The following is a 71,765-nucleotide window of genomic DNA, read 5'->3' as shown; positions in this document are numbered from 1 at the left end:
CACTTCGAATAAGGTTACCTAGGGCCTTATGTCATCCAAAGTTTACACTGAGCCAGTAATATTTTCCTCCTTCTAAACCTAGCCAACATATATTTTAGGAAGTGTGTGTAGATCATAGATGTTCACTATTCTGTCCAGTATTGCAGCACACCTGGAGGCCTGTGTTCACTTTGGAACCGAGCCATTTAATAAACCACAGTGTATCCAATGGATAGCAACCAGAAAAGCATGGTAAAAGATCATACAGTGTTAGGAACAGCAGACAAGGATCCATGAACTTAGTTTAGGAAGATTAATCAAAGAGTATATTTGATAATAGGCTCTAATATTAAAAGAGACTTAAAAGACATATAAAAGGTTTTTAATGAGCCAAACCAAACAATATTGTCTAGAGATGCACATTTGGATAATTAAGCTGTTAAAATACAAGGAGGTGACTACTATAACATCAGGATAGTGGATACTTTGGGAGACATGGGAGGGTTACTATTGGGATGAGGCACAAAAGAGAAGCTCCTGGGGTCTCGGCAATGCTCTGTTTCTTGACCTGGGTGTTAGTTACAAGAATATCCACCTTAACTGATGAAGTTTTTACCTTTTTTCTGTATCCATGTTTTATTTTATAATTTTTTTTTAATGAAGTCATGTTGAATTGACTTATGCTGTGTTCTTTCCAGAAAAAAGAAAATGAGCCAGTGCCTGGATGTTACAAAGAGGCATCTTTGAGGTCAACATAAGAGGTAAGTAAGAGCATTGATTAAAAGAAAGAGGCTGCTTCGTGTGCAGCTGACTTCCCTATTACTGAAGTTACGAAGATGGAAGTTTGTGACTATTCTGTGGAAGGATCTCTTACGTAGGCAGAAGACTGGATACATGGTTCCTGAGGCCCATTCCAACTCGAAAATTCTATGGCCTTTTAATTTTCAACATTATCCCAACCTCAACTGGCCAAAATAGCTGAGTGCACTTTGCAATCAAGGCATTTTGTTAGCTCAAGTCCTCTCTTGTCTCAGGTTCATCAGTTCAATATGTACATTGTGTTTCTGGGTATTTTTGTATACGTAACATGCTTGTACATTTTAAAACTTAGGCAAAAGAAGATCTTTAATTATTTCAGTTTAGTTCTACCATCATGGTAAAATCACCAGTGTGGAAAAAAAAAGGGAATAAGGGGTAAATAGAATAATAATGATTTCTGGGTAAGTGAATGTAGTTTTTAATTCTCAGAATTAAATATGAACCAAGCACAGTTCCAAATGCTTTCACAAGTATTAACCCTCACAACCTCTCCTTAAGGAAGGAAGTGTTATCTTCACTTAACTTACTTCTAACCTGGCACACAAACAGGGCAAATAATCAGCCAAGGATACATTGCTTCCAAGTAGTGAAGCTGGGATTTGATCCCGAGCACTCTGAGTCCAGAATCTGTTCACTTAAGTGCTATGGTTAACTTAGCTGACATCCTATTACTGGACTCAGTAATTAAATAAAATGTGATTAAAACCGGACACATTAATTAAATAAAATTTCTGTTTTGTGTTAAGAAAAACTACATCTCTATCTCACACTACTTGGTAAAAACAGTTTCTTCTTCATGATTATGACATTAAATGTTGTAACTAAAATACTTCTAACAATGATATACTGTAAGTAATTTATCTTTACCCTATTTTACTCTAACTGCAACAAATAAGGTTATTACTCCTTTGCCCCAAAGACACTATAAATGTAGCAAATAAGGTTATTATTTCCTGGCTCCAATAATGTAAGTACCCTGGGTCTGAAGTTCATGGTCAGAAATAATATGCATATAAAATTTATAAACTACTTCAGTCATTCAACATTCCATCTATTTAGGGATATGACAAAGCATTCAGAAATAGTGAGACTGACATAATCTTAACCCTTATCTGTACTCTTTTAGAGTGGAAATGAGGTAATAGTTTTACCTGTAGAGTTCCAAAGCAACCAGAGGATCCACTCATGCAATTGGCAAATTCCCTGGGGGAAAACAACTCACTGACTGTTTAATGAACTGCTTTTTGTATGAATCACCTGCCTTGCCAATTTTGCTGACTGGCCAGGTGAGTAGGAACTAACAGATTGTTAGTATATGTATGTGGTGACCAAATGGTTCTAGAATTAGTTCAATTTTTGACTCTGCAACAATTCAATAAGTCTATTTAGATAGTGTAATAGCAGTCATGAAAGATATTCAAAGAAACATGGCCTCTGTACATGTACATAAAGGTTAATAATAAGAAATATTATTTTTTTCCTGGCACAAAAAAACACATGCACAAAAATGGGCAGTGCAGTAGGGAACATCAAAATTGATACAGGAAAACAGTGAATGCAATGTTGAAGAGAAAAAAAACATGAGGAGAGTAGGTTGGTGGTGATAGAGATTATGATTATGATTATGATTATGATTATTAATGGTTGGAGGCAGACATTTGGAAGTGATTCTAGAAAATGATTCTACTACCCAATGGTGGAGCTTATCCAAAGAAAATATGTCATTTAACTTTTTACCTCAAGCTTAATTCCTTTGATAAGGGAAAGATTTGTCATGATCAAGCGATGCTTATGTCATAGTTTCAAGGAGGAATAAGCCCTCAAAACATAACCCACTCAAAATTACTTAATTAACTTTGTGGATTTATCATGTAATCAAAATACATAGAACCAGGGGGCCATAGGACATTAAGGCTTTTCAATGATTTACAATTCAGTGTAATTGGGTTTAACATGTTATTTTCAGAACCACTCTGGATATGATTAAATACGAAGAGACTTTGGGCACTGAACACAGGGGAAATGTTAAAAGAGATGTTCCAAGTGGGAGAAAGCATGTAAGTAAGTTTTAGATACCCTGACAGACTCCAGAGATTTTTAGTTCTACCTAAGGATGATGATATTTTTTGTCACCATGGTGTTGTCTGCTAGCCTTTCATAAAGAGAAATGGAAACAAGCAATGGAAGTTCTGAAACAGACTTCATTCTTCTGGGGTTTTCTGACAGGCCTCAATTAGAACGCATCATCTCTGTGCTTGTCTTCATCTTCTATACTGCCACTCTGGTAGGAAACACAACCATCATTCTTGTATCTTACCTAGATACCCAGCTCCATACACCCATGTATTTCTTCTTATCCAATTTGTCTTTTCTGGACATCTGTTATACAACTAGCATTATCCCCCAAATGCTGGTCAATCTATGGGGTCCAAAAAAGTCTATTACATACGGAGGATGTGTGCTCCAATTCTTCTTTGCCCTGGACTTGGGAACTACAGAATGTCTTCTCTTGGCTGTGATGGCCTATGACCGCTATGCTGCTGTCTGTCAACCTCTTCACTACACAGTAGTAATGCACCCTCAGCTTTGCCAGAAGATGGTGCTGACTGCCTGGTCAAGTGGTTTAGGCAGTACATTAATTCTTTGCTCCCTGACTTTGAAGTTGCCAAGATGTGGGCACCGGAAGGTGGATAATTTTTTCTGTGAGATGCCAGCATTGATCAAGATGGCTTGTGTCTATTCAAAAGTAATTGAGATTCTTGTCTTTGCTCTTGGAGTGGTATTTCTTCTAGTACCTCTATCACTAATTCTCATCTCATATGGAGTTATCACTCATGCTGTCGTGAGGATCAAGTCAGCAGCAAGGTGGCATAAGGTCCTCAACACATGTGGTTCGCACCTCACAGTGGTAACTCTGTTTTATGGAACAATCATTTATATGTACATGAAGCCACAGAATCACACATCCCAAGATGAAGGGAAGTTCCTTACTCTCTTTTACACAATCGTCACACCCAGCCTTAACCCTCTGATCTACACTTTGAGAAACAAAGATGTCAAGAGTGCAGTAAAGAGAATATTCTGGGTAGAAAAATGGTCAGCAACGTCATGAGTTAGGTGGAAAAAATCAGAGGGCAGAGGGCTAAAAAATAATATTGACCTTTTCCAACAGATGATGAATCAACTCATTTATTCAAAGAACGTTTCTTGGGTGCTTACTACATACCAAGAATTGTACTAGGCACTGACTTTGTAAGTAAGTAGGAAGTAGAGAGAAATGATAAGGAGATTGATAAACAAGAGATACAGATACAAAAATAAAATGCAATCCACGTGCTAAAAAAGTCTCAAGACTAATCAGGGACTGCAGATAAATAAATATATAATTATGAAATGTGGTAAGTACAATAATAGAGATATGTACAAAGCATTAAGGAAAGATTTCACACAGGCATTTATTCTAATCTAGGATTATGCTGGACTCTGGATTTTTTCTTCCCAGACTTACAACATTTATGAGAAACAACACTCCCTTTCATTCACCTGATAGTACCAGAGGAGCCTTTGTGGTGGAGACTAACTTCCTACCAATACTCATTCCACCTTCTGCCTCAAGTTCTAACTGGGCATAGGACCACCATGCTGCAAATCACATTTCCTAGCCTGGCCTCCACAACACAATGCCAGGGAAATAATGTGTGCAACTTCTGGGTCATCTTCTCAAACATGAAGCCACTTGTTCTGACCTCCCTCTCTCCCTCCCCTTCCTTTTGGCTGGAATGTGAATATGGAGGGCTATGTTTTGTCAGAGCTATACATGAATAGCTCTGACAAAAACTCTAAGAGCGAAGGGAACAGTAAAATGGAAACAGAATCACCCTACAAGCAAAGCAATGCCTCCAGACCATTACAGGAGGAAAAAAATCTTCTGTATTATTTCATATTAATCAAGCCTCTATATTTTTGGGTCTCTGTGTCATAGTACTTAGCTTTTATCCTTACGTGGTCTGATAAGGAGTTTGGGCTTTTTCCTGTAGGGTATTGTGTTACCTGGACCAGCAGCATCAGTATCACCTGGCAACTTATTAGAAATGCAAATTCAGACCTACTGAATCAACAATCTGAGGATGGACCCAGAAATCTGTTTTTTAACAAGCACTAGAGGTGATCAGGCTAAAGTTTGAGAACCACTGTTATAGAGAATAGAGAGACATTGAGTGTTTCTAAACAGAAAATTAACTGGTTTTATAGATTTTAATTAATTTCCTTCCTGATAGATATGTAAAAGAAAGTTGATATGGACATCTCAAAGCTTTTAGATAAGTAATTTCCAAATGCCCCAAATGTCAGACTCCAGATTAGGTCCAGTCCATGAGAGACCTTTTTTCCCTCCAATGTGGAGAAACAAGAAAAACAAGTTTCACCTGAGATAAAGTGAAGTCACTATAAAAGGTTATTTTTTATTTAATATTATCTTCTTGCACTTTGGTTTTATAAATTTCTTTCTGCTATTGAGTTATGGTGGTGCTAGATGGTAATTTTTTGGAAAGGGGTTTGATTCCTTTTTGGTTTTATTCCTTTTTAAATGTTTTTATAATAAGTTTTTATTCCTTTTTGCAGGTAACTTTAATATTGTCAATTGTGTAATCCTTGGTAAAAAGAATCTGAGAGAGGATGATCATATCAAAAGATAGGGAAAGCATAAAGACAATATCAATTTTATCGTATTGTAAGGATTGTGGAAGAAAGACAAAAGTATAGAATGGTGAAATTGCAGCCAGTGGAAATGAGTATCAACTTTTCTTTCTGAGAAGTGCTGATCCTAAATCCTGACAGACACTTGATTTATCATGTGAATACCTTTTACTCAATCTTCTACACTCACTGAAATCTTACCTCATCTGAAAAGTCCTTACAAATCTCATCAATCCATCCTTTGAATTCCCTCCACAATCTGACCATATCCCTATTACGGCATTATCTCATTTTATTTATTTATTTCTATGCATGTTTGAGGAGAAGGCATTGGTGAGCTGTTCAACAACATAGAACCTCTTATTTATAAGTGATTTTGCTGTGTCTAAATTGGTTTCTGACATGAATTATATATTCAATAAATGTACAATGATTAAATAAATGAATAGTTTTTAAATAAGTCTATGTGAAATGTTTTTAATTCTGTAGAATATGGCAAGTGTTCATTCGGTAATGAATACTGGAACAACATCTTCAGGCTTTTGTTAGCATTTAAGACAAATGAAACACATGTGACTTAAGAGAAAGGAAGGATAGTATACTTTTTCTTTCACATGCATAATATTATAGAATCTTCACAGCATCCCTTGGAGTACATATACATACATACATATAAGTATGTATTTGGAAACTATAAAAACAGAAAGAATAAAATTACAAGTTGCTCGTTATCTCATAACCCATAAACAATGACTGCTAACTTTTTAATTAATTTCCTTTTAATTTATTCCCATCCATATTAAAGTTTGGTTCATGTTAAGGACCCTGCTTTATTTCTACCAATGTATGCATTCACACCAGATATATCTCCCCTAAGGGAGCAAAAATTGACTCTTGGAGAGAGGCAAAAATCTTAGATAGCACAGTGATTGGTGGCCTTCCAAAGAGCCAGTGGACATAAACAGGTATAAGATATAACTGTGGTATTAAAATTTCATTAGGAGGGAGATGGTGATAATTAAAAAATATATATTGGGAAAAGAATATCTTAGTGTTATAGCATGTGCTTTTCCCTATTTGAAAAGATGACTAAAACAAAGATTCTCCTGGGCCAAAATGATAGACAATAGTATACATACCCATGCTCTAGTACCTGAGAGAGGCATTAAACGTCTTCTAGGTTAGTGACTGAAACGTGGATTCAATGATTGCCTCGGTTAATCAGGTTAAAATCCTGGAAATTCCCTGGCATACTATAAAAAATTTTTTAACACAATGTATTATCAGGAATTTGAGGAATCTGACATCCTATTTATTCCTGGTTGTATTAGCTATCTGCTGCTACATAAACATTTTTTAAAAGCAACAAACAAGACTTCTAGAAAGGATAAATATAGGTTGAAAATCTCTTATCCACAATTCTGAATCTAAAAAGCTTGGGAAATTAAAAATTTTCATAACGCATTTGGCAGCGCTACCTGACCTAGACCGATGTGAGGTTGTTTCTGGGCTTTACCTTCAGTTCTATTGAACAAAAGTAGATCTGTGTTAAAAGAAAAACATTCCTTTGTAAGTGAGAACAGTATTAGCTATTTGTCATTTGTCAGAAACAGCAAATACTTCTTAAAGAGGACACTCATTATTATCACTAATTTATAAAACCATAGATTTTCTTTGGAGTTGAGGATATAAGAGAAATTAGAATGTTTCTATTTTAGGATATAATAGTAGCATCAGAGGAAATACTGTCAAAGAATAACTTAACTTTAACCTATTTTTATCGAAGATTTTTAAATTTTTTTTTTGAGTTCACAGTGGTTTATAACATTGTGTAAATTTCAGGTATACATTATCATATTTCAGTTTCTGTAAAGACTGCATCTTGGTCACCCCAAACAGTCTAGTTTCCATCCGTTATCATTCATAGATGTGTCCCTTTACCCCTTTCACCCTCCCCCAACTCCCTTACCCTCTGGTAACTACTAATCTGTTCTCCTTATCTATGTGTTTGCTTGTTTATCTTCCACATGTGAGTGAAATCATACAGTGTCTGTCTTTCTCTGTCTGGCTTATTTCATTAACATCATACCCTCAAGGTCCATCCATGTTGTTACAAATGGGACAATTTTGTCTTTTTTTATGGCTGAGCAGTATTCCATTGTATAAATATACCACATTTCTTTATCCATTCATTAGCTGATGAGCACCTGGATTGCTTCTATGTCTTAGCTATTGTGAATAGTGCTGCAATGAACATAGGGGTGCATAAATTTCTTTGAATTGTTTATTTCAAGTTCTTTGGATAAATACCCAGTAGTGGGATAGCTGGATTGCATGATGTTCCGATTTTAGTTTTTTGAGAAATCTCCATACTGTTTTCCATAGTGGTTGAATCAGTTTGCATTCCCACCAGCAGTGTATGAGGGTTCCCTTTTCTCCACAACCTCTCCAACATTTGTTATTTTTTGTCTTGGTAATTATAGCCATTCTGACAGGTGTAAGGTGATATCTCATTGTAGTTTTGATTTGCATTTCCCTAATAATTAGTGATGTTGAACATTTTTTCATGTGCTTGTTGGATATCTGTATATCTTCTTTAGAAAAATGTCTGTTCATATCCTCTGCCCATTTTATTATTGGGTTGTTTGTTTTTTTGTTGTTGAGTTGTATGAGGTCATTATATATTTTAGACATTAACCCCTTGTCAGATATACGGTTTGCAAATATTTTCTCCCAGTTGGTGGGTTTTCTTTTTGTTTTGTTCATGGTTTCCTTTGCCTTCCAGAAGGTTTTAGCCTGAGGTAGTCCCATTTGTTTATTTTTTTCTTTTTGTCTCCCTTGCCTGAATAGGCATGGTATTTGAAAAGATACAGCTAAGACTGATGTCAAAAAGTGTGCTGTCTATATTTTCTTCCAGGAGTTTTGTGGTTTCAGGTCTTACATTCATGTCTTTAATCCATTTTGAATTAATTTTTGTGTACGGTGTAAGATAATTGTCTACTTTCATTCCTTTGCATATGGCTGTCCAGTTTTCCCAAAACCATTTGTTGAAGAGTCTTTCCTCTCCATTGTACGTTCTTGGCTCTTTTGTAGAAAATTAGCTGTCCATAAATGTATGGTTTTATTTCTGGGATTTCAATTCTGTTCCATTGATTTCTGTGTCGGGTTTTGTGCCATTACCATGCTGTTTTGATTACTACAGTTTTGTAGTATATTTTGAAGTCAGGGATTGTGATGCCCCCAGCTTTGTTCTATTTCTCAAGATTGCTTTGGTTATTTGGGGTCTTTTGTTGTTCCATATAAATTTTAGGATTCTCTGTTCTATTCTGTGGAGAATGTCATTGGGATTCTGACTGGGATTGCATTGAATCTGTAGATTGCTATAGGTAATATGGGCATTTTAACTATATTTATTCTTCCAATCCATGAGCATGGAATATCTTTCCATTTCCTTGTCTTCTTCGATTTCTTTCAATAATCTCTTATAGTCTTCAGTGTATAGGTCTTTCACCTCTCTGGTTAATTTATTCTTAGTATTTTATTCTTTTTGTTGTTATTGTAAATGGGATTGTATTCTTGACTTCTTTGCTAGCTCATTATTAGCATATAGAAATGCAACTGAGTTTTGTACATTGATTGTGTAGCCTACAACTTTGCTGTAGTTGTTAATTATTTCTAATATTTTTCTGGTGGATCCTTTAAGGTTTGTATATATAGAATCATGTCGTTCACAAACAGCAAGAATTCTCTTCTTCCTTTCCAATTTAGATACCTTTTATTTCTTTTTCTCACCTAATTGCTCTGGCCAAAATCTCCAGTACTATATTGAATAGGAGTAGCAAGATCTTGTTCCTGTTCGCAAAGGGACGGCTTTCAGTTTTTCACCATTAAGAATGATGTTGGCTGTGAGTTTGTCATATATGGCCTTTATTATATTGAGGTACTTTCCTTCTATACCCATTTTACTGAGAGTTTTTATCATAAATGGGTGTTGGATCTTGTCAAATGCTTTCTCTGCATCTATTGAGGTGATCATGTGATTTGTATTCCTCATTTTGTTCATGTGGTCTATCACGTTGATTGGTTTGCAAGTGTTGAACCATCCCTGCCTCCCTGGAATAAATCCCATGATTGTATTCAATTTTCTAACATTTTGTGGAGAATTTTTGCATCTATGTTCATCAGCAATCTTGGCCTGTAACTGTCCTTTTTTGTGTTGTTCTTCTCTGGTTTTGGCATCAGGGTAATTTTGGCCTCATAAAATGAGTTATGAAGAATCTCTTCCTCTTAATTTTTTGGAAGAGTTTGAGAAGGATAGGTATTAAATATTTGAATCTTTGGTAGAATTCACCAGAGAAGCCATCTGGTCCTGGACTTTTGGTTTTTGAGAGGTTTTTGATTGCTCTTTCAATCTCTTTACTTGTGATTGGTCTATTCAGATTCTCTATTTCTTCTTGACTCAGTTTTGGGAGGTTGTATCTTTCTAAGAATTTATTTCTTCTAGGTTATTCAATTTGTTGTTGTATAGGTTTTCATCCTATTCTTCTATAATCCTTCGTATTTTTGTGGTATACATTGTAATTTCTCCTCTTTCATTCCTGATTTTACTTATTTTAGACTTCTCTCTTTTTTTCTTAGTGAGTCTAGCTAAGGGATTGTCAATTTTGTTTATCTTCTCAAAAAACCAGCTCTTAGTTTCACTGATCTTTTCTATTACTTTTCTTAGTTTCTATTTCATTTATTTTTGCTCTCATTTTTATTATTTCCTTCCTTCTACTGACTTTGGGCTTTGTTTGTTCTTTTTCTAGATCTTTTAGGTATAGTGTAAGCTCATTTAATTGACATTTTTCTTGTTTTTTGAGGGAGGCCTGTATTGCCCTAAATTTCCCTCTTAATACTGCTTTTACTGCATCCCATAGGTTTTGGTATGTTGTATTTTCATTTTCCTTTGTCTCCAGGTACTTTTTATTTCTCTTTTGATTTCTTCAATGATCCAATGGTTGTTCAGAGGCATATTGTTTAGTCTCCACATATTTGTGACTTTCCCAGCTTTCTCCTTGTAGTTGATTTCTAGATTCATAACACTGTGGTCAGAAAAGATGATTGATATGATTTCAACCTTCTTAAATTTATTGAGGTGTGCCTTGTTTCCAACATATGATTTATCTTTGAGAATGTTCCATGTGCACTTGAGAAGAATGTGTATTCTGCTACTTTGGAATAGAATGCTCTCCATATATCTATTAAGTCCATCTGGTCTAGTGTTTCATTTAAGGACACTGTTTCCTTGTTCACTTTCTATCTGGATGATAAGCGGGGTGTTGAGGTCCCCTATTATTATTGTGTTGCTGTCAATTTCTCCCTTTAGGTCTGTTAATAGTTCCTTTATATAATTTTGTGTTCCTATGTTAGGTGCATATACATTAATAACTGTTATGTCTTCTTGGTAGAATGTCCCTTTTATCATTATCTAATGTCCATCTTTGTCTCTTGTTTTTGTCTTTGTTTTTTTTTTTTGTCTTGAAGTCTGTTTTGTCTGATATAAGTATGGCAACACCTGCTTTCTTTTACTTGCCATTTGCTTGGAGTATCATTTTCCATCCCTTCACTCTGAGCCTATGTTTGTCTTTAGAGCTGAGATGTGTTTCCTGGAGGCAGCACATTGTTGGATCTTGATTTTTAATCCATCCAGCCACTCTGTGTCTTCTGATTGGTGAATTCAATCCATTTACATTTAGAGTTATTATTAATATATAAGGGCTTAATGCTGCCATTTTATCTTTTGTTTTCTGGTTGTTCTATATTTCCATTCTTTCTTTTTTCCTTCTTTTTCTGTCTGCCATTTCAGTTTGGTGGTTTCTGTGATGATTTTCTCAGTTTTCTCTTTATTATTTGTGACTCTACTCTGATTTTTCATTTTATGGTTACTGTGAGGTTTGTACAAAAGATCTCAAAGATGAGATAGTCCTTTTTCTGCTGACAGCATCTTATCCCCATTAGCTTATGCAGGTTCTGTCTTTTTCCTCTTCCCCTTTTATGTTTTCATTGTCACAGATTATTCTTTCTTGTGTTATAAGTTTGTGACAAAATTGAAACGTTAATAGTTATTTTTGATGCTTTTTTCTTTAGGCTTTATGTTGTAATTAACTTTTACTAACCTATTCTGATATAAAGTTGCAATTATCTGATTCTGACTGTCTACTTATCACTTTGCTCAAAGTCTGTAAACCTTTACCTTTTTGTTTCAGATAGGACGGCTCCTTTCAACATTTCTTGTAAGGCAGGTCTAGTGGCAATGAACTCCCTCAGCTTTTGTTTGTTAGGGAAAGCTTTTATTTCCCCTTCGTATCTGGAAGATACCTTTGCTAGATAGATTATTCTTGGCTGATAGTTTTTATCTTTCAATATTTTAGATATATCATTCCACTCTCTCCTAGCCTTAGAGTTGCTGCTGAGAAATTCACTGAAAGCCTAACAGGGGGGTCCTTCGTAAGTTATTTTCTTCTCTCTGCTGCCCTTAAAATTCTTTCTCTGTCATTGACTTTTGACAGTTTTAATATATGCCTTAGAGAAGGTCTTTTTTGCCTTGAGATAATTAGCATTTCTATTGGTTTTCATGTACTTGTATAGCCAGTTCCTTACCCAGGTTTTGGAAGTTCTCAGCTATTACTTCTTTGAATAAGTTCTCTGCTGCTTTCTCCCTTTCTTCTCCTTCTAGGATACTTATTATCCTTATGTTCCTTTTCCTAATTGAGTTAGATATTTCTTGTAGAATTTCTTCATTTTTTTAAATCTCAGTTCTCTCTCCTCTTCTGCCTGAATCATTTCTATATTTCTATCTTTGAGCTCACTAATTCTCTCTTCTATATGGTCTGCTCTATTTTTAATACTTTCTACTTTATTCTTAATCTCATTAACTGTGTTCTTCATCTCCAGAATTTTTATTAGTTTTTTTTTTTTTTTTTTACAGTTTCAATCTGTTTGGTGAAGTACTCCTTCTGTTCATTAATTTTTTTCCTGAGCTCATGGAACTGTCTTTCTGAGTTTTCTTGTAACTCATTGAGTTTCTTCATGACAACTATCTTGGATTCTCTGTCAGTTAGATTGTAATCTTCTGTGACTTGAAGTTTGGTCTCTGGAGAGTTGTCATTTTCTTCCTGTTCTGCCATGTTATTGCAGTTTTTCATCACACTTGATGAATTGATCCTCTGCCTTTGTGGTAGTAACCAACTTTCTTATTTCCATAAGGCTTTGGTTACTTGGTTCTGAGCTGCTTCTGGTTGTATTTGAGAGCCTGCACTTTCCACCCTCCACTGCCTCTGTTAGAGGCATCATCAGTGCCCTTCTTGTGCTGCTTGTGCCTCTGATGTTGCTGGTACCTTGCTGCTTATAATGTCGTTGCAGTCCCAGGTGTTACCACCTGGGTCACCAGGCTGCAAGCACTTCTGCTGCTTCTGGGGTTGCATGGGCCTGGTGTTCCTGCCCTGGCTTTCTGCAGGCTCTCCATGGGTTCAGATTCTGCTGCCCCATGCACCACCTGCACTGCTCTCCCACGTTGTCTGGGGGTGTTGGCTGCACCACTGCCAGGGGCACTGGGTTCATGAGTGTCACTGTGGCTGCTGGGGACCTGGGGACCTGGAGACTCATATGCAGGCCCTGCTGCTGGTAGAGCTACTGTCAGGGGTGCCACCACTGGGGGCTGGGTCACTAGTTCTCCTGTGGTTCCTGAAGCTTCAGGTCACAATTTCCACCTGCCACCACTGGGGGAGGGGTCTTTGGGCTAAGCAAGGAGTGATTGTTTTTGCTGCTTGTTCATGCAGCCTCTGGTCACTGGCATGAACCAATGTGTTTTAAAAACTCAGGTCAGGGAGTCCCACCCCAGCCAAGAATATCTCCACTCTGTACTCTTCCCACTGTTGGGCCAGGTCCCTGCTTGGGGAGGGAGAGAAGGCTGGGTCACCAGCTCCACTCTGTGTCCTGAATCCTCAGAGCATGTGCATGACCTGTCACTGCTCTTTGTGAGGGGCAGGGGCCAAGCCACGAGCATCTTGTCTGCCCCTGCATTCTCTATTCACAGACACACCCGCTGGTGTGAAGGTCTGTGTTTTGGATTGCTACTGCCAGGGGTGGGGGGACTGTTCCATTGCCTCCCAGGCCTCCAGTCCACCCACCTTCAGATGTATAGATACATGGATCTCTTAGGCTTTCTGTTGTGCTGTACAGGGAGTCCTTTGTTGGTCAATGGATGTCTGGTTGGTTGTCACTTAGAAGGGCAAGACAAAGGCAATAACTCACTCCACCATGATGCTGACATCACTCTTAACTAAGATTTTAAGTGCACATTTACAGTGGCTGCATGAAAACAATGGTCACATTTTACATTCTTGTGAGTCACCTGAAATATCCAAAGATAAGTTTCCATCCTTGCTATCATTGTATCTTGCTGGCAAGCAATGTTCCACGAACTCCAAGTACAAATATGGCCCATTGTTTTTCTTTATTCTCTTCATTTTCCAATTTATTCATCAGTCCCCAAGTACAGTATTAAAAAAAAGTCCAGCGTCTCCATTTTGGGCCCCCCTTCTTCCTGAATGATCTCCAAATTTCAAATTCCAAAAGTAAGTTCATATCAGTTTGCACACCCAACAAGGAAAGGACTCATATCTAAGTCCTCTACTGCCATTTCTGCTTAGTGCTACAAAGTATAGCTATTGAAAAACGGTCTTTCACAGTATAAGCATGAAATGGTCAGTCAATAAGCACTGACCATCCATATTGTAATGAGAACTAAGTATTCCAGATTTCTGAACAGGCCACAGTGGTCCTTTTAAGTAGGTAGACTTCCCTCCTCACATTTTCAGGACAATTACATACCAGTAAGCCCTGCGTTTAGTCTCTCTGAGTGGCAGTTATTCGTTTTCACGACTTCTAGTCTGAAAAGCACCTATCTCCATCAGAGAATCTGCAGCACAATAACTGGCTGAATTTGCTTGGGCATGAGGGTGTTGAGGCCCTAATCATTGTTCCCACTTCTTTCTTGGGGATTCCACCTCTGTAGTGTTGGACAGCTTTCCTTCATCAATCAATCCTCCAATGCCCCCCCCCCCAAAAAAACTGTAATTAATTAGACTCCTTCCCCGGAAGATGGTATTCTCCATCCACACTCTCTCAATGTCCCCCAAAGAACCAAGACTCGAGGGCTACTGCCTTCAAGGGCTTTAGAGTTTGTTTTCCTGCTGAACAGCTACCAAAATAACTTTCCAGTACCTCTCTCTGGGACAGTGGGGAGGGGAAAGAGGGATGAGGGGGACCCAAGGTTAATCTCCCAAAGGGCACCCCACTAACCATAAATTGTGAATAAGCCATTGAGCAATGAATTAGGGATGGGCAACCTGAGAAACCACATATAGTTTGCATTTCCCTGTGACACTGACAATCCCAGGCAGGAAACCAAGTTTTAGCCCCATGGGTCCTATATGCTGCCACTGCCCTCTCAGAATACCCTGGAATTTTTCCTTTTCTAGTGTCTCTGGCCTTATAATCACCTAGAGGTGCCTGTTATGATGAGAGTGCAACCCTGAATATGGTTGTGACCTACTCTAGGACAACACCAACCCTTCCCCATACTCCCAGAACTGCTTGCAGAAAAGCCTGACTGGATTCAGCAGAGGGGAAAGAAGAAGCATGCTGTCCACGGGCAGGAGGCTACTGGAAACTGCTGAAGGGCTCTGATAGAGCAAGACCAGGATGACCCAGCAGAACTTTTCTGGATTCTGAAAAGAACCCAGTCCTTTTGCCCTCCAGAGCTCTCTGAGCTCCTGGAAGGACAGAAGCAGAGCCCATTTTGGGACATAAGGAATTAGTGAGTCTGACCCAGAGAAGGTCTTGATACACAAAATTGTTCCCTGAGGGAACAGAGCCTTTCCGACTGCACTCTGGTGCCGGAGGAGGTGCTGCCTGGTGTCAGAGACCGAAGTATGACAAAACTGTAGGCTCCCTTGAGCCGCACTGGTATTGGGAAAGTGTAAGACAAAGTGGAGAAGGGACTGCAGGAAAAAGGGAACGTAAGGGAGAAAGAATCCCATCTACATTAACCCAAAAGTGTTACCACCTAGGCATGGGTTAGCTTTGGATATTAATGACTCAGGTCTGTGGCTGGGAAACTACACAGGAAGCTTTTTAGAGAAATCTCTAAAGTAATAATAAAGGGATCTGATCACTAATTATTAAGGAAATGCAAATCAAAACTACAATGAGATATCACCTTACACCTGTCAGAATGGCTATAATTACCAAGACAAAAAATAACAAATGTTGGAGAGGATGTGGAGAAAAGGGAACCCTCATACACTGCTGGTGGTGGGAATGCAAACTGGTTCAACCACTATGGAAAACAGCATGGAGATTTCTCAAAAAAATTAAAAGAAATATCTTATGATCCAGCTATCCTACTACTGGGTATTTATCCAAAGAACTTGAAATCAACAATTCAAAGAGACTTATGCACCCCTATGCTCATTGCAGCACTATTCACAATAGCCAAGATGTGGAAGCAACCCAAGAGCTCATCAACTGATGCATAGATAAAGAAATGTGGTATATTTATACAATGGAATACTGCTCAGCCATAAAAAAAGACAAAATCATCCCATCTGCAACAACATGGATGGATCTTGAGGGTATGATGCTAAGCAAAATAAACCAGACAGAGAAAGACAAACACTGCATGATTTCACTCATATGTGGAAGATAAATAAGCACATGGATAAAGAGAATAGATTAGTAGTTACCAGAGGGGAAGTGGGTGGGGAGGTGAAAAGGGTAAAGGGGCACATATATATGGTGATGGATAAAAATTAGACTATTGGTGGTGAGCATGATGCAGTCTATACAGAAACTGATAAATAATAATATACACCTGACATTACACAATGTTATAAACGATTATGACCTCAATAAAATAATTGGAAAAAAAACAAAAATAAAAAATGGATCTGAGAAACAGCATTAGCATCTGTCATGTCAGTAAAACATAAATTTTAGTATTATTTGGTTCATCAAAAGATTTTTCTGTCTACTTCCTGCTTATAGGATGGGTTTATGAGAATTTGGATAGTGGAATAAAAAATACTGTATTGAATGGGAACAGGTGTTAAATGCTAACCATTCTTTGTGGGACCTTCAAAATTGTAATTATGCAAAAGTCCTATTTGCAATCAGTTGCATTACATCCTCCTGAGATATACTGTCCTGATTCTGGCCCTCAACCAGATTTGTCCAGAGATTAATAAAGTGTATATGATCTTTCTACCCTTCCAATTTTTGTTTAATAGGCATAGGAAAATCAGTGAGATGAGGAAATGACTAATAGAAGTAATCTTGTGGCATGAGAACATATGTTTAAAAATCCTCACCCAGGGCCAACCCAGTGGTGCAGCAGTTAAATCCACACATTCCACTTCAGCGACCCAGGGTTCACCAGTTCGGATCCCAGGTGCAGACCTACACACTGCTTACCAAGCCATGCTGTGGCAGGGGTCCCACATATAAAGTAGAAGAAGATGGGCAGGGATGTTAGCTCAGGGCCAGTCTTCCTCAGCAAAAGAGGAGGATTGGTGGAAGATGTTAGCTCAGGGCTAATCTTCCTCAAAAAAAAAAAAATCCTCACCCATGGGCTATAAGGGAGAGGGTAACATTCAACCTCCTCTGCCCACACCAGGCATGCCTCAGCCTAATCCTTCCTTAGCTCTTCTTCCAGCATACAGAAATTGCCATTCTGGTTCATCAATTTCTAGGACATCAACAGGTCTTGATTACTGGTGGAAAGCGTAACCATGCTTCAAAATGCACAAACCAGGGGCTGCCCTGCGGCCAAGTGGTTAAGTTCATGTGCTCCACTTTGGCGGCCTATGGTTTCGCCAGTTCGGATCCTGGGTGTGGACATGGCACCACTCATCAGGCCACACTGAGGCGGCATCCCACATAGCACAACCAGAGGGACTCACAAGTACAATATACAACTATGTACTGAGGGGCTTTGGGGAGAAGAATTTAAAAAAAAAAAGATTCGCAACAGTTGTTAGCTCAAGTGCCAATCTTTAAAAAAATTTAAAAAGCACAAACCAATCTTCCATGCTTTGTCTTGCTTTTCCTCTCCACCAGGCCCATGGGAAGTGAGACAGCTAAGCTTAGGTCTTCTCTATAGACCCAGTCATCTTGTTTCCCTCCATTTCTCAACTTATTTTCTCCATACAGCCAGCCAGGGAGTGACATGAGTTGAGATTTAGGAGAAAGTTAAAGACACCACTTAAGACTAAATCCAGGCTACATTCTCTTAGATTTGAACCTCTGCATGAGAGTTTTTTGAATAGGTGAGCACTTATTAAGCTCTTTATAAATTGAAAGTTCCATTTAGCTTAACAGAGATTTTAAATCATAGGGTCAGAATCAGATGACCTAGGCTCAAATCCTACCACTTGCTAGCTGTGTGACCTTATCTGTGTCTCATATTCCTCATCTCTAAAGTAGAAATAGTAATCTCTAACTCATAAATTTGCTGCAAGGATGTGGTACAACAGGTCTTAGGATAAATTCTACAATAACACATAGTATGAACTAAGGAACAAGATTTATTGGAGAAACTTAGAAACCAAGAGTCAATCACAAGAAGCATAGTCCTGAATACTCTCATAATCCCATGGAGGGATGACCCTGGCCCAAGCTGTTTGACATGCAGATAGTCAGTGCTTTAGTCCTGAACCAATTACTCTACCTTCTCAAAGGATAAACTTGAATGCCACTTCTTAGAGAGATGACAAGACTACTTGATTGCCAGGCAACCTCAGTTTAGATGTAAACTTATTATAAGAGCTGCCTGAAGAAGGCCACTACCTGGCACCTAAGGACCATGGATACTGTGGAAAGATGTGGCTGCTCCTGTTAGAAAATATAAGGTACTGGCCCTATGGTAAGCTGAGTTTAGGTGCAATTCCTCCTTCCAGGAGGAGAGGGAAACCCCAGTTCCAGCTTTCTTACTTCCTGGACAACTGCAGTGAGAACCCAGGATCACTTTTGAATAGTTCTTCACATTGCCCCACAGAAGATTACGCAAAGTTTTGCACATTGTGTTTAGTATAGTATCTAATTAAAGTGCTCAATAAATATTAACTATTATAGTTAGTCCTATTTGGCTATTGTTCCTTTATATAACTTTCATAAGAATCTCACAAGGGGAGAAGCGGCTGACAGAGATGGATTTAGCCTTTTCTGAATCCTTTAGCAAAAAAAAAAATTCTAAAGCAACTCAGACCTCACCCTCAACTCTTAAAATGTGACTGATAATCACATCGATAGCTGTCTGAGTCTCCAACTTTATAACTCATCTGTATCTTTGTTTCCAAAGAGCTTTCTAACTGGTCTACAACTCCAAATTCTCTCCCATCCAGTTCAAATTTCAGTCACCAGTGTTTTCCTCCTGAGATACATTATCATATAATTAGTTTTGATAATTACTATAATTTCAAAGCTGTCAAGAAATAGGCTGGTCACTTCTATGTGATGTAGAACAGGGTATGACCAATGAGTCTCATGATCATGTGTCCTTTGTAACATGTCCTTCACAGTAAAATGAGCCCCATGATTTGAGATGTCAGTATACCAGACACTGAAAGTCCTTGAGTGGTGGTGTTAGCTGAGGCACTAGAGACAGGGAAACACACATATGTATAAAGGTATATGTATATGTATAGCTAGAATACATATAAAATCCTGTAAGGATGAGTCTCTGACCACTCCAAGGCAGAATGTGTCCAATGTGATCAACCTGCCATCAAATAGCTGGTTAATCTTTTCAAAAGATCATACCATGTCAAGGGCTCAGTGTCAGTGATAACTCTCCTGTCTGAGAAAATTAAAAGTATCCCACACCCTAGCGTTTAAAAGAAAGGACACATAGAAATAAAATATATATACAATGTGGGGTATATATTAGCGTCCTGGGGCTATTGTAGAAAGGTACAACAAACTAGGTGGCTTAAAAACAGAAATTTATTGTCTCATAGTTCTGCAGACTAGAGATCAAAGTGTCAGCAAGTGGGTTCCTTCTGAGTGCCGTGAGGAATAATCTGATCCATGCCTCTCCCTTAGCTTCTTTTAGTTTGCTGGCAATCTTTGAAAACTTGGTTCATAGAAGTATCATCTGATCTTTTCTTCACGTTCACTTGATGTTCTCCCTGTGTGTGTTCAAATTTCCCCTTTTTTTAAGAACACCAGTAATATTGGATTAAGGGCGCACACTACTGACTTTATATTAACTAATTACATCTACAATGAGCCTATTTTAAATAAGGTCATATTCTGAGCTACTGGGGGTTAGAATTTCAATATATGAATTTTGGGGAGACACAATTCAATATTTGATGCAGACAATAATAAATATATAATAAAATGTTATATATATTATGTTATATATATAATATATAATATATTACATAAATATATATAATAATATAGTATATATAATAATATAAGAATAATATTATATAATAATTATATATAATTACATAACTATGTATTATATAAATAATAATATAGTATATATATAAAATGTATATATAAAATATATATATAAAATGTTATATATATAAATATATAATAAAATGTTATAAATATTAAGAAAGATAATATAATTTTGCACCCAACATAAGAGCACCTAAATATATAAATCAAATATTAGCAGACCTGAAGGGATAATAGACAGCAATACAATAATATTGAGGGACTTCAGTACTCCATTTTCAACAACGGATAGATCATCTAAACAGAAAATCAATAAGAAAACATTGGACTTAGACTACATGTTAAACAAGATGAACTTAACAGACACTTACAGAACATTTCATCCAAAAGCAGCAGAGTACACATTCTTCTCAAGCATACATGGAACATTCTCCAGGAAAGATCACAAGCTATGCCACAAAACAAATCTTAATAAATTTAAGAAGATTGAAATCACATCAAGCATCTTTTCTGACCACAATGGTGTGAAACTAGAAATCAATTACAAGAAGAAAACTGGAAAATTCACAGATATGTGTAAATTAAATGGCATGTCACTAAACAACCAATGCGCAAAAGAAGAAATCAAAAGAGAAATCAAAAACTATCTTGAGGGCTGGCCCAATGGTGTAATGGTTGAGTTCACGTGCTCCGCTTTAGTGGCCTGGGGTTTGCAGGTTCAGATCCTGGGTGCAGACTTAGCACTGCTCATCAAGCCACACTGTGGTGGCATCCTACATAAAATAGAGAAAGCCTGGCACAGATGTTAGCTCAGGGGCAATCTTCCACACAAAAAAAAATTATCTTGAGACAGATGAAAATGGAAATACAACATATCAAAACCTATAGGATGCAGCAAAAGCAGTTCTAAGAGGAAAGTTCATGGCAATAAATGCCTACATCCATAAAAAAGGAAGATCTACATAAACAATCTAACTTTACACCTCAAGGAACTAGAAAAAGAAAAACAAACTAAGCCCAAAGTTTGTAGAAGGAATAAAATAACAAAGATAAGAGAGGACATAAATGAAATAGAGACTAAAAGGACAATAGAAAATATCAATGAAACTAAGAGCTGGTTTTTTGAAAATATAAACAAAATAGATAAAGCTATAGCTAGACAAACCAAGGGGAAAAAAGGACTCCAATAAATAAAATAAATGCAAGAGGAGATGTTACAACTGATGTCAAACAAATACAAAGGGTCATAAGAGACTATGAACAGCTATACACCAACAGCTTGGCCAACCTAGGAGAAATGGATAAATTCCTGGAAACATACAACCTAACAAGACTGAATCATGAAGAAACAGGAAATCTGAGCAGACCAATTACTAGTAAGGATATTGCACTCAGTAATTAAAAACCTCCCAACAGGGGCCAGCCCCATGGCCTAGTGGTTAAGTTCAGCACACTCCACTTCCACGACCTGGGTTCACTTCCTGGGTGCAGACCTACACCACTTGGTGACGGCCATGCTGTGGTGGAAATCCACATATAAAATAGAGGAAGACTGGCACAGATGCTAGCTCAAGGCAAATCTTCCTCAAGAAAAAAAACCTCCCAACAAATAAAGTCCAGGACCCAATGCCTCCCCTGGTAAGTTCTACCAAAAGTTCAAAGAATAATCAATACTGATACTTCTCAAATTCCTCCAAAAAATAAAAGAGGAAAGAAAACTTCCAAACGCATTTTAAGAGGCCAGCATAACACTGATACCAAAACCAGACAAGGACACTACAAGAAAACAAAATTACAGGCCAATATCCCTGGGAGAAATAAATGGCACAAATCCTCAGTAAAATATTAGCAAACCGAATTCAACAATACATTAAAAGGATCATACACCATGATCAATTGGAATTTATTCCAAGGATGCAAAGATATTTCAACATCCACAAATCAATCAACGTGATACAAATACAGTCACACATCACTTAACAATGGGGACATATTCTGAGAAAGGTGTCATTAGGCAATTTCGTTATTGTGCAAACATCATCAGTGTACTTACACAAACTCAAATGGTACAGCCTACTACACACCTAGGCTATATGGTACTAATCATATGGGAGCACCTTTACACGTGCAGTCTGTTGTTGATCAAAATGTTATTATGCAGCACATGACTGTATTAACAACATGAAGGATAAAAATCTATGATCATCTCAAAGATGTAGAAAAAGCATTTAACAAAATTCAACATCCATTCATGATAAAAACTCTCAACAAAGTGGGTATAGAGGGAACATACCTCAATGTAATAAAGGCCATATATGACAAGCCCACAGCTAACATCATACTCAATGATAAAAGGCTAAAGCTTTTCCTCTAAGATCAGGAGCAAGACAAGGATGCCCACTCTCATCACTTTTATCCAACATGGTATTGGAAGTCCTAGCCTGAGGCATTAGGCAAGAAAAAGAAACAAAAGGCATTCAAATTGGAAAGCAATAAATAAAACTGTCTCTATATGCAGATAACATGATACTATACATAGAAACCCTAAAAATGCCACTAAAAAACTGTTAGAATCACTGAACAAATTCAGTAAAGTTGGGGCATACAAAATCAACATACAAAAATCCATTGTTTTTACACACTAATAACAAACTACCAAAAAGAGAAGTTAAGAAAATTAATCTCATTTACAATTGCATCAAAAAGAATAAAATACTTAGGAATAAATTTAACCAAAGAGGTCAAAGACTTGTGCACTGAAAAACATAAGACATTGATCAAAGAACTTGGAGACACAAACAAATGGAGAGATATTGCAAGTTCATGGATTGGAAGAATGAATATTGTTAAAATGTCCATACTACTCAAAGAAATCTACAGATTCAACACAATCCCTATCAAAATTCCAATGGTGTTTTTCACAGAAATAGAAGAAAGAATCCTATCATCTGTATGGAACCACAAAAGAACCTGAATAATCAAAGCAATCTTGAAAAAAGAACAAAGTTGGAAGCATCACACTTCCTAATTTCAAACTATATTACAAAGCCATAGTAATAAAGACAGTATAGTATTGGAATAAAAGCAGACATGTAGATCAATGAAACAAAATAGAGAACCCAGAAATAAACTCATATATACATGGACAATTAATTTGCAACAAAGGGGTCAAAAACATACAGTAGGCAAAGGACAGTCTCTTCAATAAATGGTGCTGGAGAAACTGGACAGCCACATGCAAAAGAATGAAACTGGACCCCTATCCTACATCTCTCACAATAATTAACTTGAAACGAATTAAAGATTTAAATGTAAAACCTGAACCATAAAACCCCTAGAAGAAAAAATAGAGGAAAAGTTCCTTGACATTTGTCTCGGCAATTGTTGTTTTGGATACACACCAAAAACAGTCAACAAAAACACAAATAAACAAATGGGACTTCAGCATAGCAAAAAAAAATCAACAAAATGAAAAGACAACCTATGGAAAGGGAGAAAATATTTGTAAATCATATATCTGAAAAGAGGCTAATATCTAAAACATATAAGGAATTCATATAACTCAATAGCAAAAGGAAAATAATAATCTGATTAAAAAATGAGCTGAGGATCTGAACAGACATTTTTTCAAAGAAGACATACAAATGATCAACATGTACTTGAAAAGATGCTCAACATCACTAATGATCAGGGAATTGCAAATCAAAACCACAATGAGATATCACCTCACACCTCTTAGAATAGCTATTATCAAAAAGACAACAAATAACAAGAATTGGTGAGGATGAGGAAAAAAGGGAACCCTGCACACTGTTGGTGGGAATGTAAATTGGTGCAGTCACTATGGAAAACAGTAGGCAGTTTCTTCAAAAAATTAAAAATAGGGGCTGTCCAGGTGGCGTACTGGTTAAGTTCACAAGCTCCCGCTTCAGCACCCTAGGGTTCTTGGGTTCAGATCCTGGGTGTGGCCATACCTACTGCTCAGCAAGCCATGTTGTGGTGGTATCCCATATACAAAATACAAGAAGACTGGCACAGATATTAGCTCAGGGACAATCTTCCTCACCAAAAGAAAAAAAAAATTAAAAATAGAAGCACCTTATGATCCAGCAATCAATCCCATTTCTGGGTATATATCCAAAGGAAACAAAAACAGGATATCAAAGAGCTATCTTTACCCCCATTTTCATTGCAGCATTATTCACAATAGCCAAAATATGGAAAGAATCTAAGTCCCAATCAACAGATGAATGGATAAAGATGTGGTATATGTGATGTAATATATATATAATGAAATATTACCCATGAGAAAGAAAGAAACCCCCTACCATTTGTCATTTGTGACAACATGGATGGAGCTTGAGGGCATTATGCTAAGTGAAACAAGGCAGAGAATGAGAAATACTTCATGATATCACTTACATGTGGAATCTAAAGAAAAAGTCAAACTCAGAAACAAAGAGTAGAAAAATAGTTGGCAGTGGCTGAGGGTTGGGAAATAGGGAAAGATTGGTAAAAGAAGGTTAAAAACTTCAGTTATGAGTAAGGTCTGAGGATCAAATGTTAAACGTGGTGACTATAGTTGATAACACTGTAGTTTATAATTAAAATTTTCTAAGAGAGTAGAACTTAAATGTTCTCACCAAAAAAAATATGTAAAGTGATAGATGTGTTAAATAACTAGATGAGAGGCGTAGCCTTTCACAATGTACACTTTAAATATCCTACAATTTTATATCTAAATTATACCTCGATAAAGCTGAAATTTTTTAAAAAGGAAAGATAAAGCAGGGTGAGGGGAGGGAGTGATGCAAAGTACTATTTTAGAAAGGATGGTCAGGACGGTCCCTCTGAGTAGGTGATATGTGAGCAGAAACCAGAATGAAACAAAGGCGTCAATCTTGTGAAAATTATGGGGAAGAGAATTTCCCAGGAAATTGCAAAGGATTTGTTTGATGTGTTTGCTGAATGGCAAGAAAGTCAGTGTGGAGAAAGTGGCATAATCGTAGGAGATTCTCCCTGTAGCAGCAGCAGGGGAAAGAGCTAATCGTGAGAAGCCTTATATTTCATATACTATGATTTTTATTCTAAAAGTGATCATTCAGAATGTAGGATGTTCTATAAGATAACTTGCCCGGGCTCTTTAAAAAGTCAGTGTTATGAAAGACAAACGTGAGTGAATTGTTCTACATGTACAATATCCAACAAAAACACCATGTAAGCAACAAATGCAAGCCACATGTGTATTTTAAGTTTTCTAGTAGTCATTTAAAAAAGTAAAAATGAACAGCTGAAATTAATTTTAATCATATAGTTTATTTAACCCACATATTATTATTTCAACATGTAATCAGTATAAAAATTGAGATACTTTATATTTTTTTCTGTGTAAAATCAAGACCGGTGTGCATTTTAACGGACAGCACAACTCAACTGCACTAGCCACGTTCAGCTCAGAAGCCACATGCGACTCGTGGCTACCATATTAGACAGCATAGTTCTAGATTAAAATAGACTAAAGAAATATAGCAATCGCAGTGTGTACCCTAATTGGATCCTGACTGATGGGAAAAAAACAGCTATAGAAAACTTTCAAGGATAATGGGGAAATTTGAATGTGGGCTGGATGTTGGGTGTATTATTGAATTTCTAGTAATTTTCTTGGGTATGATAATGGTATTGGGACTACGAAAAAGAATGCCATTATTCTAAGAGAGGCATGCTGAAGTATTTAGGGATAATATCATGATATTTTCAACTTATTTTCAAATGGTTTAGAAAGAAATGAAGCAAATATGACAAAATGTTTTATAAAAGGGGGTGGTTGATGGGAAGCCACTGGAGAATTTTAAGCGAAATCGCCTGATTTGAATTGTTAAATAATCCAGTTGGCTGCTCTGTGGAGTCTGTCTAGAGGTTACCCTGTAGGGAGGCAAGAATACAAGCAGTAGCTTGACCTAGATGGAGATGGTGAGAAACGAATTCAGGGTATATTTTAAACATAGCATTGATATGATTTGCTGACATTCTTGAGATAAAAGGAAGAGAACTTTCAGGCAAGAGACTGGTAGAAACACAGGTTTTTACTTTTCCGGTTCCATGATTCACCTTGAAATGCCCACATGAATACAGAAATAGCACGTGTGTGATTTATTACAACATACTGTTGATGCAGAGGTGAAAGCAGAGCATCATTTAGTCAAACAGGATTGCAGTGAAGGTCAGGAGAAGATATCGCCAGTTACATAATTAAGACTCCTTGCCCAGAAACTATTAGGGCAGAAATCCAATCAGAGGTTACCAGGGGCTGGGGGTAGGAGGAGTGACTGACTTCAAAAGGGACAAGAGGAAATTTGGGGGGATGATGCAAATATTCATTCTTGATCGTGATGATGTTCACACAACTATATACATTGGGCAAATCTCACAAAGCTGCACACCTAAATTTTATGATATGTCAATTACATCTAAATAACCCTGACTTTAAAATTTTTTATTATTATTACCATATTCAGAGAACATTTCCTCTTTTTTTAGCAAAAGTTTATCATTAAAAGAGAGAAAGGAAACACTATTTATGCTAAATTCTCCCAATTAATATATGACTAAATACCATCTTTTTGTATAAGGAGAACTATGAGTATATAAAACACACACACAAAAGAAAGACTTCTTGCCTAAAGAACAAACCATGATACACAGCCACAGCTTAGGATAAGGGGACCAAGAGCAGTCAGCAAAGGCAAGAGGCAAGAGGAAAGGAACGGCTGGAGGCGCTAAAGGGTAACCCAGAAAAAGCATATCATGGAAAGCAGGGAATTCATTTCATTCAAGAAATATTTACTGTGCCACCCGCCCCACTCCCTCCATTTACCAGGCAAGATTCTAGTGGCTTAGAATAGATCAGCAAACAAGAGACCAACTTCCCTGTCCTATATTCTAGCAGAGGGATAAGATAATACACGTAATAAATAAACATTATAAGCAAATAAAATACACATTAGAAATTACTAAGATGTATGGAAAAAAGTAGGGTAAGAGCGATTGAGAATACCAGGAAGCAGGATACAATATTAAATAGGGTTAAGTTTACAAAAAAAAGTAAGGGCTCCTTAGTGTCAAATGCTGCAAGGAGGCAGATGTGGATGTGGCTGAGGAGAGGAAACTGGACTCACTAATTTTTCATTCTCACGCTGAGGGAGTTTCTCTTCAGTACGCTTTCTTCTTTCATGCCCATTGGATCTGAGCTCACTCTGAAAGCTTTCCCACACTTCTCACGTGTATATGGTTTCTCTCCTGTGTGGACTCTTCTGGGTACATTAAGTTCTGAGCTCTGATGAAAGGTCTTCTCACATTCATTACATTCAAAGGGTTTCTTCCCAGTGTGGATCCGGTGGTGTCCAGTGAGGGCTGAGATATTCCTAAAGGATTTCCTGCAGTCCTCTCATTCACAGGGTTTCACTCCAGTGTGAATTCTCTCATGTTTAATAAGATCTGAGCTCCCATGGAAGGCTTTGTGACCCTAGTCGCACATAGACGGTTTCTCCCCACTATGGATTCTTTTGTGCTGGGTTAGGGCAGAGCTCTGGCTGAAGGCCTTCCCACACTCTTCACATCCATAAGGTTTCTCACCACTGTGGATTCTGTTATGTAGGGTGAGGGCTGAGATCACTCTGAAAGCTTTTCCACATTCTTCACATTCACAAGCTTTCTCTTTGTCATGCATTTTCTCGTGGGGAATAAGTTCTGACTGCCAACAGATGTTTTCACAACTTGTGCTACATTCACAGAAACTGTGTGCACTGCGAATTCTTTCATACATGGCATATTCCAAGTTTATGTGCAAACTTTCCCCTAATCCTCTTCTTTTTGTTCTGACCTCACAATGTCCTGATCTTCGTTGTTCACCTCCTTAGAATTGCTATTCTTATCTTTCAATGCTTCTATGGATTTTCCACACTGATTCTTCTGAGTATTTGTCAAGATGACTCAGTGTGACTCCTCATTTTCAAAACGTACTTTTCCATTGATTCCCCACTCCTAACCTGGGTCTTAACACTTGACACTAAGAAAAAGGAAAAATAACAATAAGGAAGAGGGAGAGCAAAAAAAGAAAATGTCACTTGTTTATTGCACTCACATGGGAGAAAAAAATGAATAGTAATTATATGGAAGAAGAAGAATGGGCTGTGAGGAAACATTTTCTAGGCGTAAAAATTGTTTAAATACTATAAGCAAGGAGCAAGACAAAATTATCAAGAAATAGTGGGATAGAGTTTCCCAAGAAAGACAAAGGGAAAGGAGAACAAGTTGAAATAGAAAATAAAAGGAAATAAAATATGTGGTAAACAATAAAACGGAAAATCTAAGCACACAAAGATAGGGGTGTATAACCTCAGAGTGCCCTCCAAACTGAATTAAATGGAGCTAAAAGAATAGGTTACGTCTGGAGTAATCCCAGCAAGAAGGCTCAGGAATGAGATGCAATTGAAGGAATCTGTTCAGCCCTGGGCTAATGCACGCACCTCACTTCGAATACGTTCTCTTCTGGCTGCTAGATTATTCTCAGTATTTTCTTTCAAAATATAACTCTAAACTCCTCTTCCATATATACAGAAACCACTAAGCTCCCTCCTATAGGAAACTTCCCTTGATTAACTTTGACCCAACTCTGATCAAACCAGGAGTTGTCTTTGGGCTCTCTTAGAAATTATTGTTCACTCTGTACTAATATGTGAATTGTTACATATGCTATTTTGTTAACTCTTAGCTAATCAGGTCATATATTTATTTTGTCTCCCTAACAAAAATGTAAGCTCTCTTCTGGCATAGATTCTACCTATTCTATGAATAATCTCTTAATCAAAACCCAAAAGAAAGTTTATCTTCAATATAAGTACAGTATATTATTTCAATGATGTTATCCATAGACTCTAAGCATAGCAATGACACCTGAAATAAGAGACTGGTATGCTCATGAGCTCTTTCAGCGTTCATATAACAAATATTTATTAAACATGAATCATATGTCACTATGTTCTGGGGATAACTACAGTCCCTCACTTTAAAAAGCTCACAGTCTAGTACCATGCTTCTCAAACTTTAGTGGACATATCACATGGGAAGCTTGTGAAAATGCAAATTCGATCCTGCCCCTGGATATTAATTAGTAGGTCTCAGTGATACTCAGGAATCTATATTTGTAATAAGCACTCCCACTGATTCAGATTCAGGTGGTCCTCGGACATCACTCAGGGAAATACTGTCTAGTAAATCAATATGTTTTTTGAAAACAAAGCCAGGAGAACATCAAGGAAGACTGGGTTGAAGATCCCATTGCAATGGACTAACTGACCTGGGGGAAGACTAAGGGCTTTAAGAGTGTGGTATATGGGGATTATAAATTTTTATCTAAAGTGGTAAAAATAAAATGAATCTGAATGCAAGGGATCCTATGCTTTTTGAATGATGACAGGTTGAAACTCTGGTATTCAGTTTTTTTCCATTTTTCCTTCTGGAAGATTTTAAGATTCATAGCTGGAAATGATCTATATGATGTGTTGTTAAATTTCCAAGATAAAGAAAGAAGAGAAAAGAAAGTAGAAACTCTCAGATTCTTTATGACTCACCTGCCCAGGAGCTTGTACAGGCCTCTCTTAAGTCAGCTCCATGCAGATCGAGAACATAGGATTCCTGACCCTGCTCCAGCTGGGAAATTACAGCGGGTCTGGGAAATTGCAATGTTCCTTGTATGGAAGGTAACAGGATACAATTACCTGGAGAGTAAAACAAAGCTACTCCAAAGCCTGGTCCTAGACTTATAGTCAGTAACAGGTCAATAGAGATCAGAGGGATAAATAAGCAGAGAATAAATAAGAGACGGATTTAAAATATCCCCAGAGTATATAAAACATATAAATAATTCCTACAAATCAATAACAAAAAGGCAATCAATTAGAAGTGTGGCAAAAGAATAGGCATTTCACAAAACAGTATGTCTAAACAGCCAGTAAACATTTAACAAGGTGCTCAACTCCATTAGTTAATAGTGAAATGCAAATTAGAACCACAGCAGATATCATTTCACACCCACCATAATGGCTAAAATGAAAAGGACAGTGCCAAGTGTTGACAAGCCTGTGGAGCAACTATAACTTTCAAACACTGCTGCTAGGAGCACAAGATTGCACAACTACTTTGGTAAACTGCCATACTCTATGACCCAGCAATTCTTAGTTATAAATGCAACAGAAATGCATATATATGTTCACCAAAGACATAATAACCAAAACTGGAAACAACTCAAATGTCCATCTACAGTAGAATGACAAATCATAGTATGATCACCCAATGGAATAATCTACAGTAACAAGAATGAACGAACGGTGACCACTGGCAACAAAAGAACAAATCTCACAAATATAATGATGAGTGAGAGAACCAAACATAACAGAAGATATACTGTTTGATTCCATTTATATAAAATTCAAAAACAGGCAACATTAATCTATCAGGTTAAAAGTCAGGGGGCCGGCTCCATGGCTGAGTGGTTAAGTTCCCACGCTCCACTGCGGCGGCCCAGGGTTCGGATCCTGGGTGCAGACGTGGCACTGCTCGTCAGGCCACGTTGAGGCGGCGTCCCACATCCCACACCTGGAAGGACCTGCAACTAAGATATACAACTATGTACTGGGGGGTTTGGGGAGATAAAGCAGAAAAAAAAGAAAAGTCAAGAAAATTATTATCTCAAGTAGAGGCAGAGAGGCAGAGAAAAGTATTGCCTGAAGCGGGCACAAAGGTGCAGGCTACTGAGGTGCAGGTAATGTTCTGTTTCTTAATCTCGGATGGTCATGTGGGTGCTTTTGCTTTACGAAAATTCATCAAGCTGTACACTTACAACAAATATATAAAAGGAAAGGAGAGAATCGTATCAGAGAATCAGCTTTCTGATCCCCAAAAAGCAAAGGCACATTTACCTAGGCTGCCCTCTTTCTGCTAAAGAAAAAGAAATTCTTCCTGATGGATTGTGTGCAATAAGATTTTATAGGAGAGTTTCTCTCTGATCTAGTGGAGCTGGCAGGAATTAAAGGATGAATTCCATGAGAATTCAAGGATAGCAAAGGAAGCAGTTTCTCCCTGTGTACATACAGAGTAGTTCCACAAAACCAGAAACGGTCAGCAGAGAGAAAATTCTATCTCTGGACCCAAAGAAAGTCCCAAGAAACTCTTCCCTCAGGAGGCCATAAAGATAGAGCATGATCCTTATCTAAGTAACATTGGACACTGATACATGAAAAAGTAAAGCAGAACCAAAGTGAGTGCATAGAGTCTTTACCCAGAGAAAGTCAATTCTCATAATTCTCCAGCATCACATTCCTATAGGTGTCCCTCTAAGCAAGGATCAAACACATCCATTCCTTCTGAGTGAAGTACAGTGCTATGTCTTCAAACATCACCAGCTCCTGAAACAACAAATACCTACTGTCCTGGGAATAATCCTACGACTGCAATAAAATAAACAAGGAGATCTTGCTAGAGTGAAATGCTATCACTCTTATTATGATTGTGGAAGAAGTGCAGGGAAACAACAGAGAAAGCAGTAAAGGTGTGAGGGTATAATCTAAAGACAGAGTTACACCAGCAAATAAATTCTATTTAATGGGGAATAAACATCTAAAATTTGGAGCTGGGTAGTCGAAGACTACCTTGATTGAGGGTATAAATTACAGTTGGCCTTATTCACAGAGAATAATCACTCTCAAGGAGAGAAAGGAAATCAGAGCTCACCTGGGGACAGTTTATCAAAGATAACTCTTCCCGTGCCCTGTCTCCTTGGCAACTCTCATGATGAAAGGCAGATGCAGGGGAAGCAGATGTAGCAGACAGGTGAGAAAGTAATCAACAGAGTCAATGGGGCCAATTCCTCAGTAAAAGACTCCCTCCTGCCAATAGTTTTCCTGTGAATCTAGGAACCCTATCCAGATGTATCCTAAAAACAGAAACTAGAACCCTCACTGCCATGGTCAACACACTCTCAACTCAACTGGTTTCTCTGGTAGCTCTCACCTATTTCTCATACAGTGTTCAATCTGTTTCAACAAGCTAAAATGATCTCTGACATATAGGCTTCAGGTTTTCCCTGTAGGATTCTGTTCACACTGCTGCTGCCATCTGGTATATGTCTTTGCTCTTCTACCTATATCCTAACCCTCCAATCCCTACCCTGTCCCCACCCATGATTGACAGCACAACTCCTCTGAGAAGACTTGGGAACAAAATGATGCTCTCTTGGGGCAGCCCTCAAGCAAAAGTTCATTGGTCAGCTAACTATTACTTTTCTTTTACTTACTTACTGTGGTCCATCACAGAAATTCTGGGATTCTTTTCCTCAGATCAAACTCCTAAAATTAACTGCATCCTAGCATTCAGTAATCCTCCCACCTTTGATTTTCTAATCCTATCCCCTCTATATCTATTGTGGCACAGCCTTTTTAACAGATACAAAGGTGCAAACTATATAAAAGAAGTATGTAACAGAGTCGTTTGATACTCAAAAAGCCTGACAGAAATCTAAAATATTAATAGGAACTTCCTTTTTCCATTCCCTTTGATACAGCCAGCTCATTCTGAAGCCTGAGGGTCACTCACTGGACTCTGTGCTGCTTCACTGTTACCTTCATAATCCATTTTCCTTTCACATCTCTTGGTACTTAGAAAAGAAACCCATTCAATCGCTAAAGTTAACCCACACTTACATTTCCAAATTCATATCCTCACAGATTCTGAACTCTAATTTATCGATTATCCAGAAATCCCCTGGATAATCTTTCCTCATGTCTGAAGAGCAGTATCTCAGAGCTGAGGCACGGACCTCAGTATTGAGCTGGTTTCCTCCACTTCTTCTAACACCTTTGCAGCACTCCTCCTTCTACCACAAGTGCAAGTCTGCCTTTATTTGATCTGTTTGAAATACAGTCATGTGTCACTTAAAGACAGGGATGCATCCTGAGAAATTCATTGTTAGGCAGTTTCATCCCTTGAACATCATAGAGTGTACTTACACAAACCTAGATGCTATATCCTACTACAAATCTAGGCTATGTGGTACTAATCTGACGGGACCACTGTCATATACGCAGTCTGTCATTGACTAAAACATAATTATGCAGCACATGACTGTACGTCACTTTTAACTATTCTCTTCCTTTCTCTGACTTCCTTCTTGCTGTTTCCTACTTAGTTTTCCTCCTTGGTCTCCTTCAAGGGTAGCTCTTCTTCTACTCACCTCTTGCACTCTAAGTGTATTTAAGGTCTCCATCCTAGTCCCTCTGCCAGTCTCACTGTACACCTTCTCCCTAGTGACCACATTTACATTCATGCCTTCAACTTGAGCAGATGACTCTCAAATCTGCATTTCTAGCCCAGATCTCTCTACTCAAGTCAAAACACGTCTTCACTCAATAGATACCTTTGCTTCCATGTCCACAGGCACCCCAAACTCATTATCTCTAAGTCCAAACTGATCATTTCCTTCTTCTATAATGCCAAACTTAGTGAACAGCACTTCTATCTACTCAGTCATCAAAGCCATAAACCCCTCTCTCTTATGTACCTTATACATATACTCAGTCATAAAGACCAAATATTCCATCCCTGTTATACCTCTGACCCCACTCCCAGAGCACCTGGTACATGCTTCTACCACAGTACTTATCACATTGGATTATTATCACGGACTTCCTTGTTTGTTTCCCCAAACAAACTGAAGTGCCTTGAGAGCAGGAGCCAAATGTTCTTCAATTTTGTATCTCCACTACTCAGCATAATTATCTGGCACTTAAAGTATGCTCAATACATTCTGCATGAATGAATGCATGAATTAAATTAATTGTTAGCATCTGCTCCAGGAGTACAAGGGGCTTACAAAGAAAGCTGACCTTATTAAACTGAGAGCTGGCCTCTCCTCCTAGATATATCAGGTATAGGATTAGGGGCCGACCTGCAGCTCTCCAGATGAAGACCTACAGTGCCTCCTCAATTGCACCAGCAGTCTGGAGCTTTTGAGTTCCATCAGACAGACTTTCTGGCCCAAGGGCAATACATTTACTCTTATCAAATATTTTAATATTTTATCTTTAAAAAACATTTGGCTTGGATAATTTATTTACTATTCTATAAAACAGAGAACAGAATATCACAAATAAAATCTCCCTTTGTCTAATTCTCTTTCAGAATTTTCCCAATTAGAAATCCTGCACTTTCTCTGGGCTGGGGCCAAACGGCATCTTATCAGGTAACAAAACTTACCTCTTGTTTATGAGAGGTTGTATGTGACATCCAGATCCTCCCTCAATTGATAACTTGGTTCCTTAGGGTGAGGCTTACCCTTATTCAATCCCACCCTTTCCAGCCACAAACTAGAATCATCCTGTTTATCTCCCTCTTCATCATCTGGACTGAAATAGGATCCTATATTTTTCATCATTGTAAGGAACTGAACTGCTACATTACACCACAGCCATTCTCTCTAAATAAGGGCTATCTAGTAAATTATTAAAGGTGAAGTCAGTAACCAGAATAGGAAAAAGATGCATGTCTTTTTACCATGAAGCTGTTTTATATCATATTTCCCAATAACTAAATAGTCCGTTGTGAAAATATAGCGAAACGCAAAAGGAAATGCAAACCCTCTGACTACGTAACCCTCATCGTAGCTTTACCATTATTTGGACCTAGGCCCCCACACCTTGGAAAAGACTTCCTGACAATCTCACCTAAACTATCACATCTACCACCCCATCTTCTCCCAACCTCATCACTCTTCCCCTGCTTTATTTCTACATATACATACATATTTATTTTCTCTCTTTTCCACTACACTATGTGAGCTCCCTGAGGGCAGCAACTTTATCAATCACCATGTCCAGAGAAAGCTTGGGGAATGAAGGAGGGCAGGGACAGAGCTGTGAAGCCTGGAACAGCAGAGAACAGGGAGTTCAATCCCCATACCAATTTTAAAGAATGGGCTGTGGGTCACCCTAAGGAAAACACGGATGATCTGCAAACATGTTCTATGAAGGGCCAGATGATAAATACTTATGGTTCTGCAGGCCACACAGTCTCAATCTACTCAACTCTGCTGTTGTAGCATGAAAGCCGTACATAAACAAATGAGCGTGGCTGTGTTCCAATAAAATTTATGGACAGGGAAATTAGAAATTTTATAATTTTCACACGTCACAAAATATTATTCTTTTGATTGTTTTTCAACCATTTAAAAATGTAAAAACCATTTTTAGTTCAAGGGCCATACAAAAACAGGTGGTAGGTCCCATTAAGCCTGCAGGCTGACCTCTGCCATAGGGAATAAGATGGCCAGTCTCCAGAGCCACGGCAGGGTGGGGTTGCTTCAGGAATAGCTCAGGAATAGCTTTCAGTCACTCAGAGGGCAGCCCAATGTTCATTTAATTCTTTTTTTTTTTTAATATTCATATGTATAACATCCAAAAATCAGTTCTTGGTACCATCCTTTGGAAGACATGCTCTAGCTCATTTTCTATTAGACTGCCAGAACTCTCTTCATAAGCAGAAGGATGAATGCTAGCTCCCCACCTCTCTTTTGTAGGACCCAAGAAAAAGGGATGACATTTTCAGGCTGGTTGACTATGGGCCAATGTTGGATAATTGGTGAATCCAAGGCTGATACCAAAATCTTCTCACACACCTAGCTCTGCCTTTCTTGGGCACCAGATGGAACCCAGATGTAGGAATGTCATCAAAAGGGAAGAAAAAAAGGACTATTCATATGTTAAAATTAAAATCCCAGGAAAGATATAAAGGAGCAATCTCACTGGACTGCAGAGAAAGGGAAAATCCAATTCTCATTCCATTTTAGAAAAAGACAGAGGATTCATATAGAGTTTCCTACAAAAGCATGCAACTCTAAAAACTATATCAATATAGTCAGCAACAAAGAGGTCAAGGAAAAATCTCAGTTGAGGAGCTTTGCCACTACCTGCTTTAGCCCTTAAGAAAACCAGGTTCTTCATTGTCTCTCCCCTGGCCAGTAGAGACTCCGCCTCCTCTTACCTACTCTTCTCCACCCAGATCTCACTCTTCATCTCCCATCACTCCTATGACCACCTCTCTGCTAGGTGAATCATGGACCCACCTCCAGTCCTGTCTCTCTCCAGGTAGAACATCCAGGGCCTGCTCCTCAGGACAGGCCTCCTCAAGGGAGCCAAACCCATGTGGACACCTATCAAAAATAACTGCCTTCTCTGACGTGACTGACATTTTGAGCCACAGGGCAGGAGCTGCTCTGCCTTTTTTGTCCATTGACAGTATGGCTTTAGAGACCAGTAAAGTTCAGAGGCTCCAATCTACATTTCAAGTATTGGCCTGCAAAAAAAGGGCAGGAGAAAAGAAAGAGAAAAGAAGTCATGAATGAGAGCAGTACCACATCAACAATTAAAAATCACAAAAGGAGCCAGCCCTGGTGGCCTAGTGGTTAAAGTTCCATGCTCTCACGGCTTTGGCCACATGGGTTCACTTCCCTGACACGGGGCTTTGTACTGGGGCTTTGGGGAGGGAAAATAAAAACACTTTTAAAAATCACAAAAGAACCTAGCAGCTGGAAGGGAAAAGAAATTGGCAGACAGGAAGAAAATTAAAGCTCTGATCAGAATTTTAGGGTTACCAAGGACAACCTAATACGGTGGTTAAGAGCTCAGATGCCGGCACCAGACCCCTTGGGTTTCCTATCTCAACTTACCAGCTATGCCACCACGGGCAAGTTTACTATCCTCTCTAGGGTTCAAGTTGCCTATCTAAAAATTGAGATAGGGATAGCACCCACCTCATTGGGTTTTTTGAGAGTTAAATGACTTAATACATATATATATAAAGCACTTAGAACAAGACCTGACCCAGAATAAGCGCTATATTCAACTGTGTGCCAAGTAAAATTTTAAAATTTTAATGTTAAAGAATGAGGAGCTTAGGATCTTCTCCTAAAGAAGGAGCAGGGGGAGTAGAGAAAAACAGGCTAGAAGAGGTAAAGAAAAAGATGCTCGGCCAGGCGGGACCTCCTGCATCCCAATTCACCCCACCTCCCGCCCCGCCCCAGAAGGCCGGCGAGGGGCGGCCGCCAGAACTCTGCCCGCGACCGCACATACCTGCCCCGCGGCCTCAGCTCCGCCGCCGCCCTTGCGAGTCCTGCCTTCCCGGCGGCGGCACAGAAGGAGTGCAAAGGGCACCCCCAAGGTGAGGTCGAAGAAACCCCACCCGCGCCTCAGAGCCCTCAAGTTCCGCGGTCTCCATGGTAACGCGCGGCTCACCCTTCTAGGACCCCGGGAGGACTCTTCTCTTTGGTCCAGCGCTGCAAACCCTGAGAAGCTGGAGGGTCTGAGCCATTGCTTTTCAGTTTGAGACTGTTGCCACGTTTGAGAACAGATTCGCTTGCACAGGAAATTTATTTTCTTCAGTGTATGAAGAGAGAAAACAAAGAAAGAAAATGGGAGCAAGAGTTAATCAGAATTACTTGAATGTAAACTCCATGGGGCAGATATCTTTAACTCTTTTGTTCACTCATGTATCCCAAGCTCTTAAAACAGTTGCTGAAGAAATGCTTATTAAATAAATGATTTGAAACGGGTCTGAAAAAAATCGCCGCAAAGCATCTTTGACTAACAACATATGCCTCTTATCAGTAACTTTATTTAAAAGAGAACTACGTGTCGCATATATTTAAATGTGTTAGAATTTTTAGGATTATGAAGACCCACAAGCATGCATTATAAATAAAGTATGCTGTATTTTCCAAAATATTGCATTTCCAATATATGGTATTTTTCTATAATATATTTAATTATATTTCAGCATAATGATTAGCAGCAGAAACTTGAACAGAAAATATTAAATATATGTTAGTAATAAAGTTAAGCACAAAAGATATATTAAAAGTTTGAGGATGTAGCAAATACGTTTTAGATTGTTCTTCCCAACACTAGAATATGAACTTTCTAGCATAAAATTAGGGGACATTACCTTTTTAGAAGAGGAAACTCCAAGAAAATTATTTCAAAAGGACAGCCAAAATAAACAAAGCAAAATCCATGAAATCAAAGACAAAAAACAAACACCTGCTAAATTTCTGAGTTGAACTGGAAAAATAATCAGAATACTTAACAAGATTATTGGAAGGAAAATGATAAAAGACCTGTGACAGTTAAAATGAATGAGCTGGAGCTACATTTTTCATTAAGGACAAATCTCAAAACCATAAAGTTAAATACAAAGTACTAAGTAACCCCTCTGAAGTATTCTTGCCAAAAATATTGAACGTAAATCAAATCAAGCCTTTAAACTTAGAGAATATGTACACAGTGAAACCATTTGTATAAAATTAGTAAAATGTAAATTATACTATATAATGTTTGCGGCTACCCACATATATACTAAAAATGTATAAACATGCATGGGAATAACAACATCAATATCAAGATCATAGTTAATCTGAGAAGGAAGGGGAGAGGGCTTGGGGAGGGGAAGACAAGGGAATTTAATCATTTCTGTAATATTTAGGTCAAGTTAGATGTTGAGTATTTCTTAAATTATTCTTTTGTATGCCTGAAATACTTGCTATTTTTTCCCAAAACCCCAGGAAATGAATTTGGTAATTTCAACAGATGGCAGAGGGGCCATAGAATTACTTAACAATGATCAGGCTTCTATTTCTCCATCAAAGATCCTGACCTTCAATTGAGAGTGGGAGGAAAAACAGTAATATGTGGAAATTAAATTTCATGACATACAAGGAGATAGTAAAAGAATAACTACTTCCTGTAAATGCAAGTCTTCATATCTAGATAAAATCACTTGAAGGATCCTGAAGGCAGGCACATTGGCCACAGGACCCCTGAAGGCCACTTTGAAGGAGTGCGACTGATGCCCAAGACTGGCAGATGTCCAAATTTTTAAAAAGTAAAGAAGGTGAATTGTGGAATTAACAGGCTGAAAATCTTGACATGGATCCCTGAAAAATTCCAGCATTAATGATTTTAGGACATCTTTTATGAGCAATTAGGGTTAATCAAGAACAAAGAGTGTAAGTCAATTGTATCTCAGTTGGACTAGATTATTAAAGCGGCAGACTAAGGGTCTGCTGTGGAAGTAAAGTATCTTCATATCAGCAAAGTCTATCATAAATGAACCCCGTGAATATACGCGAATCGGAAGTTAGCACTGTTAAGTAGATTGGCATGAGGAAGGAAGAATGTACCCACTCAGCCTGGATGGTAGGTGACTATGTATAGCATCTCTCCTGCAGCCCCTTGCTCAGTGTCTTTGCACAGTATTCACTGAACTCAATTACAGAATTAGGGACTTAGTATCCTTACGGATCAGTCTAATCAAAACACAACTTCCTTTAGAGGAGAAGGATAAAATTGTATTAAATGGAGGATTGAAGAAATTTTTTTGTATAAAGATCATTATTTAGCAATCATTATGAGCCAGGCACTTTCATATAAAATACATTATATTTTCCTCCTCACTATAAGCTTCTGAGTGAAGGATTTATTGTCACTATTTTACAGATGCAGCAATTGAGATGCAAAGGAGTTAAGTGACTTGCCCAAAATATCAAGCTAGTAAGTGGCAGAGGCAGGAATGAGGTCTTCTGCATATAAGATTGGTGCACTTTCCATGATACCACTTTATAACAAATGTGCCAAGTACTTTCTAATCTCCTTTGCCTTTGAATAAATAGAAGCCCTGATTGGGCTGGAGAGACTGCCTTTATGTTCAGAATAGTGCACATATGAGATCCAAGACTCTGAAGTCATTAGTTTCTCTTCTAATTTTATCCTCCTTTGTAATTTTAGGCAAACTTTTAATCTCTTGGGCCTCAGTTTTCCCAGGTGCGAAATGAGGGAATTGTACCTGATGACTACTATGGTATCTTCCAGAGTTGCAATCTATTATTCTAATCATGAAATTTGATGTCAGGCAATGTGTTAAATGATTTCAATATATTATCTCATTTAATCCTCATAAAACTCTGAAAATTAGGTATCTATACTGGATCCATTTTGCAGACAGGGAAACTAGGGCATGAAAAATATACCTTGTGTAGGGTCTCATGCACACAGGTACCAGGCAGTTTAGCCTGAATTCAATCCCATAATTAAGTAAATTTGATTTCATTTTGATAAGCTTTAAAAGAAGTTAACTATGACCATTCACAAAGATATGCTATCATTCTTCCCACTGAAAGGAACCGAGACTCCTTGGAGAAATGGCTGATTCCAGGTCTGGAACAGGAAATATACAAAATGAGACTGAAACATCTTGTCCTGCCAGAAAGCAAAAAAGCTATCAAAGACTGTTAGAGTTAGATGAAAAGGACAAAGGAGACAAAATAAAGGGACTCCCACTGGCCAAAGATGGAATCATTTGAACATTAAAAAAATATAATGACTGCAATTGATTAAGACTCCTTGAATGTTTTTTTAAAATCCATGAGTTCACAGTGATACTCAAAAGCAGAAAACAAATATATATATATATTAGTTATCAATTACTGCATATCAAATTACCTCAAAATTTAGAATCAAATATCAAATATTTATTATCTCAATGAGTTTCTACAGGTCAAGAATCCAACAGCAGTTTAGCTATTGGTTCTGATTCTATCACAAGATTGCAGCCAAGACGTCGACCTGTGCTGCAGTCAAGTGAAGGCTTGACTGGAGGCTGGAGGATCCACTTCTAAACTCATTCACATGGCTCTTGGCAGGAGGCTTCAGTTCTTTGCCACATGGGTCTCTCCTTACAACATGCAGCTAGCTTCCCCCAGAGTGAATGATCTGAGAAAGAGAGAGAGAGAAAGAGGGACCAAGATGGAAGCCACAGTTTCTTTTATAACCTAATATTAGAAATAACATCAGTTCTGCTGTATTTAATTGGTCACACAAACCGACCCTGGTATAATGTGGGAGGCAGGTACACAAGAGTAAGAATACTGGAAGACAGTGCCATTGATGGACATTTTGAAGGATGTCTAACACATCATTGGTCATGGCACCTGGGCCACAACTACTTACTCTGAATATTGGCAATTACATTGAAAAGTTAACTTTTATTCTGTCTTTCCTGTATGAACTACATTCAGAATAACCAAACAGCCCTGAATTGATAGGTTGATGACAGGAACTCCTTCTTTGCAAAGGAATTCTAGCTCATAAATGTGAAAAAATTATTGAATTAGAAAATCACAATTTCACCACCCCTAATGAAATGGTTGATTCAGGCAAAGATCATAATGGATGAAACCACCAGATGAAAGGTTGATGGAGAACTTGACATGGAGGGATCCAAGTACCAAGTGCTGAACTCATTCATCTATTCCGGCATCACAAAGAGTGGAACAATTGGACATTATATGCTTCCTGATATAAAGCAAAAAAAGAAGTACATAGCAACAGTTAAGAATTCTTACCCATAAAGGTAAACCAAACTCTAATCAAACCTTTAGAGCTAACATCTAGTTAACAGGAAATACAAGGCTAGAGAAAAAAGTGAGGATGCCAAAGACAAAGCCAGTATGTAGAGCGTTCAGGACAAATGACCCAATTTGTTAAACGAGGGAAAAAGTGAAAGATGTTAGGAGAAACAGAAATAATCAAATAAAGCATGTAGACTTTAGATCTTGATTCAAAAAAGAAGCGTATTCTATATATATACGAAAGTTTAATATGGACTCGGTGTTAGATGGTAACCGGTAATTATTTTGTTAGAAGGGATGATGACATTGTGGTTCACTTAGAAAATGCCATATTTTTTAAGAGATGCATTCTGAAGAGCATAAAATTGAAATAATATGTTTGGGTTTTGCATTAAAATAGTTCAGCAAGAAAACCGGGAGACAGATGAAACAAGTGTGGCAGAATCTTATTTATTGTTAAATCTGAGCGATGAGTATATGGGGGTTCATTATACTCTCCTCTCAACTTTTGTGTAGGCTTAAATTTTTCATAATGAATTTTTTAATTTTTGGAAAAAAGTATCCAATTATTTATTTTGTATTCTTAGCTTTAATATTTAAAAGTAACTTTTTCATATATTTATGTCACAAAATTTCTGTCCATTCCAATCAATACATCCCTCCACGACAATAACGGGTCAATATGGTAACGTTTCCGCAACCGTTTACCCTTCACAAACTTGCGCAAACTCCTAGAAGCCTCAAGCCGGAGGAGGCCAGGCGGAGAGTTTCCAGGAAACTTCTCGACCAGAGAGTTGAGGGGTTTCCTAGAAAGTCACCGGAAATGATTACTGGAAGACTAGGAAGTGGAACTAGTCTAGATTTCTCTATTTTGTCATTTCTTGGGGAGAATATCGGCTGGAAGGTCTGTGGCTCGAGCCAGCGTGGGACGGGACCTCAGCTGGGGTCCCAAGCTCCTAGCGAGGCCGGAAAACTGCCTGAGAGGCGGGAGGGGAGGAGCCCGGCCCCGCCACTTACCTCACTTGAATACACCGCCTGCTTGGGGCTCCCTGGATTGCTGGCGGGGAAGGGCGGACCTTTGGAGCCGGGTCCGCTGGGAGTGGGGTCTGCTCGGGTTCCTCCCCCAGACCGGGCTTTCCCTCTGGTGTTCCTAACTCCCTTCTGCTCTTACTGCTCCAGTGGCTTACCCATTCTTTATCGTTTATTTTTCTCACCAGCATCCATTCATGCATTCATTCAACCGATTCCTAATTAGGCGCCTACCAGCGCAGGCACTATTTTAGACATTGGCAATATAGCAGTGAACAAAATAGAAAAATTCCTGCGCTCAAGAGCCTAGGAGCCTACATTTTAGTGACGATGAGACCGACAATAAACAAGAGATATAGTATATAGGTAACTCATGCACCATTTTGGAAAGTGATAAAGTGCTACAGAAAAAAAAATAGAGGGAATGTAAAGCAAGGTAAGGCATACCTGGATTGGAAGGAGGGGGTAGGTTGCAATTTTAAATAGGGAATCTAGAGTAGGTGTCCTTGGGAAGATGATATGCAAGCAAACACTTGAAGGAGGCAAGATTATTCACCGTGCGGATAGCTTGAGGTGGAGGGAACACTGTTGCAAAGGACCTAAGATGGAAATGTGCCTAAGATGGAAAAGAAAAAAGGTCTGTGTGACTGAAAAGGATTGAATGAGGCAGAGAATAGTAGGAGAGGTAATAGGCACATCCTAGAGACTTGTATGCCACTGTAAGGACTTCACCTTTTATTTTGAGATGGTTAGAAGTAATGGGCACATTCTGAAAGGCCTTGTATGTGGTTGTAGAGTAAGATGGAGCCATTGGGAGGTTTTAAGCAGACAGACGAAATGATCCAACTTAAGTTTGAAATGGACTGCTCTGATCGTTGTATAGAGAAGAGACAGACAGAAGGCAAGGATAGAAGCAGGGAGACCAGGTAGAAGGCTACTGCAATAATGGCGGGCAAGGCACGTGATGGTGGCTGGGACCAGGGTGGTAGCAGTGGAGGTTATATTCTGGATATATTAACATTTTCAATTTGTCTTCCTGTGCTCCGTCATCTCCCACAGATACCTCAGATCTTCAGTGATTTCTTTTTGCTGTGGTCGTGTTACTTTCTTTTCTCCTCCTTTCATCGAATATGCAGGAAAACAAGGTGTGAGACCACAGCTAGCTTAATGCTGCTGCTGAACCCCAAATCCAGGGCAGTATTTGACACATCAAGACAAGTAGCAGCTGCCCTGTGAGTCAGGAGAGGCCCTTTGGCGGACACCACCGAGATTAATATCCCCCAAGGAAAGCTGGCATCTACCAGAATCACTTCAAAACTCGTTGTCTGAGCAAAGCCAGAACTGACTTTGGGAGCAGGATCCAGCCAGCAGAGAAGAAACTGAGACAGTGTTGGAAGACTGGAAAAGAAAGCTGGGTAAAAAAATGCAACAGGTAAGAAGAGGAGGGTCTGCGATATATCACACGGAGGAAGAGGGACAAGTGAACCCAGGAGAGGAGGAAAGCAGTGGGAGTGGTGGTGGGCCCTGATTGACCTTTTGGAGCTCTTCTCCTTCTGGATGTTATTTTTCCTGGATGGCCTGGTGATCGTTAAATCATAAGTCAAAATTAAATTTTATGTTATATGTTTTTCACCACAGTTTTAAAAAGTTTTTAATATAATGAACCCTTTCTAGTTCTAGAGTAATCGGATGCCATTTCTAATTTTCATTAGGTCAACTGGAGACCGAGTCCCTGATTTTCTCTCCCCTCTTGGTATTTCTGGGAGTCAATTTCTATGGAAAAAATTTTTTAGTTGGTTGAAGCTTCCCATATATTTTTCTCCCCTCCATAACCTCCCCGAATTTATTTTGTGCCCTGCAATAGGTTGTTATGTCAGATGAGAGTCCAGGACCACCAAGCCAGCTGCTTTGGACCCCTGAAACCCAGCTCCTCCAGGAAAGAGGTGAGGCACACAGGATATTGTGGCAGGAGTCAAGGGAGCTGAGAATGGAGCAGGGGCATAGAATGGATGGGAGATGCTTCCTGGGGCCTGGAAATCTGCTTATTATTGAGCATTTATAGAATGTTCCTGTTATTTCTGTACTACACTTGGATTAGTATTGAGGGGAGCTAAATTATTCCATTTCTGCCCTCATCTTAAATTAAATTTAAAAATTATCAAACATCCATAAGAGAAGATTCTACAAAGCAATTTATCAAAGAAATTGAGTGCATTCAATCGCTTATTATATGCACAACTTGATATATATGATAAATAGCGTAGCTATTTGTACATAAATATTTACACCTATAAAACTTGTGATATAATTCAGTAACTCTTACCCAACCACAGTTTTACCAATTTGTAAAATTTGAGTATATGTAATTTTATTTCTGTAGACTTTTTTGGAACCCTGAGATTTTTAATTATACTATAGGAAATATGCTGAGAAATAGAAGATAAAGCAGTGACAAAAGAAAGAGTAACGATTTTGTCATGAAACTTTGTGAAAAGGAAAAGAATTTTATTAATTTATTTTATGATTTAGTGATTCTGGGCATTAGAAATGCTCTTTGGTGGCATATGTGAAGAGGAAAGTGAGTAAGGTTTGTATTGAAATGGCTGCTGGAGGGGGGACCCAGGAGATAGTATTTAGCAGTTCTGGAGTCATAAAATCAGACCCTGAAAAGCATAGACTTTTTGACAAAGGATTAGGCACCTGGGAACCCCAAAAGTAGGCTTTTTAATTTATATTACCGCCAAAGGAAAAAAAAGTAAAATATATTTCTAAGTTTATTATTGGGACTTCCAGAGGAGAAATCCTGAAATTTCTACTGTATAAGGATTCATAAATGAAAATTAATATTATAGAACATATGTATTACAAATTCAGGAGAGATAAAAAATAATGGGTATTGCTTAACTTGGGTGCTTATTTTATTTCATTTTTTTAAATATAAAAATATATACTTTATTATGGTTCACAACTGACTGAGTCTCCCAGTGCTGTTTTTCTCAAAACATCTTGAATTGTTTTCCCATAGGTGATTTTCAGGACCATAAAGTTTACAGTTACCTAACATAATATAAATGAACTAATCTTGTCCCAGATTATATCTGTACACCACTTTAACAAATAGTTTTGTTATGGACTGAATGTTTGTGTCCACTCAAAATTCATATGTTGAAGTGCTAACCCCCAATGTGATGATATTTAGATGGGGGGCCTTTGGGAAGTAATTAGGTTTAGATAAAGTCATAGGGCTGGGGCTCCCATGATGAGACTAGTGTCTTTATAAGAAGAGGAAGAGGGGCCGCCCATGGCCGAGTGGTTAAGTTTGAGAGCTCTGCTTTGGCGGCCTAGGGTTTCCCTGGGTCGAATCCTGGGCACGACATGGCACTGCTTATTGGGCCATGCTGAGGCGGCGTCCTGCATGCCAAAGCTGGAAGGAAGGACCCACAACTAAAAATATGCAACTATCTACCGGGGGGGGGGGGGGGGGTGTTGAGAGAAAAAGGATAAATAAAATCTTTTTAAAAAAAGAAGAGGAAGAGACCAGAGCTCTCCCTCTCTCCTCCATGTGAGGACAAAGCAAGAAGGCAAGCCAGGAAGCGAGCTCTTAACAGAACCTAACCATGCTGGCACCCTGATCTCACACTTCCAGCCTCGAGAACTGTGAGAAATAAATTTCTGGCATTTAAGCCACCCAGTCTGTGGTATTTTGTTATGTCAGCCTGAGTTGACTAAGATAGTTTTGTATTGTTTGAGCATGTAGGCTGTCTCCCAAGTTCATTTTTAACTTGAGGGCAGAAGCTGACCTTTCAAATTCCGAAGCTAAAAAATAAAGCTTAAGAATCATTATGTTGGTTACCAGGTGCTGAGAAGAGGGAGAAATGGAGAGTTGTTTACTGGGTATAGAGTTTCAGTTTTGCAAGATGAAAAAGTTCTGGAGATCTATTACACCACATTGTGAATATTTTTAACACTATTGAACTGTACACTTAAAAATGGTTAAGATGGTGGATTTTATATGTTTTTTGCCACAATTTAAAAAATTTTTAATGAAATGAACACTTAAAACAAAAAAGAACCACTATAAGTTGGCAAAACTTTCCCAGTTTGTGAAGAGGATATGGTAAAAGTCCAGCTGGGATATATCTGGACGCGAGTTTGAGTTAAATAGGAGTATATTTTGTCAAAACTTCTCCAATGGTACACTTAAGACTTCTGCATTTTACTGTATGTAAATTTTACTTCAAAAACAAGAATGTAAACAAATATTGAACTCTAATTAATGATATGTGTGATAAAGTGTTTAGGGGTGAAGTATACTGATGTCATCAACTTAGTTTGAAAGGCATCAGAAAATGAAATGGATGAGCCAGCACTGATGGCCTAGTGGTGAAAGTTCCATGCTCTCACCGCTTTGGCAGCCCAGGTTCAGTTTCCAGTCACAGAACCAGACCACCCATCTATCAGGAGTCATGCTGTGGCAGTGGCTCACATAGAAGAACTAGAAGAGCTTAACAACTACAATATACAACTATGTACTGCAGCTTTGGGGAGGGGGGAAATAGCCCTTTCAAGAAAATAAATAAATAAATAAATAAATAAAATGGATTATTAATAATAAGACAGATACAGGGATAATTAGATAGATATGTGATAAAGCAAATATTACAAAATGTTAATTGTAGAATATGAGTGGTGAATATATGGATGTTTACTATACAGTGCTTTCAGCTTTTCTTCATATTTAAAATGTTCATTGAAAAAAGCCCAATTGGGAGGTTTAAGCTTGTTGACGTTATAAGGAAAAGAATTGTTATGTAGCATTACAGAGCAGAACATGTACCTGCTGTCAGCTCTGTGTTATTCAGGGGGGTGGGGACTTTTTAAGACAAAGAATTATACAGTAACTTGAGTTTGTTTTTTTTTTTTTTTGAGGAAGATTAGCCCTGAGCTAATTACTGCCAGTCCTCCTCTTTTTGCTGAGGAAGCCTGGCCCTGAGCTAACATCCATGCCCATCTTCCTCTACTTTATATGTAGGATGCCTACCACAGCATGGCGTGCCAAGCGGTGCCATGTTCACACCCGGGATCCAAACCAGCGAACCCCAGGCCCCCGAGAAGCAGAACATGCACACTTAACTACTGTGCCACCAGGCCAGCCCTGTAACTTGAGTTTTTACAGTGAGATAGTGGGAAAACTGAGTGGTATCCACAGTGATTGAAACACAGCCCTGGTCTTAGTCAAAAGCTAAGAGTAGCCTAGACCAGAGAAGAGTCTCCTCTGGAAATGTCTATGGGAAGAAGCCAGTTTGCTCCTAAACTGAGTTTTGGTAAAATTGGAATGACAGTTTTGGGGGCCTAAGGCCAAGGGGTGATCCAAGCATCTTACCATAGGTGACTGACCCCATTCAAGCTTGGACTTGGGGGAGTGGTAATGAATGATCAAGAAAGATAAGTCACCATAAACACTGAAGCTACAGAAGGGTTGAGCTGGCCTGCAAGGAATGAAATAGGACCCCATTAATTAGTAATGTGAAGCTGTACTTCTCACTCAATCCATATGGATTATACCTAGACACTTGGACTCTCTGAGAAAGTTTCTCTTGCATTTTAAAAAGCTGTGTGTGCTGTTATACGTTGGTATAGGGAGGATAGCTTACTGCTAGGAAATTAATAGGAGAAAGAATCACAGGGGGAAAGTGATTCTTCTCTAATAAGAACAAGGAAAAAATTTTTTCTGATAAACTAATTGGACGTAGATGAGCCATTAAGTTACCTAAAGAAATAAGCTTTGGGCTTATCCCTGGATATTTCTGTTGCACACCTCCCCTCCTTTCCTTTCCCCCCATACCCACCCCAAGTCTTTTTGGAGGAAATGACTTCAAAATTCAAGTACAGGAAGAAAGGTTATCATCCAAGCTGGTGGTCAGTGATGTGAGCCTTTTGGGGAGGGAATAAGGTAATTCTCACGTAAAGAGGGACCAGAGAAAAACATATAGTAGGTGAGAGAGGAAGAATACAGTTACACTTGGTTTGGCTGCTGTGCCAGGCCTGATGCCTAAAACTGGAAACTGAGACTAGAGAAATGATGGAAAAGGAGGATACTGTAAGGCAGTAGACTTAACCTCTAAGTTAGAGCTCAAGAAGCTTCTACATTTGAGGAAGAGAGGATGAAAGTGAAAGTTTTCATTAATAATATGCTGAATTGACTCTCTGTTTATTTCTCCTCTCTCAGCTCTACCAACTACTCAATATCCTTCCTTTGGTAAACATGAAAGCCAAGGAAACCTGCCAGGAGCAAATATCACACTGGTGAGCCAGGCCCAAGTGAACTGAGGCCCCCTCCATCCTTCCTGGAAATATTTCACTGCCTCCTAAATTATGGCCTTATTTTCACTGCATTCCCTGGCTGTGAAACTCCCAAATCCAGATGCTGCCTCTCATAAGGATCATTTTGTTGGATGACAAACTTTTTGATTTGTTTCCTCTTTCATTATTTTTCACTTTTGATAGCCTGTGCTCCCTTTCATCTCATCCCCAGATATATACCAAATAGTAACAGCCTTTCACTTCTGTAAACCTTCTCCCTACAAATTCCTTTCTTCTGCCTCTGTTTCCTGAGAGAACTATGGGGTCTTCTCCGGGACAGCAGGACATATTTTTTCAGGAGTCAGTGAAATTTGAGGATGTAGCTGTGAACTTCAGTAGCGGAGAGTGGCAGTGTCTGACCCATGCTCAGAGGCACCTCTATAAAGATGTGATGCTGGAAAATTATGGGAACATGGTATCACTTGGTAAGGACTTTCCCTGAATTTGGCTTAGTACTTTCTCCCTCCATTTTTTTTAATTGCTTTATTTATTGATGTATATGGGGTCTCCTATTGAAAGTCAGAGCCCTCATTCTTTATCATCAGGATCGTCCCTCAAAATTAGAATTTTGAGTTGCCTCTGTTACATGGCAAGATAATTTTCTGGCTAACCTAGTTGCTGTTTTCTGATTCTTTGGGATGAGACTTTGCCTGGGAAAAAGGAGACACTTAGCTTCTGTTCTCCCTGGATTCTTGCCTCCTCATGCCTCTTATTTTCCATTAGGTGTTGTGTATTTAGTTCCTTGTCACGATCTCTGTCCTAGCAGCCCAAAATAGATGGCCTCCCTGTGCATGCCCCCATGCTCCAAAATAAAGCAGAGAAATACAACCAAATGATTATTTCCCAGAGTCTTTTTCTTTGCCCTTTTGATTATGACTTTTCTGAGAAAGTCCCTAAACCTATTCATTTGCATTTTACCAGACCCCTGAATAAACCCTTCTCTCTACCTAAATGAACACTGCATTCCTGTTTCCATATGCAAACAGAGGGGTCAGGGCAAGTGTTAGGACAGTTCCATGTTGCTCTGCACACTGTCTTATTCCTTCTGTACAACCAGGATTTCCATTTCCTAAACCTCCTTTGATCTCCCATCTGGAGCGAGAGGCAGAGCCCTGCGTTCAGGATCTGCAGGACAGCGAGTTCCTGAGCTGCTCCTACCCAGGTGAGTGATGGAGAAGCTTTCAGTCTCCTCCTCTCTTCCATGTGACAAAATGGTTGTAGAATGTTCTTAGTGGTGGGGCATCTATCGTCAGGGGCTCGGAAGGAAACCCATTCAGGAAACCTTAAGGAAGAGGAAAAAAACAGCAAGCTGGGCAGTTATTCAGTCATTATCTAATTGGTTCTTTGCCCCTATCTAATAGGCTTTTTGCAGTTTGGTTCTCAAAAACAGTTCAGACAATTCATCTCCTGTCTGTATATCAGTTACTCCAGTGCTCAGAGAAGATTACTTTTTTGCCTCCAGGTCTTTTTTTCCAGCATTTTGAGTCCTGGACCCTTCACCCTTGCCTTTTCCATTCTTTCTCATTGTGAAGTTAGTTTCTTTTGTGGCTTCAGCTCTGAGCTCTGATTGACGTGCCTGCCACACTGATAACACTAACCCTTACCTCTTTCCTGGGCAGCAGTCTCATGTTTCTAACTCCTGGTTTTTATTTGGATATCCCATTGTCATCTGGAAAGCAACATATATAAGTCAAACCCCTCTCTCCTCACAGGCTGTCTCTTCATTAACTCTCCCTACTTCTGTATCTGGTTCTACCTTTTTCTCACTTTGCCTTTCTGTTCTGCCTGACCCTCTTGTCTAGTCAGTTGTGAAATATTATCAGTTCTTCATTCAAACCATTTTCTGTATTTGTCTTCCAAAAAAATCGTTCTTTGTTTATAGGCCAACTCCAGCTACCCTATCATAATATCTACCTTTCCTTTCTTCCTCCCTTCCTTCCATCCAACAGACATTTATTGACAAATTATTGTACAACAGGCACTATACAAGGTACTAGAGATATAGAATCAAGTAAAATATAGACCCTCACCTCCAGAAGCTTATTTTCTGGTGGGGAAGTCAGGGAAGTAAATAAGCGATTATGTATGTATGGTGAAAGTTACAGAGATACGTAGATAGAGATATGTACCTGGTATATACAAACATAGAAGAGAAGCATCTAAATCTGACCTGGGGACGAAAAGACTGCAGAAGGAATGAGAACTGAACTAAGTTATGTGGAATAAGTGAGATCATTTAGTTGAAGGAGGGGAGAGGCATCCTAGGCAGAGGGAATAGCACGTAAGTATTAAGGAGTAAAAGAATACGAGCTGTGAATAGTTCAGTACGACCAGAGTAAAGGACTTGGGGTAGCCCGTGGGGAAAGCACAGGAGCAGCAGACGGGGCAAAGATCGTGATTGAAGGAGTTTTTGATAAACTACAGACCTTGAACTTTATTCTTCTAATAACAGCTAAGATTGATCAAGTACTTACTTCAGTGTTGCAAGTGCTTTACGTACATTGACTCACTTAATTATCATGGGTAGTCTAGATCCCGTTTAATAGATAAAGCAACTCTGAGGCACAGAGAGAAGGTACATCATCCTCCAAGTTTGCATAGCTGTTAGAGTCAGAGCTGAGATTTGAACCCAGGCAGTCTTACTCCAGAGCTGGGTCTTTTGACTGTAGGCTTTACTTCCTGTCTGTCTGGTTAACTATGGAGTGCCATTGAAGTATTTTAAGCTAATCAGTGACATGATTAGATTTGATCTTTAGAAAGAATAATGTGGAAGCAGTGTAGAGGATGGATTAGAGGGCAGCCAGACTAAAGGACATTTGGGGGATATTGAAGTTAGCTAGTGAGGATGCACTGGCAGTACCAATGAAGAGGAAGGCATAGAGCTAAGAGATAATAAGAGATCGACTTGGACTCTTTAGTTGCCAACAGTGGGAATGAACTCAAGCGAGCATAAGCAAAAGAACAGGAATTTATTTATTATTCAGGGTGTGTCATGGAAGCTAAGGGCAGTAGATACATCAGGCTTAAGAAGGGTCTGGAATGCCATCAGGCCCGTCTCTCCAGCTGTCTTCTCTGCTACTCTGTCCTACTCTTTCTTGACAGATTCCCCTTCTCTGCTTCTCAGTCCAAATGGAAGAACATTCCCTCCCTTATACAATATGCCATCCCACCACCACTGGTTCCAAAATTTAGTTTCTAATGCTCTAGCTATTGTCAAAGCCTGGCCTTACCTGCTCTCACATCACAATTCCAAAGTCCAAGAAGAGAGAATCCGGCCTCATTTGGGTCAGGTGTTGCCCAGATCTAATCTGCCCTATCCAGATGGGCAGAGTTACTCTGCAGAAATATGGCTCTCCAGGGCGCACTCTTGGAGCAAAGCAGACAGATCCTAAAGGGGGACTGCACTGGCACTTCAGCACCCCCTCTACAGCTCACTTCACAGGTGGAATTTGTAAAATGTTAACTGCATAAATATGAAGAGTTGAAGATGATTTCCAGTTTTCTGTCTTAGGTGACAAGGTGTATGAAGTTGCCATTCACTAAACTAGGAAATTCTAGAGGATGAGTAGATTTGTAAAGATTTTTGTAAAGTTTACTGCGTTTGAAATATCGTAGTACTTTTCGTTATTTCAACCTATCTCGACCTTTGCCATAACGTTAGCAATTTTTCTGGCATAGGAAAGTCATTTACTCTCGAACAGCTTAACATTGCCTCACCTCTCCCATCTCACGTATTTCCTTTTCTCTGAACACTGACATTTTTATTTTCTTGTTTAAGTATCAACTGACAAGTCATGGCCTGAGAATGAGAAGGCAAGTTCGGAACAAGAAATTTTTGACAATGAAGAAGTCTGCTTGGTGAAATTTAAAAGTCTCCTAAAAGTTGTTTCCCAGGATCCTCAGGTTGGAGAATTTTGTTTACAAGATATCAAATTAGAGAGTCAATGGGAAGTGCCTATGAAGGAGAAACTGAGAGAAGAGAAAGAAAGCTGTGAGAAAGTGACCTTCAAGAAAGGAAAGAATCAGAAGATACTTAGAAAAAGCTTCAATCCAAACTCCAAATATATTCCATATAATAAAGTTCTTATAGAACAGAAGCTCCATGAATGTGCCAAATGTGGCAAAAAATTCAGTTGGCTTTCTGACCTAATTCTCCATGAGCGAGTTCACTCTGGTGAGAAACCTTATGTGTGTAACGAATGTGGGAAAGCATTTAAGACCAAAAATCAGCTTTCTATGCACCAGATAATCCACACAGGGGAGAAACCCTTTAACTGTACCCAGTGTGGGAAGGTCTTCAGTAGTAGATCAGCTCTTTGCCGACATAAAAAAACCCACAATGGAGAGAAGCCTCACGGATGCAGTGACTGTGGGAAGGCCTTCAAGACCAGGAACCGTCTCAGTATGCATCAGATAATCCACACTGGGGAGAAGCCTTATGAATGTAATGACTGTGGGAAGGCTTTCCAGTTCAAGCATTCCCTTACCATCCACGGCAGAATCCACACTGGGGAGAAACCGTATGAATGTGAGGAGTGTGGGAAGGCCTTCAGTGGGCGTTCAGACCTCACCAAACACACAAGAATCCACACTGGAGAGCGACCTTATGAGTGCAATGAGTGTGGGAGGGCCTTCAGCCGGAGTTCAGACCTAAGCAAACACAAAAGAATCCACACCCAGAAGAAACACTATGGGTGCCCTCAGTGTGGAACAGCCTTCAGCAGCAAGGCAGAGCTCACCAAGCATAGAAGAATCCACACTGAAGAGAAGCCTTACAGGTGTAAGGAGTGTGGGAAAGCATTTCGTCATAACTGTAAACGCAGGGCTCACGAAAGAGAACACACTGGAGAGAAGCCCTATCAGTGTGTCGATTGTGGGAAAACTTTCCAGGATCGGCATTGCCTTACCATCCATCAAAGAATCCACACTGGAGAGAAACCTTATAAATGTCCAGAGTGTGGTAGAGCTTTCAGTGGGAAGTCAAACTTGACTAATCATCAAAGAATCCACACTGGAGAGAAACCTTACAGATGTGAGGTGTGTGGGAAGGCCTTTCATCAGAGTTCAGTCCTGAGACAGCACAAAAGAATCCACACTGGTGAGAAGCCATATACCTGCGGTGAGTGTGGCACGTCTTTCCGTCAGTGCTCAGCACTAATTGGACATAAGCGAGTTCATACTGGGGAGAAACCTTACGAATGTGAGGAGTGTGGAAAAGCTTTCAGAGTGAGCTCAAATCTTACTGGACATAAGAAAAGAAAACACAGAGCATGGAGAACCCACAAACTTGATGAGAGTGGGAAATCCTTCTCTCCACTAACTGTTTCTCAGACCTTTTCAGTAGTCAATATTTTGACCACCAACGCCTGAGTAATGATTCTGGTGTTTACACTTTCCCATTTCTCCTCCTTCCTCTTAGACTGTCCTTGCCTCCTGATTCCCTGACCCCTAATTGTGAGATCAAACAGCCTTTGTCCTTGACCTTCCTATTCAGTGTTTCTTCAGTGAGTAACTCACTTCCAAGGCTTTGTCTATCAATCATAATATTAAATACTTACCAGTGCTTGCCACGTGCCAGGCACTATTCTAAGGGCTTTACACTTTTAACATTAAATCTATACAGCCTCCTTATTGGATGAGAAAATTGCATAAAAAGATTAAGAAACCTGCTCAAGATCACTTAACTAGTAAATTCTGCAAAAATGCCCCCTGAACGCTCAGACTTATTTGGGCAATTTCCGTGTGCCTGCACCACATCTTTTGGATGTGAAACTATACCTCAGTTCAGCACAGAACATTTTTTTAATTGATAAACATTCATCATTTTTAGCATAGTTTTTTTTAATGTAAAGCCTGAATGGTACTTCTTCATGTGGAATCAGGATTGCTGAGGTTCAGGGGGAAAGAGAGGCAGGGCAAGGACATTTTTAAAAATTACAGATAAGTAGAAGTCAGCTCTATGCTGTGTTGATTTCTTAAATATTTGCTATGTGTGTTTGCATGACATATAAAATGCTCTTTCAAATGTATTAGTAAATTTATATCCTTCTTTTGAAGTCTTTCAGTGTCTCTTAACATCCATCCTTTCTCTCTCAAATGTTATAGGTCCTTCGAACAGAATTACCATAAATACCCACATACAGTAAGGCTGTTAAAAGAGAAATTGAAAATCCTGGAAGAGGTTGCAAATGTGTCATCTTAATTAACATAATGACTATAACTGAGAATTAAATTTAGTTCTGAGATCCCTGGCTGGTAAAGAAAGATATGAGCTGGGTTCATCAGCATTTCTCAAAGGTGTTTTACAGGTTAATGTTTCTTTAAGATAATAAGTTTGGAAAATGCTGGCTAGGTGAGTTTTTTAATTCCCTTAAAGACTTCTCAGGGCTTGTAAGATGCTAATGTCCTTTCTGAATCTTAAAGGAGCTATAAAAGCATTACTTTCCTAAAGTAATTGACCACAGAATCCTGTTTAGTTGAGCATCTTTGTGGACTCTTGTTTCATAGAAAACATTTTGGGAAGTGGTTACACATCATCTAAAAATGAAGGGCAAGGAGTCTAAGAGATGCAATTTTCTAGGAACAAATTCCAAAGGGAATTACATGGTTTAGTATTCAAAAGATGGATTAAGACATTGTTCCTTGGGTTCAATTTCTACAGGAAATTAGAGCATATTCTTTATATGGCTACTTCTTACATAGTTTGTTGATGAAAGCATTTAGGACATAACTCAGTGAAATTGTTTCTCTGGAGGATGAAACTGGATATGTGCCTTTCAGATGATACGTGGCTTAAGGAAAGAGTTTAGGATGCGTCTGGAGAATTGGTAGTGGTTTTCCAATCCTTTTAGTGTTTCAGGACCCCTTATTTGATGATCAACACATTTCACCGACACCCTCTCTTATACATGCACACGACAGTAGTTGTACTTTAACGCTTGATGACAAAATGTTGCCATGCTCTTCTAGAGAATCTGAGGTTTTGTTAATCACAAATGTATATACTTTTGGAAAATGTATATACATGTTCAGGATGTTTATTTCGCTCACAGGCTATGATGCGCTTTTGGATTTTGGACTCCTAAGTCCTCAGCCCAACTTGAGAACCCTACAGTGCATCCCTTCATATCACTTCTTCAGTCAGTTTTAACAGAATCTGGCAAGGTGCGATACCAGTTTAAATTCTGGACCATCCTGGAGTGTTGATGTTTTGTATTGTTGATTGGAGAGGCCTATTCTTCAGACCCCAGTGAACTGGAGGGGTAACAAGCCTGACATCCTGTTGTGAAAGTTGAGATGCCTTTGTATTGAGCCCAAATAGAATACTTTTACACTCCAGTGGTGTAAATTGATACAACCACTTTGGAAAACAGATATTATCCTGTAAAGTTGGACTTTATCCTACAACCAAATAATTCCATTCCTAGGTGTATATCCTGAGAAACTCTTCCACATAAGCACCGAGATTTACATACACAGATTTTCAGAGCATAATTGTTCATAATAGTAAAAACCAAAAAACAACCCAAATGTTCATCAACACTAAATAGAAAAACAAATTTTGCCATATTTAGATAATGGAATAGTATACAGCAGTGAACATGAATGAACTATAGCTATAACCAATAAGATGGATAATTAGTAGAAATTTCATGTTGAGTGGAAAAAGTGAGTCTCAGAAGACAACATACAGTTTGGTACCATTTTTATAAAGTTCACAAACAAGCAAGACAAAATAATACATTGATTAGTGATTTATTTATAGGTGTAAATTATTTAAGTAAAGGAATGATAGACACAGACTTTAGGATAGTGGTCCCCTCTGACAGCGAGTCAGAGTGATGGGACAGGAGAGAAGCACATAAGTTGATGCAAATGTCTTAGTAATATTCTAGCCCAGAACTGTCCAACAGAAATACAATGCCAGCCACATATATAATTTCAAATTTCCTCATTAAAAAAGTAAAATTAGTGAAATTAATTTTAATTTATGTATGGCCCAGTATATTCAAAATATCATTTCAACATATAATCAAAAATATATTAATGAAGTATTTTATTTTTTCGTGCTAAGTCTTTAAAATCCAGTGTGTATTTCGTTTACAGCACATCTCAGTTTGTACACTAAATTTCTATTAGAAATACTGTCCTTGAATTTCATAAAACATATAGTTGAAAAAAATCAATTCATAAAGCCAAGTTGTCCCAAACATATTAAAAGTTTTCCAGTAACAGAATGGAGAATCCTCTTTTATTTATTTATTTTCTGCTTTATCTCCCCAAATCCCCCTGGTACATAGTTGTATATCTTAGTTGCAGGTCCTTCTAGTTGTGGAAGAATCCTCTTTTAAATTTAAATTTGCACTAATTAGAATTAACAATTCAGTTCTCAGTCACATTAGCCACATTTGAAGTGCTGAATAGCCACACGTGGCAAGTGGCTCTGTATTGGATGGTGTAATTCTAGATCTTGAGTGATGTGTTGAAAATTGTTCATTTTAATGTTATACTTCAAAACTTGCTGCATATCTTTTTGAATGTATAAAATATAATAAAAGGAAACAACAAAATCTAGAGAAGCAATCCAGGGATCCCAATTAGTGGAAGTTCCAAAAGAATAAGAACATAAAAACAGACAGTAGGAAATTATCAAAATAATCATATAAGAAAATTTGCCAGAAAGTAAAATTAGTTCCTAGAGGTAAAGTCCTGCCAAGCACACAGTTCACTGAATGACATAACATCTACACCGAAACACATCAATGAGAAATTGCAAAATACTGTGCATAAAAGAAATTACAAATACTGTGGATAAAAGAAAGATCCCCAAAGTTTTCAGACAAAACAAAATCAAATACAAAGGACAAATAGAGTAGAATCGAAATAATCAAAAATAGCACTTGGAGATGATAGACAATGCAGTAATGCCTTCAAAATCCTAACGAAAAATTATTTTTAACTTAGATTTCTATATCTAATCAAATGATTAACCATGTATGAGGTAAAGACATTTTAAAGACATGGAAGATCTCACATGCATATTTTATCATATGCTCCACCCAAACAAATGAGTAAAATCAAGAAGAAAAAAAGAGAAATGGGATCCAAGAAATAGACTTTACAGCAGAGGAAGGAAGCCAAGGTAAGCCCCTGATTCTAGCTATGCAGCAGTCAGTCCGGACTGGAGAACTCTGGAAGTTCTCCAGGGAGGAATATTAACTAGTGCATTGGACGAGTTAGAAAGAAGTATTTAGGAGTTTCACAGTTATGTTGGAGAATTCGGAATAATGTGTTATAGTGACAGAAAACTAATCACATGAAAAGATAAGGCAACTAATAAATTTAATGTGATCAAAGTTTACAAAAAAAATATCATCATAGTACGGTACATGTCTCAGTACAAAAAAATACTTTGTACTGAGAGGATGGCAGATGAGAATCAGTTGTGGGATAATGAGTCAATTCTCAAATTCCAAAATAGAAAGAAAAGACAGTGTCTAAAAGGATAGATAAGGAAATAGCAGTAGCAGTATGTTATTTTAGCTGAAACTTACTTTATGCACTCATAGTGTCCTCTATTTGTCCTTTTACGCATTGTAATCCTGAAGTTTGAATTGCAACTCACACATAAGTGGTAACAATTTAAACATCAAAGTGTAAAAGGGAAAATAGTGGTTTCTGTAATCTTTTCTCTGCCTGTTGACAACATGTAACCATCAAGAACTGTGAAGAGTCTGATAGTTTACTGCATTTGTAAGGTAATAACACCAGCCTGCCACAGTTTCAAGGTTGCTGCTGGAAGACCGGGGGCAGAGATGTAAGGGAGGCAAAATTTTACCTCTGTTCTCTTAGAGTTTTCAGCTGGGCCTGACATAAGACAGATGAACAGGAGAAAAGCATACAAATTTATTTAATACATGTTTTACACAACATGGGAACCCTCATAAGGACATGAAGACCCAAAGAAGTGGCAAAACTGAAATGCTTTTACACTAAGCTGAAAAAAGAGAGGCAACAGTGGGAAAGTAACTAAAATAGATGGGGAGGTTAAAGGAAGATAAGAATTATTTTAACATGGTTTGTTTGCACAGAATTTTCTCAAGTTCAACTCTCTGTGCTTAATGATAAGAATATTACTTTCCTCTTGGTATAGAGAGGACATCCTCCAGAGTGCCCTCTTTGCACCTGTTTTAGTGCTTTTAGCTCAAAATAATCCTTATGCCAAAGTGGCATATTCTGCCACCCTTCCGAGACAAAGGACATTTCATTTCTCGCAGCAATAGCAGGAGCCAGATTATCAGCCTTTGTGCAGCTTCCTCAAGTACCAATTCCCACAAGGGTGACTCAGATGGGCCTAGATGGATGCCTGCACACAGAGTGGGTAGCATTGCAGGAGAGGAACCCTGAGTGGAGGGAACTCAGCAGGAATGCCTGTCCTTTGATCCAGATGGAGAGGCTATCTCTATCTTCCAAGGCTGTTTTTATATAAAAATCTTTGAGGGGACTGCCCAGTGGCATAGCATTTAAATTCACGTGCTCCACTTGTGCAGCCCAGGTTCACCGGTTTGGATCCCTGGCGCAGACCTATGCATCGCTTATCAACCCATGCTGTGGCAGGCATCTCACATATAAAGTAGAGGAAGATGGGCACAGATGTTAGCTCCGGCCAATCTTCCTCAGCAAAAAGAGGAGGATTGGTGGGGAATGTTAGCTCAGGGCTAATCTTCCTCAAAAAAGAAAAAAAAACCTTTGAAAGATAATCCAGAACAAAGCACAGTTAGGGATTCTGTGGGATAATAAGGACTATATATTTGATCTTTGTGCCCAGTTCCTGACACAGCTCCTAAATCCCTTGAGATTTCCTGGGTACTAGGAGCTGCTTTTGTTCTAATGAGGCCATTCTTGGTGGGTCCCTAGATAGTTTCAGAAAGGGGCTGGTCATCAAAAAGACAAAGCCATGATTAGAAGCCTAGAACTTTCAACCACACCCCACCCTTAATCTCCCCAGGAGGGGAGAGGGGCTGGAGATTGGGTTAATAATCTGTCATGCCTACATGATGAAACCTTCATAAAAACCTCTAAATGACAGAATTAGGAGAGTTTCAGAGCTGATGAACGTATGGAGGTGTTGGAAGAGTGGCACACCAGGAGAGGGCATGGAAGTTCCATGTAGCTCCCCTCATGCCATTCCTTGCCCTGTGCATCTCTTCCATTTGGCTGTGTGCCAAATGGAGTTATATCTGTTTATAATACACCAGTAAATGAAAGTCAAGTGTGTTCCTGAGTTCTGTGAGCCATTCTAGCAAATTGTCCAACCTGAAGATGGGGTTGTGGGGTCCCTTGGTTTATAGCTGGTCAGTCAGAAGTACAGGAGGCCTGGGACTGGCAAATGGCATCTGAAGTGGGGGACAGTCTTGTGGGACTGAGCCCTTAACCTTTGGAATCTGCACTAATTCTGGGTAGTTAGTGTCAGAATTGAATTGAATTGTTGAACACCCAGTTGGTGTCTGCATAAAATCAGAGACTTGGTTGTCGGTGAGTAAAAACAGTTAAGAGACTCACAATACACGCAGAAACCGAGATAATCGGGGAAAATTGTCTCCCAACAGTAACCACTGGGAATAATTTGATGTGTATCCTTCCACCCATCGTGCAAGACATGTTATTCTCTAACTTCTTTATTCTCTTAAATCTGGAACTTCATTCAAAGTCTACACATAGAAAACTATCTTTTTTCGTAGAGATTGTACCATATTTGGGCGATTACTTGTCTAATGCTTATGAACCCCGCTAGACTCTACGTCATGAGGGCAGGGACCCTCTGTGCTCTTCCCCGAATATCCTCTCCATACCCTCACTAACTCTAACTCTGGAGCTGGTAGGAGGGAGAGGGGGAGATCAGGGAAGGCTTCTAGGAGGAAACTACTTCCAAGCTAAGGCCTAGAGGATGAGAGACACCATGTGTGCATAACAATCTGCTCAGAGCAGAGAGGGCACCCACTCCAAGCCACAGACACGTGGGATGCAGCTGAGCTCAAAAGCCGAAAAGCGCGCAGCGAGTGGAGGGCACGTGGCGCTGGTGGGATGTGTCTGGCAGTTGTGGGACAGGGCGCTGGCGCTTTCTGCAGAATCTCTTCTCAGATCTCCATAATTAGGGTTCCAAACATGAAATAAGCGCGCTGCAGAGAAGCTAGAGGAAGAACAGTGACTATTCTGAACATAAATTATTCCTTCAGAGACATTGGCAGGATCTATCTTAAGTTACAAGTGGCTCCAAGGAATCTGACATCCATGAGCTTGTATGTAATAAGGATTGTACGCATAAAAGCACTTTTCGTCTGTTACTCATTGCTGTATCTGCAGTCCCTACAATCGTGCCTAGAATATATTGGCCTCTCAATAGTGGATGAATAGATTATTTGAGCGTTTATTTTAGGTTGACCATTGTTATAGGTCAGTTATCTCTGGCCCCCAGAAAAACAGAAGTCAAAGGAGGAGGAGAAAAATGGGCTTGAGTTTGGAAGATGTGAGAACTCTCCACGCTGCAAATGAAGAAAAGGCGTCTACTAGGCCACGTGGTTGTAAAAACGAAAAAGTCTTGGCAGCGGTGGGATTCGAACCCACGCCCCCGAAGAGACTGGAGCCTTAATCCAGCGCCTTAGACCGCTCGGCCACGCTACCACTTCCGGCATACTACGTCTCCCACAATTTCTCTAAAAGCCAATGTCGTCCCCTTGCGGCCCCACGCCGCTCTGCTCTCCAGGACATTTCTTTCTCTGGCGTTCCTCCCAGTACCACCTGACAACCTCACCCAGCCTGACCCCTGACACCTTGCTTCCCCACAGCTGGGAGTAGTGCGGGAGGAAACCAGCGAATCCGAGACCCCCGACACTTTGATCACCAACACAAGAAGAAGAGGCCGCGTGGACCGAGCGGGTTTCAGGTTCCCCGTGGACGGTGACGCCCAGCCAGAGCCCCGACGGCGCCGAGTGACTCGGGGGTGATTCTGGCGAGGGGACAATACGAAAGAAGGGCAACCTGACGAAAGGAGCAGAGAGCACATTCCTTGCTGTTTGCGGAGGTAAAAATTCATAAGGATCGCAGTCTCCGCAGAAATGCCCCCAGAGCCAAAGGCGTTGGGCCGTTCATTTTGAAACGCCAAGATTCGAATCATTTAAAAGTATAGTGGCTGTCATAATATAATGCAATAGACTGATAAAGTCGCTGCCTGCGTTTCTCTTCTTAATGCAGGCGGTGGCGCCTGGACCTCTCTGACCCAAAAGTTTTGACTCAGACAGAGCCATAAAATGAAATCACATTGTGCAGATTATGTCAGAAATAAAGTCGCAATAAAGAAAGCTAATGCTAGAGTTTGTTTTGCCATTCATCTCCAAGAAATTCAATGCTGGTAAGCGCTTTAATTCAATATTCCAATGAAAATAAGCTTTCTAACAATTTCCTATACTGGAATTGTTCATATGGAATTCATTGTGCACTGCCTGGGTGTTAGTTTCCTGTGGCTGCTGTAACAAATTACCACAAACTGCGTGGCTTAAAACAACGGAAACGTATACTCTTACAATTCTGGACGCCAGACGTCCAACGAGTATCACCTGCCAAAATCAAGGCATCCTCGGGGCCCAGCTCCCTCTGAAGACTCTAGGGGAAAATTGGGTTCCTTGATTCTTTCAGCTTCCACTATTCGCATACCTTGGCTTGTGGCCACATCTCTCCAGTTTTCAAGGTCAACATCTACAAATCTCTGCTTTACCTTCACACGGCCTTCTCTACCTTCTAAAAGAAAATAAAAATAAAAAATTAATGCAGTAGTATCTCAACATCCTTAGTTGCAATACTTTAGCAATTACCAGATGTTATTTCCTGGGGAGATTACTTTAGGAAAATGACTAAGAAAAAAGATTCTCAAGCGAGCAGAACCAACACAGTCGCCCCCTACTCTTTCTCCTGGCTAAAGCCTCACTTTCCCCTGTTCCTCCATATATCCCAAGCTAGGAGCCTATTTTCTCACCTGCTGCGTCAGTCTGAGCTCTCTGCCTGTGTCTCTTTCTCAGTCCCTCGCAACAGCAGTAATCTTCTCTCCACTATCAGGACTATGTATTCCCACCCGTCCTGGATCTCTGAGGGCAACATGGCCACAGTTTGATGGAGACTCACTACTCTGTGACAGCTTTAACCCTCAGAGACATAGAGCAAGGCTACCCTCCTGCTAGGTGCTAATTCGTTCAATGCTTCATCACCTTCAATTTGATTCCATCAAAGGCATCAATCCAGGGACCAATTTTCTCTCTCTACTGTTCGCATTCCTCCAGCGTAAACCAAGAGTCGAGGAAACAGGAAGAAAAAGTGAAGAAATAATCTGAGAGACAATGACTATATCAACGAGTGGGCATCAGTAGTCCATTCAACAAGCATTGACTGAGTGCCTGCTGCCTACCTGGGCCCTAAGCTGGGCACTGGGTATTCAGCAGAAGAAACACAGACAGTTGCGGTCCTCACCCTCAGAACTAGCAGAGAAGGCAAACGTTCATCAAGAAATTACAGCTCAGTGTTGTGATTGAAGAAGGGCTGGGGTCACACTCAGGTGAGGGAGCTAGCTAACTTAGCGCAGATCTGGAAAGGCCTGCTTGGAGGAATTCACGAATGCACTGAGGAATGACGTCGGGGTGGGGCTTGGAATGAGACAAGACAGGCGAGAAGTGTAAAAAGAGAAAAACAGTTCGGGTGTAGGAAGCCTGGGGATTGAACCCGCAACCCCTCTCCCCCGACAAGCCCTCTCCCGGAAGGAAGACTGGGATCCCTGAAGGAGTCAAGGATGAGAAGGGGAGGAAAGGAGAAAGAGGGGAAGGCGGATGAGAAGAGGCTTCTCCCACAGCCCCCACGGACATTCGGGGTGATGATGGGGGGTCCCTGGGAGCTGCCGCTACCTGGCCGTTTTCGGATCTAAGACTCTAAGATTCAGAGAAATAACAAGTCCAGACGTGCGCCTCAAGAATCCCTGTGAGGAGTAAGGGTCTACGCCGCACAGAGTTAGAATAAGGAATTTGAAAAGTAAGTGTTTCTCCTGGTCCTTGGAGAGACACTTCCTAGTACCCTCCATCCGACCACGCGTTCAGTGTGTACTCTCTAGGAAACGAGGAGGACTGCCTTTCTCGCTGGTTCTATTTCAGTCAAGAGGTTCAGCTTCAGTTCCGCTGTTGCGTAGGCTGAGCATGAGCGAGGTTTGGAACCAGCCCCACAGATTCCTGGAAATTGAACAGAGAACTCTGATCACCCTCTCTTTAGAGACAAATTGATTTTAAAGCATTTAAAATCATTTCCCCTGGACCGACTGACTTAAAAAAATTTTCTGGGAAGCCACTATGTACCTGTATTAGCTGGATTTGTCTGCAAATGCTGTCGGATTATATGTAGAGGAATTCTAGCTTCACTGTGTATGGCCAGAAAGCTTGACATTGAAAACTTATGCCATCCCATCAGCAGCAAAGATTTTCCACGTTTCTAATTCAGAATTCAAAGAATTCAGAATTCAGAGTCCTGAATGATCCAGGAGATTTCACAATTCTGTGCTTTGCTTCTCCTGATCCCTAGTCCTGGAATGTCGATCTCCATTTTGTTCCCTCACAGAAATCCTGCTCATTCTGCACAGCCCACTTCGAATAGATCAGTTCTCCACCCCGTCTTGGAATCACACACACACACCACATCACTGTGCTTCTCCACACTTCATTTTAGCAGATTACTCTTTCGGCCCATAGAAAACTTGTTCACAATTTCTGTCTCCTCCACTCAATGTAAGTACCACAACGGTAATAATAATAATGATGATAAAAACACATAGATTAGGATAATAGTATGCCTGAGCGCTTTTTGTGCATTTTTTCATTTACTCCTCATAACGTGTATGCAGTAAATATTTTTATTCCCTTTTCACAGATGAGAAAACTGGGTTTAGGGATGTTAAGAGGTGAGATTGTGTCTTATTCGTTTTTCATCTTCCATAGAGATTAGTGTAGTGCAAACCTATACTGGCCCTTAATATTCACAGATTGATATATTGACTCCAACTGTTGTCCTTTTTCTTACAGCCCTTCACATTCTCCCTTCTTCTTGTCCTGATGTGGATTTGGTTTTGTTATATATGTGCCATTTGTCTCTGAGTTGGCAAGTAATCAGATAGCAGTCTGGTGAGTGGACAGAACCTACTGTACTAAAATACAGATTAGGCAATTTTTTTCTCCATGGAATATGAGTAATAGCTCATAACAGATGAAGGAAAAAAGTCACTTAGCTAGCAGAGTCCCTTGTCTCTAATCCAATTAGCTTTATATGGAAAGTTAAAAAAAAAAAAAAGGCATTAAACACATTCGGAGCCCCACCCAGACTGCTCCCCAAAAACAGAGATATAAAAAGAAATGAAGCAAAGCGTTCTTGCTACATATAGAGGAGACAAAATATGACATCATGAAGAGAGGATGATGTTCAGGAAGTGATTGCCATCAGGCCTCCGGGATTGATTTCCTGTGAAGCATTAGGCAAAAAGACACAGAATAGCTTCAGTATATATAGGAATTTGACAAACCATACTACTTTTACGCTTATGTGAAAACAAAATTTCTTAGACAAATTGATCTTACATATGTGTCAAAGTTTATTAACCCAAGAAGGGTATTGGCAAAATGACAAAGGAGTGTCCCAGCTCAAAGACGTTTTGGAATTTGTGAATTTATATATGGCGGTTGGGGAAGAGCAAGAAATGTGCAATTAATTAGAAAAAGAGTACTGCTTCATTTAACATGGTCATAAAAACATCATGTCCCCATCTCTTGTAAAGATTAGGGGCACCACGATCTTTGTTTGGAAGTTTGCTGAGAGGTCGTATGTGCATCTAACTTTTATAAGAAATGAGAAGGAAATAATGAGCAATACATCTGTGGCTGCTATTTAGACAAACAAAGTAACAAAGATTTGTGCTCCAATACTGTCAGACAGGAGCCAATTAGCACAGAGGCACCAAATCTTGTCAAAAATCAGGAAAATAACAGTCTGCTTTTTCTCAAGTAGCTATCAGTAAATTTCTCAGGTCTGCATTCAGAGATGCTGGATGCATCGTTTGTCTGTTTCTCAGTTTTGTGACAGCCTTTTACTGTTGATACTATAGCCTTCCCCTATTCCCTTTCTCAGGAAACCCCAGACAAATTGTGCATTCACGGGGGAAGACAGGTGGGGGCGCTGAGAGATCAGGCAGCCCCGAAACCGCTTTGGCATAGGACTACGTTACTGTGTCGGTATTTCTAGGGGGATCCCCCAGCGCCCCCCTGTAGCAATGAGACGAAAAATCTGAGGGAGAGGGAGCGCATTTCAAAATTCCAGCCGCTCTCCGGGATTCATGAACTCACGCACAGACAACTAAGACAAATCTCAGGGAGATGACTTCCCCATTTCCTCTCTCTCATCTTCGTAAATGTCTTTTCAACGTGTTATGCTAATCTCAACCAATTCCTAAAGTTAATCAACTGCCTCCAAAATTTCCCGCTCACTGAATCATCCAATTTAATGAGTTAAAATTTTAGAGCACTTAGAAAACTAGTGCCCAGCTCTCGGTCAACGGGAGGTTAAGAGCTCATGGACATTTTAAAAATCATTGAAAATTACATCGATTGTTATTTTGCACTTCGGATACCAAAACTGTTGCAGAACTAGGCAGGAAACACCTCATATGAAAATTAATTGTTACCTTGTATACAATTTAATGTTTAGTCTTTACAAGTTTCCTCTTCGCCGTGAGTGAAAATACGTAGGCCGGAAAAAGAAAATAGTAACCGTGTTCCCTGACCGGGAATCGAACCCGGGCCGCGGCGGTGAGAGCGCCGAATCCTAACCACTAGACCACCAGGGAAGGTGATAGACAGTTTAGGAATTAGACTTAAGGCGAAGACTCCATACGTACAGCCGTGGTTCCCCGTTCCCAATCCACCAATGAATTCGTTCAAAAATCATATTCATTTATTCGTGGACCTCCTGTTCCACACCAACCAACAAAATCTGGACAAGAGGAAAGTGTAGCAACGCCAAAGAAAGAGTGATCAGGGGGCACGTAGCTGGGCGGGGCCTTTTTCTGCTCCGGATCTGTGCATTCAGCCGCGAATAAACTGTTAACTAAGTCGTCACGGCGGTTCAAATGACATTAATTAGTAATTGTCTTCTTGTCTTTATTCTCGTAAACTCGTGAACCATTCGAAGACGAAAACCGTTTCTTAATTTATCTTTTGTTTCCTCAAAGTGCATGCTACGGTGTGTGTTTAAAATATACATGTATTTAGCGAAGAATAAAACCTAAATGATAAAGCCTTTACAGCTTTTTTTAAAGCAGCGTGGGCGGAGCCGAAATAGCTCAGTTGGGAGAGCGTTAGACTGAAGATCTAAAGATCCCTGGTTCGATCCCGGGTTTCGGCAGAAGGGCGCCTTGTTTTAAACCTTGACTATTAAAATATTGAATTTACTCAGTAAAAATATGAAAATACTCGTTGAACTGAAAAAAAGGGGAAGGTTTTTTCTCAAATTTCAAAGGCACAAGAAGATTGTGGAGTGAAACGGTTCTTCCAGTAGGAGAAGCCTAGGTATGGTCTTCAACATCTCACTAGATAAAAGAGACAGGGTCAAACGTGATGAAGGAAAACCACTTTCCCTTCTTTGTAGTATTTAGTATCTTCTTTCTGGCTTCGGGCTCTGTTCCACTTATGCCATTTTCCTTTTTCTCCAAACCTACTCCTTCTTCATTCCCATGAAGTTATTCCAACATCCGTAAGCCAAAATCAAGGGACCCCAAAGGATTCCTCTTTCTCCTGTTCATTTCTACTTCATGATCCCCTGCTTCCCCCAAATCTTATTCTCTCTCAGGAAAGGAGACTGGTCCTCTAGATAGATATGGAAAAGAGAAGTTTAATATGAGGAATACCAATTACCTTTTGTTCTTGGTTTCATGTCCCTTCAATGAACATTTATTAAGTGGACTCACATGCAGCTCTGAAGAGAGAGAGGCAAGGCAGGGGAAACTGAGGAAACAAGGAAAGATTCCTGGAACAGAGAGCCATCTGAGTGCAACTGAAGAGGTGGCTCCTGGCAGGAAGTGGTGGTGTCAAAGCTGAGCCCTGCAGGAGAGAAGAGAGCCAGGATACTCCCTTGGCCTCCTTTTTCCCTGCCTCCTGATTTTGCTGTGTCAACATATCTCAACCTCTTCCTTCCTACTCAGAGCAGAAGTTTTCCCTCATTTCCAAGGCTGATTAATACTCCATCTGAGCTTTTGACACCTCTTCCCCTTCCATTCTGCCCTTGTGTCTTTGATCCTTCTCTCTTACCTGCCTCTCTTCAAACTACAGAATGCCTGAATCTCCCTCTTTAGACAACAAAACAAGAACACATGCCCTCCTGTCTTGCCCTCATGCTTTTTCCTTAGACTTATTCCTTCCACTCACCATCAAACTTGTTGCAAGAGCAGTATTTGTCTCCACTTCCTTGCCTCATCAGTTGCTCATCAGGTGATTTCTGCCTTCTAATCGCAGGATACCATTACCATCAACTTCCCAACTTTCAAATGCCTTGACGCTTTTTTAGCCCTAAACTTAATTTGTGCAGGTTGCAAACTATTGACAACCCTTCCTTCATGAGGCAATCTTCTTTTGGACCTTGGGACTCAACTCTCCCCCATTCTTCTCTATACTCTCTGGCTGCTCTGTTTTAGTCTCCCTCCCCCCCCCCCCACCCCACTTCTAAGGACGCTTTAAAAATGGCTACTTCTCAGTGTCATGATCTCCATCTTTTTTTAACTAAATTTTCAATTTTTAAATAATTGTAGATTCACATGCAGTTATAAGAAATAATACAGAGAGATCCCATGTACCCTTTACCTAGTTGCCCCCAATGGTAACAGCTTGCAAAACAATAGCACAATTTCATTACCAAGATATTGATATTGATAAAATCAAGATACCGATCCTTTCCATCAACACTAGGATCCCTCATGTTGCGCTTTCATAGCCACACTCAATTTCCTCCCGCGCCCCAACATCTGGCAACCACTAATCTGCTTTCCACTTCTATAACTCTGTAATTTCAAGAGTAATACATAGATGACACCACACAGTATGTAACCTATTGTGATTGGCTTTTGCACTCACTATAATTCTCTGGAGATTCATCCAGGTTGTTGGGTAAACCAATAGGTCGTTCTTTTTTATTTCTGAGTAGTATTCTGCCATATGAATTTACCATAGTTTATTTGAACATTCCCCCAGGACATTTGGGTTGTTTCTAGTTTTCAACTATTACAAATAAAGCTGCTATAAATATTTGCATACAGGTGGTTATGTAAACATCAGTCTTCATTTCTCTGGAATAAATGCCCACGAGTACAACTGCTAGATGGTATTGACTTGCGTATTTAGTTTTTAAAGAAACTGCCAAACTGTTTTGCAGAGTGGCTGCACCATTTTACATTCCCACCAGCAATGTACGCAGCTTCATCAGCATTTGGTGTTGTCCCTAGTTTTATTTTAGCCATTCTGATAGGTGTATAGTGATGTCTCATTGTGTTTGTAATTTGCATTTCCTTAGTGGCTAATGATGTTTCTTTTGCTTATTTGCCAACTATCTACCTTCTTTGGTGAAAACTCTCTTTAGGTCTTTTGTCCCATCCAATAAGAACATTCATGTACAAGTTTTTGTGTGAGAAGTCCCTGAAAAGACCTTTTGCAAATCTGTCCTGGATTATATAGTTGTCGTGCAATGCAGTTCTTAGGTAGCAGTATTTACAACATGCAATACAGTCTTACTGTTTTAGGAAAGGCCCAGCACAGAGTGGAGAAATCCCCAGGATAGCCTCTAAGAGGAGTTTCTGACTGCATCACCCTCCCCTGTGCACAAAACTTAAAGATCAAGCATAGGTTAGTGTTAAAACACAAAACAAAACAACAGGCCCAAAATGGAGTCGCTTATGCTAAGTCCCAAGTCACCAAACCAAGACTTGATTACAGTTGCAGCTCTGTCAGAAATGGAATCTTAAATCAGTCAATCAGGAATCACCTGACCAGCACTAGTTAGGTAATCCGCCTAAGAGACCCCTGCCATTCCCTAAAGGAAAGTAACCTTGCAATAACCAACGTTTTTTCGCTTTGTTTGTTTGTTTTTGCCTAGTATAACTTCCTTGTTCCTGCTCCCTTCTGCCTATAGAAGTCTTTCATTCTCTATAGCTCCTCGGAGCTTCTTTCTATGGGCTAGATTGGATGCTGTCTAATTGGGATCAATTTTTGCTCAAATAAACTCTTAAAATGTTTAATGTGCCTCAGTTTACCCTTTAACAGTACTATGTACTGTTAGGTACACCGCCCCACCGGTCAAGTCAGGTGGTCTGCTATGTGCAAAAATAATGCTGGAGAATAACGACTTTAAAAATGAAAAGCCTTTAAAAAGAAGTTAAAGAAAAGAGACCGGGTCTCGTCGGATGTCCGGGCGGAACTGCAGGCATTGCTCGCAGGCGCGGTCCCACCGCCGCCCAGCACGGGGAGTTTGACCTGCTCCGTGTCCGGCCTGGGCCGGGTCCCCCCCTCCTTAGACAACCTGGTACCCCCGGGCTCCCCCGGGAGCCCCATGTTGGTGCCAGGCCCGGTGCGGACGCCCGCTCTACACAGCGCCGTAGCTCCGAACCCCCGGGCACCCACGATCCGCCGACCTCAGCCTCCCCAGGAGCTGGGATTACAGGCGCGCGCCACCGCGCCCGGCGCTGGGTGGGGCGGCGCGGCGGGCCTGGAGGCTGCGGCCGGTGGCCATGCAGCGCTGGGCGGCGCGACCTGCGCGGCGATTCCTGTATCCCCAGCCCGCTGCCTCTTCTAGATTGCCAGAAGTGGCTGATAGAACGGAGATGAAGAGATACAGAAAGCACTGGCAGAGATGAGAATAAGCTTCCCTTGTCACGTTGTCCTCGGAATCTCTGCCAAAAGGTCAGTTAAACAAATGACCATAAATTTAATAAGGGGAAAATGTGAAGGACTGTGTTGAGCACCGAGCGTGCTCCGCAAACTTCGATGTGTATCTGAAATCACATGCGGATCTTGCTAAATGCTGTAGGTCTGAGTAGGGGTCTGAGATTCTGCATTTCTAAGAAAATCCCAGGTTAGGCCAATGCTGCTGATCAGCGGCCCGTCCTGCAAATGACAAGGTTGTGGAGGCTTTGGAACCTGACGGCTCTACACTTTTTCCTTTATTTTAACAGTCACAGCATTATGATATTAGAACATTAGAGTAAAGAGAAAAATAAAGGATACCCACAGTGCCAGCTCCACAACTGAGTATGGACAGTTCCCTTCTTCTTTTTTATGTCTTGTCCTTACACAGACACAAGTTTTGGCATGGTTGAAACCATGACGTTTGTACAACGTCATTTTGGGTACATTTCCATTTTGTGGTAATAAATAAATATATGCAGAGAATTGTTCTATCACTACTTCCGTCAGCCAACATTTCCTGAGACCCTTCTTTGTGTCATCTATACTAGGTCCATCCGGGGAAGCTGAGAGTACAAGGTGCACTCTTCTAAGGAGCTTATGGCCCGATAAAGAATACAGACGAGTAAATCAGTGAGAATTAAGATGCACTCATATACTCTTCCATGGATGTAAGGGCAGAGAGAATCACCAATACCGGTACCTAACCTAAGACAGGGATGGTTAACTGGAGGTAATAGCTAAAATGAGTCTTAAAGATGAACTATAATTAGGCAGGTAAGGAAGGTGTGATAAATGTGACTTGTAATAATAAATATATATCTGGTCTTCAGTCACAT

The 71,765-nt window shown here is 39.6% G+C and overlaps 2 protein-coding genes, 3 long non-coding RNA genes and 3 other non-coding genes across 14 annotated transcripts in view; 4 read left to right on the top strand and 4 right to left on the bottom strand.

The window, feature by feature from the left end:
• LOC139077444 (uncharacterized) overlaps nt 1-5,953 on the top strand; it is a 7,852-nt gene extending 1,899 nt beyond the window's left edge. Inside the window, exons 3-6 of the long non-coding RNA XR_011529985.1 lie at nt 678-740; nt 1,927-2,084; nt 2,765-2,855; nt 5,419-5,953. This is a non-coding gene — a long non-coding RNA (uncharacterized lncRNA). The remainder of the gene's footprint in view (nt 1-677; nt 741-1,926; nt 2,085-2,764; nt 2,856-5,418) is intronic.
• On the top strand, nt 2,966-3,910 carry LOC103545075 (olfactory receptor 2W1-like). Its single transcript, XM_008511814.2, has one exon. The coding sequence runs from the start codon at nt 2,966-2,968 to the stop codon at nt 3,908-3,910; it is 945 nt and encodes a 314-aa protein (XP_008510036.2).
• Nucleotides 5,954-25,306: 19,353 nt separating the features above from the next.
• On the bottom strand, nt 25,307-37,781 carry LOC139077441 (uncharacterized). 3 transcript variants are annotated; one of them, XR_011529976.1, is made up of 4 exons: nt 37,188-37,781; nt 36,182-36,411; nt 29,640-30,699; nt 25,307-28,075 (listed from the first exon to the last, which is right to left on the bottom strand). It is a non-coding gene; the product is annotated as an uncharacterized lncRNA (long non-coding RNA). The 3 variants fall into 3 exon arrangements; XR_011529975.1 differs by having other exon boundaries at nt 29,640-30,679; nt 37,188-37,778; XR_011529974.1 differs by lacking the exon at nt 36,182-36,411 and having other exon boundaries at nt 29,640-30,679; nt 37,188-37,766.
• Nucleotides 37,782-40,600: 2,819 nt separating this feature from the next.
• LOC139077452 (uncharacterized) lies at nt 40,601-64,024 on the bottom strand. 2 transcript variants are annotated; one of them, XR_011529993.1, is made up of 4 exons: nt 63,856-64,024; nt 63,169-63,435; nt 62,621-62,704; nt 40,601-40,880 (listed from the first exon to the last, which is right to left on the bottom strand). It is a non-coding gene; the product is annotated as an uncharacterized lncRNA (long non-coding RNA). The 2 variants fall into 2 exon arrangements; XR_011529994.1 differs by having other exon boundaries at nt 63,169-63,234.
• Nucleotides 42,252-54,969, top strand: ZNF311 (zinc finger protein 311). 4 transcript variants are annotated; one of them, XM_070585124.1, is made up of 7 exons: nt 42,252-42,983; nt 43,607-43,979; nt 44,412-44,490; nt 48,777-48,853; nt 49,209-49,335; nt 49,968-50,072; nt 52,689-54,969. In XM_070585124.1, exons 2-7 carry the CDS (start codon nt 43,971-43,973, stop codon nt 54,278-54,280), a joined length of 1,989 nt encoding a protein of 662 aa, XP_070441225.1. In that variant the 5' UTR covers nt 42,252-42,983; nt 43,607-43,970; the 3' UTR covers nt 54,281-54,969. The 4 variants fall into 4 exon arrangements, with proteins under 4 accessions (XP_070441225.1, XP_070441226.1, XP_070441228.1 ...); XM_070585125.1 differs by having other exon boundaries at nt 42,329-42,422; XM_070585127.1 differs by having other exon boundaries at nt 42,363-44,490; nt 47,580-48,853; nt 49,209-50,072.
• Nucleotides 61,510-61,591, bottom strand: TRNAL-AAG (transfer RNA leucine (anticodon AAG)). Its single transcript has one exon. It is a non-coding gene; the product is annotated as a tRNA-Leu (tRNA).
• A 2,731-nt stretch (nt 64,025-66,755) lies between the features above and the next one.
• Nucleotides 66,756-66,827, bottom strand: TRNAE-CUC (transfer RNA glutamic acid (anticodon CUC)). Its single transcript has one exon. It is a non-coding gene; the product is annotated as a tRNA-Glu (tRNA).
• A 484-nt stretch (nt 66,828-67,311) lies between these two features.
• Nucleotides 67,312-67,384, top strand: TRNAF-GAA (transfer RNA phenylalanine (anticodon GAA)). The gene has a single exon. It is a non-coding gene; the product is annotated as a tRNA-Phe (tRNA).
• The last annotated feature ends 4,381 nt before the right edge of the window (nt 67,385-71,765 follow it).

Source organism: Equus przewalskii, chromosome 19, assembly GCF_037783145.1.
Source record: "Equus przewalskii isolate Varuska chromosome 19, EquPr2, whole genome shotgun sequence".
In the NCBI taxonomy this organism is placed as follows: domain Eukaryota; kingdom Metazoa; phylum Chordata; class Mammalia; order Perissodactyla; family Equidae; genus Equus; species Equus przewalskii.
This window is presented reverse-complemented; position numbering and strand designations above follow the sequence as displayed.

Coding starts and splice junctions, on each gene's coding strand:
- ZNF311 (XM_070585124.1), top strand. Junction 48,854..49,208: donor CAGGAGCAAATATCACACTG/GTGAGCCAGGCC, acceptor ATATTTTTTCAG/GAGTCAGTGAAATTTGAGGA. Junction 50,073..52,688: donor CCTGAGCTGCTCCTACCCAG/GTGAGTGATGGA, acceptor TTCTTGTTTAAG/TATCAACTGACAAGTCATGG.
- LOC103545075 (XM_008511814.2), top strand. CDS start 2,966: ATGGAAACAAGCAATGGAAGTTCTGAAACAGACTTCATTCTTCTGGGG.